Below are 72,089 nucleotides of genomic sequence, written 5' to 3' on the forward strand. Positions count from 1 at the left end.
TGACCTCATCATCAATACCCAGAGTCTGGTTGACAGCCTCAATGAGACTGTCCACCGTCTCCCGGCACCCTGGGGTGTCCAGGTCCAGATTCTTCCACATCCTCTACTGAGCTCTGCTCGCTCCCTGAAAGGGGTGACGGCGAGCGTGATGCCACACTCGCAGATGCTGAAGCACCGGAGGGGCCTGGCGACACAGTATGGGTTCTCTTCCTATGTGCCTGCCTAGAGAGAGTGCGGCCCCTGCAAGCCGGCGGCTCATGTGAGGAGGCAGCACCCTCCCAACCAGGCGAGCCGTCATCTCTACCCCTATCCGGGGCCTGAAAGGTCTCAATTGCCTTTGTTAATGATACCATAGACCGAGAGAGGGATACCGCCCACTCTGGGGGTTCCGGACCCCTGGGCTCTGCTGCGAGGGAGGGCTCGTTCGGTGTCACAGGTTTCACATAATTTACTGGTCTGCGCTCGTGGGAATCTAACCCCACAGGAAACGCATGCGGCATAGAAGGATGTGTGCGCTTTACCTTTTCCAGACATACTGCTGGAATAGGCCAGAAAAATAAATAAATAGATTCTCATATATATATATATATATATATATATATATGAGAATCTATTTATTTTTCTTTTTTTTTTATATTCTTTTTTTTTTCTTTTTTTTTTTTAAGGAGGGCGAATGCGGAGGAGAGGGGAGCCCTATATGCCCTAGCGTGGCCTGCAGGCCGGGGTCACACTTACCCCTCTGTAAGTCCTTTCCCGGCTCCTGCCGTGGGAGGCCCCTCCAGCTGCGTTGGTGGCGGTCTCCGGGGACTGCCGCGCTTTGTGCGGTAAGCTGCGCTTCCTGCGGCCTACCCCGGACTGCCATCGGGGACTCCATTTTATCCGGCGCCCGCCCTACCAGAAGGGGGGCGGCGCCGGAAGTGACGCCGACGAACGCCGCGCTGAGGGCGGGACTTCCAACCGCGGACCAGGCAGGAGCCGCGGCCTAACTTACGATACCCCCCGCCCCGGATCCTGTAACGCCGATACCGGGGACGGGGGGCGCCGAAGCGACGCCGCCTAAGACGCAGCCGGAGCGCTGCCGCCCACTTCCGCCCGCGGCATAGGCCGAAGCCGCGGGCTAAATTAATGGCGCTACCCACCTGGGGTCCAAACGCCGGGCCCCAGCGACGTCCTCTCCTCCACCTCCTGTGCAGCCACTGCCCGCTCTGCCCCAGGTATTGGGGGGGGGGGGGTTGGCCTGACTCTGCGCCCAGGGCCCTCCGCACCTGCTAGTCTCCTTCTTGGACGGTGCAGGCACCCTAACTCCGTCTGCCCTGTAGGGGCGAGGAGAGGGACCGTCCGCCGCAGTGCAGCACCGCCGTCAAGCGTTGGTGGAGCAGTGGGGGCGCACAGACTAGTCTTGTGCCCGTGTGCAAGCCCATGGTTTCGATACCTAGGGGTGGACAGGGCTAAGTCTGGCATAGTGTCCCACGTCGCGGGAGAGGAGGCGTGGAGGGACTCTCGCACGTAGTCGCTCGTTGCTGGTTTAGGGAAATCGGATCCTTTCTATAGGATGTGTTGCCCCTTCTCGTCTTCAAAAAATAACAAACACGAAAAATAGATGTCTGGGGAAAAGTCCCAGAGGTCTCCCTCTGTGCGGGAAAGGATACGCGGAGCGATGCTCAACGCGTGCTCGCCCGTTGATGGTTTGGGGAGATCAGACCCTTTCTATAGGATCCGTCGCCCCTATCTCCTCTTCATAGTGAGAACCGAAAAAGAAACCTAGTCTGGAGAAACCAGACTGCGTGTGCCTCCAAAGACACTAAGCAAAAAACTGGTTTCCGTCCGCTATAGGGGCGAGGGTGTATGCGGTGGAGGAGGAGCTAACTTGTTTTTTGTATGCCTAGTGTCAGCCTCCAGACGGCAGTAGCACACACCCACAGTCTCTGTGTCCCCCAATGAGACAAAGGAGAAAACTGGATATGTGAACGACGCCTTACAGTACAATGAAATGACACCAGACTGTTAGGCGTATGTAGAGCTTACCTCTTACGTTTCTTGGCCTCCTCATTCCCGTCATCCCTCTTTCTCTTTCCATGACTTTTGTGGTTTCCTAAAATATATACCAAAACTGATTATTATTCTCACTAACATACCAGACACACATCATCAGAGGAGCAGTCTCCACCTCTCACCATGGAAGAACAATCTATTACACACCATATGGACAAAACTATTGGGATACATACACATTAATCCCAGAGGAGCTTTTAAGGCTAATTTCACATTAGCGTTTTTTTTTTGTACAGCGCATCGCACGCAATAAAAACGCATGCAAAACCGCATCATGCGTTTTTGCATGTGTTTGAATTTTTCTGCGCATTCGTTTCCTAGGGGTTAAAGCCAGTGTCTACATTTTTTATGCCAAAAACGCATGCGCATGAAAAGGCAGACGAACGCATGTCCATAGACTGTAATGCGTTATTTTGTCGCATTCCGTGCGCAAGCAAGCGCATACGTTTTTTTACGCCTTTCGGCGGACCCAAAAATGCAACAGGTTGCGTCTGGCACTCCTAGGCGCACACCTTGAAAAAGCGCAAGAAAACGCAAGACCATGCGCACGCCATGTTAACATAGGTACGCATGACGCATGCACGCGCACGATGCGCTGTGCAAAAAAACGCTAATGTGAAACCAGTCTAAGACATCCTTCTTTAAATCCAGGATCATTAACCCTTTCGTCCCAGAGCCTGTTTTCGCCTTCATGACCAGGCCAGATTTTACAATTCTAACCACTGTCACTTTATGTGGCTATAGCTCTGGAACGTTTCAATGTATTGCAGCGATTCGGAGACTGTATTTCGTAATACATTGTACTTCACGATAGTGGTAAAACTTGCTCGATATAACTTTATATTAATAAATATAGCGTTTATTTCTAAAAAAAAAAAAAAAAAAGAAAAAAAAAAAAATAATATCTAAAACTTGGCGAAACTTTTGAAAATTTCACAATTTTCAAACTTTTAATCTTTATACCAGAGTTATGTCACACAAACTAGCTTATAAATAACATTTTCCACATGCCAAAATTTGCTGTGCAATTTTTCCAAAGTACGCAGGTACCCTAGATTTGTTGAAAAACGACTGCTTGGGCGCATGGTAGGGCTGGAAATGGAATGAGCGCTATTTTGGCTGGTATAGGTTGCGGATACCACGTCACATTTGAGCCACTGACATGTCATAACAGCAGAAACCCCCACAGGTGATCCTATTTTGTAAACTTGTCCTCTCAAGGAATTCATCTAGGGGAGCAGTGAGTATTTTTAACCCTCAGCCGGTTCACAAACTTGTATAAAATGGAGATGACTACATAAAATATTACTATTTTTTCCACTAAAATGTTGCTTTGACACCAAGTTTGCAATTTTCACAAGGGGTAATAGGAGAAAACAAACAGTACAATTTGTTATGCGATTTCTCCTGAGTATATCAATACCCCCTAAGTGATCGAAAACTACTTTTGACGCACAGTGCAAAGCTCAAAAGGGAAGGAACGCCATAATACAGTGCAGATTTTGCTGCACCGGTTTGTGGGGGCCATGTCACATTCGCAGAGACCCTGGGGTGCCACAACGATAGAAACTCCTGTAATTGACCCGGTTTTACAAACTACACCTCTCAATGAATTCATCTAGGGGTGCAGTGACCATATTAACACCACAGGAGGGGGGTCACAGAATTTTATAGTATTGGGGAGTGAAGAAAAAATAATTATTTTTTTACCAGCAAAAAAAAAAAATGTTTTAGCCCCAGAGTTTGCATTTTCACACTGGGAAATGGGTAATAAAAGGTCTGTCAAAATGTGTCACAATTTCTGCTGAACGTGGCAATGCACCATAAATGGCTGTACAGAACTGTTTAGCCACACAGCGAGACTTGGGAGGGACAGAACACTATTTGACTCTTGGAGAACAAATTATTATAGAATAGTTTCCGGACTCCATACACAGAGACCCTAAATGCCACAAAAGCAGAATTCTCCCTCAACTGAACTCATTTTGGAAATTACACAACTTTCGGATTTTATCTACAGGTGTAGTGACGATTTTGACTCCATAAGTGTTTTCCAGAAACAAGCAGCAGTGGATGTTGCTGAGTGAAAATTGCAAACTGCCATTATAGTGACCAGTACGTTGTAGTGCTCAGCCAATGCTTCTGGAGACATAAATTAGGCGGGCTCTCACTGGTACAGAAATGCCAAACATGTGGATGTTAACTGGATTAAGCACACCTGGGGCTCAGAATAGAGGGAGGCAATTGGATTTGGGAGCACAGAATTTGCTGAATTTCTTCTACGGTGTTGAGGAGCCTTTGTGCTATCAGTAACGTGGAAGCCAGCCCTATATTTCCGTTAACAGATGACACACCTGAGCGGAGACTTACTTTTTTTGTGGATTGAGTTGAAGTTTTCATTGGGAACATTTTACATAATGTTTGGGATCACATTTATCTGGCGCTCTACGCTGAGCATTTACTTTGGCGTTTCCATCTAAATCTCAGAGTGACCCAATGCCCCATGAGATCCATTCAGTATAATGAGAAGAGTTACTCTAGACTCCGACTGGCCTCTATTCAGAAGTGTCCTTTTCAGAGGTGCACAAAATTGACACTTCTATGTATGACTAAAAAGATGAACACCGCCGGGTCCCAGGTCAGACGCCATCCACAGTGCCTCCGCTTCATTATAAGGAATCTTCCACTGTGGATTCCATCTGAATCACATATTTCAGAAAGTTACACTGTAACCCCGGTGGAAGGGCTCAGCACAGAGCATAGGATAAATGGTAGCCGATCCATGTGATGGCTTGTTTTTTGCGTAATGAATTGACATTTTTATTCGTACCATTTTCGGGCACAGGACATTTTTTAATCACTTTCTATTCCAATTTTTGGAAGGCTGAATGAACAAACACCATGAATTCAGAAATTGTTTTTTTGGGTTACTTTTTAGTGCCATTCAGCTTGAGGTAAAATTGATAAGAAAGCTTTATTCTTCAGATCAGTATGATTACAGCGATACCCAATTTATATTTTAAGTTTTGCCACTTTTTCGTAATTAAAACTTTTTTAACCCCTTACCTACAATTGACGTAATATTCCGTCCACGTGGTGAGCGCCGCTGATCGCGGCCGAGTGTCAGCTAATTATCATAGCTGACACCCGGCACAATGTGTCAGGGGCGGTCACGGACTGCCCCCGACACGTTAACCCCTTGCACACCGCGATCAAACGCGATCGCGGTGTACCGGGGGTTAAAGGGAAGCATCGGCAGGGAGGGGGCTCCCTCCGTGCTTCCCTGAGCCCCCCACGGCAGCGCAATGTGCAGCGCTGCTGCGGGGGGCTCTTTCCCTACAGGCCCCCGGATCCAAGATGGCGACGGGGGCCTTCGGGGGCCTGCAGGAAGCTGGCTTCCTCAGTGCCTGCAAAGCGCAGGCATGAGGAAGTCTGCAGTAGTGCCTGTGACAGATTGCTGATCTGTCACAGTGATCTGTGATGTGTCAGATCAGCGATCTGTCACAGGACAGTGATGTCCCACCTGGGACAAGGTAATAAAGTAAAAAAAAAAAAAAAAGTGTTAAAAATAATTTTAAAAAAAAAAATCGCTAAATAAATTAGTAAAAAAAAAAAAATATATATATTCCCCAATAAATCCATTTTTTTCAAAATAAAAAAAAAACAAAAACAATAAAAGTACACATATTTGGTATCGCCGCGTCCGTAATAACCTGCCCTATAAAACTGTCCCATTAGTTAACCCCTTTAGCGAACCCCTTAAAAAATAAAAATAAAAAACGAAGCAAAAAATAATGATTTATTATCATACCACCGAACAAAAAGTGCAATAACGCGCGATCAAAAAGACGCATATAAATATCCATGGTACCGCTGAAAACGTCATCTTGTCCCGCAAAAAACGAGCCGCCATATAGCATCATCCGCAAAAAAATAAAAAAGTTATAGCTCGCAGAATAAAGCGATACAAAAATAATTATTTTTTATATAAAATAGTTTTCATTGCAAAAAACCGACAAAACATAAAAAAACGACCTAAATGAGGTATTGCTGTAACCGTACTGACCTGAAGAATAAAAACGCGTTATCAATTTTACCGCACGCGGAACGGTGTAAACGCACCCCCCAAAAGAAATTCATGAAACGCTGGTTTTTGTTCATTCTGCGTCCCAAAAATCGGAATAAAAAGCGATCAAAAAATGTCACGTGCCCGAAAATGGTACCAATAAAAACGTCAACTCGTCCCGCAAAAAATAAGACCTCACATGACTCGGTGGGTCAAAATACGGAAAAATTATAGCTCACAATATGTGGTGATGCAAAAACTATTTTTACAATAAAAAGCGTCTTTTAGCGTGCGACAGCCGCCAAACATAAAAACCGCCATAAATCGTAAATCAAACCCCCCGTTATCACCCCCTTAGTTAGGGAAAAATAATAAAACTAAAAGAAAATGTATTTATTTCCATTTTCCCGCTAGGGTTAGGGTTAGGGTAGGGCTAGGGTTAGGGCTAGGGTTAGGGCTAGGGTTAGGGCTAGGGCTCAGATTAGGGTTAGGGGTGTGTTGAGGTTAGGGTTGGAGTTATAATTGGGGGTTTCCACTGTTTGGGCACATCAGGTGCTCTCCAAAGGCAACATGGCGTCTGATCTCAATTCCAGCCAATTCTGCGTTGAAAAAGTCAAATGGTGCTCCTTCCCTTCCAAGCTCTGCCATGTGCCCAAACAGTGTTTTACCCCCACATGTAGGGTATCAGCCTACTCAGGACAAATTACAAAACAACTTTTGGGGTCCAATTTCTCCTGTTACCCTTAGGAAAATAAAAAATTGGGGGCAAAAATATAATTTTGCGGAAAAAAATGTTTTTTTTATTTTCACGCCCAGGCGTTATAAACTTCTGTGAAGCACTTGGGGGTTCAAAGTGCTCTCCACACATCTAGATAAGCTCCGTGGGGGGTCTAGTTTCCAAAATGGGGTCACTTGTGGGGAGTTTCAATAGTTTAGGTACATCAGGGGCTCTCCAAACGCACATGACACCCGCATACCAATCCATCAAAGTCTGCATTCCAAAACGTCACTACTTCCCTTCCGAGCCCCAACGTGTGCCCATACAGTAGTTTTCTCCCACATATGAGGTATCAGCGTACTCAGGACAAATTGGACAACAACTTTTGGGGTCCAATTTCTCCTGTTACCCTTGGGAAAATAAAAAAATGGGGACTAAAAGATGATGTTTGTTGAAAAAATACGATATTTTTATTTTCACGCCCGGTCGTTATAAACTTCTGTGAATCACTGGGGGGTTCAAAGTGCTCACCACACATCTAGATAAGTTCATTAGGGGGTCTAGTTTCCAAAATGGGGTCACTTGTGGGGGGTTTCCACTGTTTAGGGACATCAGGGGCTCTCCAAACGCACATGACACCCGCAGACCAATCCATCAAAGTCTGCATTCCAAAACGTCACTACTTCCCTTCCGAGCCCCGACGTGTGCCCATACAGTAGTTTTCTCCCACATATGAGGTATCAGCGTACTCAGGACAAATTGGACAACAACTTTTGGGGTCCAATTTCTCCTGTTACCCTTGGGAAAATAAAAAAATGGGGACTAAAAGATCATGTTGTGGAAAAAATAAGATTTTTTTATTTTCTCGCCCGGACGTTATAAACTTCAGTGAAGCACTGGGGGGTTCAAAGTGCTCACCACACATCTAGATAAGTTCCTTGGGGGGTCTAGTTTCCAAAATGGTGTCATTTGTGGGGGGTTTCTACTGTTTTGGTACATCAGGGGCTTTCGTAACGCGACATGGTGTCCGATCTCAATTCCAGCCAAAAACGTCAAATGGCGCTGCTTCCCTTCCGAGCTCTGCCATGCGCCCAAATAGTGGTTTACACCCACATGTGGGGTATCAGCGTACTCAGGATAAATTGCACAATATCTTTTAGGGTCCTGTTACTTTTGGAAAAATAAGAATTGAGGGTGAAAAGATCATTTTTGTGGAAAAAATATGATTTTTTAATTGTACTGCTGTACGTTATAAACTTCTGTGAAGCCCTTGTGGGTTCAAAGTTCTCACCACACATCTAGATAAGTTCCTTGGGGGGTCTAGTTTCCAAAATGGGGTCACTTGGGGGGTTTCCACTGTTTAGGTACATCAGGGGCTCTCCAAACGCGACATGGCGTCCGATCTGAATTCCAGCCAATTTTGCATTGAAAAAGTCAAACGGCGCTCCTTCCCTACTGAGGTCTGCCATGCGCCGAAACAGTGGTTCCCCCCCACATATCAGGTATCAGCGTACTCAGGACAAATTGCACAATAACTTTTGCAGTCCAATTTCTCCTGTTACCCTTGGTAAAATAAAGAAAATTGAACCTGAAGTATTTTTTTTGTGAAAAAAAGTTAAATGTTCATTTTTTTTTTAATATTCAAAAAATTCCTGTGACGCACCTAAAGGGTTAATAAACTTCTTGAATGTGGTTTTAAGCACCTTAAGGGGTGCAGTTTTTAGAATGGTGTCACTTTTGGGTATTTTCTATCATATAGACCCCTCAAAGTGGCTTCAAATGTGAAGTGGTCCCTAAAAATAAAATGGTGTTGCAAAAATGAGAAATCGCTGGTCAATTTTTAACCCTTATAACTTCCTATGGAAAAAAAATTTTGGTTCCAAAATTGTGCTAATGTAAAGTAAACATGTGGGAAATGTTATGTATTAAGTTTTTTGTGTGCCGTATCGCTGTGATTTAAGGGAATAAAAATTCAAAGTTGGAAAATTGCGAAATTTTCAAAATTTTCGCCAAATTTCCGTTTTTTTTCACAAATAAACGCAAGTTATTTGAATGCAATTTTACCACTAACATGAAGTACAATATGTCACGAGAAAACAATGTCAGAATCACCGGGATCCATGAAAGCGTTCCAGAGTTATGACCTCATAAAGCTACAGTGGTCAGAATTGTAAAAATTGGCCCGGGAGTTAACGTGCAAACCACCCTTGGTAGTGAAGGGGTTAAAGAAAAAAATGTTTTGCTTCGCTTTATTCTTTTTCCACTGTTAGATCTGTATGGTGGCTTGATTTTTGAAGGACAAGATTACGTTTTCATCGCTACTATTTTTATTTCGATTTGACTTTTTGATTGCGTTTTATTGCACTGTTTGTTTGGCGATATGATGAAAAGGCAAAGGTTTTTGCTCCGTTTATTTTTACGGTGTGCACTGAAAAGTAGATTACTAGCATGACAGTTTTATAGGTCGGGTCATTCGGACTCGATACCAAATATGTGTATTTTTTTTACATAAACATACGTATTTATTGGTTTATAATTTTTCTTCCTTTTTTTAATTTATTTTGGTACACAAATTTGTTATCCCCGCATCCTGAACGTCCCTAACTATAAAACTGTCCCACTAGTTAACCCTTCAGTTAACACCGTAAAAAAAGAACAAAAAATAGAAAACCAGGCAAAAAAAACTATGCTTTATCATCATACCACTGAACAAAAAGTACAATAAAATGAGATCAAACAGGAAGAAATATAAATAAAAATGGTCCCGCAAAAAACAAGCTGCCTACAAAGATCCGTCAGTGGAAAGATTAAAAAGTTACAGCTCTGGGGGCGTAGCCTGGGCAGCCGCAGGGACAGACGGGAGTCGTTTGATCCCCCCCCCCCCCCCCCTCCGAAGCAACAAAAAAAAAAAACCGTAATCCCCCTGAAACAACTTCCCCCTGGAGCACTAAGGGAGGCAGAACGCAGTGGACCTGCCAGGGTCATGGAGCTCCGAAGGGAGCGAGACCGCAGACGTTATGAACGGACGCCTGGGGAGTACCGGATCCGTTCCAGGCCCCGCGATAACAGAGACGTACATACTCGGCACCCACCAAATCCTGCTGGGGCCCTGGCCCTGTTTCTGTGATCGTCGCGCCCGACCTGGTCGAGATAGATAGATAAACAGATAAGATAGACATATCTATAGATACATCTATCCATCTATCTATAGAAAGATAATACCAAGCCTGATGTTTAGTAATAACCATAAAATGGTACATAAAGAGTTAATTAAGGACATAAACACAAAATCTGCGCAACATTTTTAAAAAAAAAAAAAAAAATTTGAAAAAAAAAAGGTGTGGGCTCCCACGCAATTTTCTGCACCAGAGAGGGAAAGCCAGCGACTGGGGGCCGATGTTTATAGCCTGGGAAGCGGGTAATACCCATGGGTCTTCCCAGTCTATTAATATCAGTCCGCAGCTGTATATTTAGCCTTTACTGGCTATTAAAATAGGGGGATTCCCCCCCCCCCCCCGAAGAAAAATGACGAGGGGGTCCCACTATAAATAGCCAGAAAAGCTATGTAGAGAGTTGCGGTCTGATATTCATAGCCTAGGAAGGGGCCATGGATATTAGCCCGCATGCCTGGCTACAAACACCAGCTCTCAGTCATCTCAGAAATGGCACATCTCTAAGATGCTCCAATTCCGGCAATTTGCCTCTCAATCCTAATGCATTGTAGCGGTGGCATATGGGGCAATCAGTGGTTGATGTCACCTTTGTATTGTAAGGTTAGTAATGGAGAGGCGTCAATAAGACACCGATCCATTACTAATCCTATAGTTGTTATACGATAAATAAACACACAGCCAGAATAAAGTATTTTAATGAAATAAAACACAACAGTTTTCCATCTCTATTTTATGCCTAATTTCTGCGATGCCTCAGATCTCCTGTAAAAAAAAAAATAATAAAGTGTGATGGTCAACATGTGACTGGACACATCGCCTCCAGCAGGGCGAATTTCTCTGACACACGTGACCCTGGATACACCGCCTCCAGTAGGGCGAATTTAAATAATATAACATGCAGCCGGATACACCGCCTCCAGGGAGGCGAATTTCAGTATTACACGTGTATCTGGATACAACGCCTCCAGCAGGGCGAATTTAAGTAATATAGGTAAACACCAGGGAACCGATACAATGGAGGTGCCTGCGATAGGCAACGGGGACATGGAGACCTCCTGCACTCCCCTGAGTCAGTGTCTCTACCCTCCTGACAGTCCCTATACAGGTTCCGCACATGGCGCCGAGCAGGATACCTAAAAACCCTAGCTCGCCCTGCACCTAGCCCTTTCTAGTGAAATGGACGGTGCAGAAACTAATCCCACCACTGCACTGAAACACACATAAGGGAAGTCACAAACAGGGAAAACACCACTTAGTTTTGCTCTGTTGCTATTGCTCCGAACAACAGAGTACGACACCAAAGTTCAGCTTCACCCCTGAGCTCGACACCTGAATTCAGCTTCCACCTGAAGCTATAACATCAGAGCTCCCCTGAGCTGCCAGGAACTCCTCTCTGTAGTTCTTTCCTCCACCAGACTTGGTTGGAAATGAGCAATATCACCAACCGTGAGTGAGACCAGCTGACTCTCTTTTATAGGTCAGCCAGAGCATCACACCTGCTAGTGATTTCCGTGTAATAACGCTATTCACCACCGGGGGTGAACTAGAACAAAAAATACCACTGTGTAATGACCCTAATGGCCACCGGGGGCAAAACTAACTTTAAGCAACCAGCTTAATGGAAAAGAAAGGTTACATATGCTTTTATCTGTCACAATCCAGCATAGATTGTGACAAAGTCAACCGGATAGTCCCTGTTCCGACGTAATCCATGTAATAACAAGTGTCCCAGGACGATCTCCCCTATAGGGCTGTCACATCAGTAGATGTGATTGCTTTATAGGGCCTGCAGTGACACACTGACAGGAGACAATGGCTCCTGTAGTGTTATCACTGAGGGGTCACTGACGGCAATGCCGTATGAGAATTTTCGCAGTCAGCGGGGCCACAAGTGACAGGATACCTACCTCACTGCATCATCGGAGGCCCCTGGAGAGCGGTCACATCTCCTGATTTGACAGTTCTCCAAGGGAGATTGTCGTGGGACACTCGTTATTATATGGATTACGTCGGAACAGGGAGTATACAGTTGACTTTTTTTTTTTTTTTTTTTTTTTTACAGATTAGCAAGGGCTTCATGGATTAGCAGTATGGTGAGCAAGTACGTATTTTGTTTTTTTTTACTATTCAACACAGTAGCTGCATGGTGAGACTACTACTGTCCCATCATCGGCTACTGATGTCACTGTAGCAGGCATAGCCAGATGGGACTAGTAGTCCCATTGGATGATGCCTGCCTACACACAGACCCACACACACACACAGACCACCACCGCACACAGTCTCCGAACACACACTTCCCTCCTCCCTATCTGCAGCGTTTCTTGCACGCACATCCGCAGATCTTTTTTAAACCTGCGGTTTTGCTGCGAATTTGAATTACTCAATGCAAGGCAATGGGTGCAGAAACGCTGCAGATCCGCAAAAAGAATGGACATGCTGTGGAAAAAAAAACGCTGCAAATCCACGCGTATTTTTCCGCAGCATGTGCACAACATACTTTAAATTCCCATAGACTATCATTGGCTGTGCAATACTCTATGGATTTGATGCAATTCTGCGCATCCAAAAACGCTGCAGATCCGCATCTAAATCTGCAACGTGTGCGCACAGCCTAAAAGTCTATGTTTTAACCCTAAGACCAGTACAATAGTGACACCTACTGGTCATTCTATAAAAGAGTTGCATATCTAAACAATCACACAATGGGTCAACTTGCAAGATACCAGCACGAGTCTCGCACCTCAATACCTGGCATTGCCAATGGCACTCGGGACTTGAGTGTGCAACTGCACGTAATTCTATGTAGTCCTGTCTTGCTATGTGTGGCTCCCCCGTCCTGTCTTGCTATGTGTAGCTCCATCTTTTGTATGCATGGCTCACCCCCCCGCATGGCTCACAACTTCCCTGCATGGCTCAAAACCCCCCTGCACGGCTCACAAACCCCCCTGCGCAGCTCACAACCCCCCTGCATGGCTCACACCTCCATCCTACTCACCCTCATTGCGCGTCCCTGCATCTGTCCCAGCGCCGGCAGCTTCTTTCTTGTGTTTAGCGTTCATGTGGTACCGCTCATTAAGGTAATGAATATGCGCTCCACGCCAATGGGAGTGGAGATGCGTACATATTCAATACTTTAATGAGCAGTACCATGTGACCGCTGAACACAGGAAGAAGCTGCCTCGCCGGGACAAGAGATGCAGGGAGGACGTGCAGAGACCGCGACAGGAGGGGGTATGATTTGACAGCCACTGGCTCCTGCCGCTTTTCCACCCCCTCCCCCGTTAGCTTTATGGGACAATGACTTGTGTATAAGCCGAGGGGGGCGTTTTCAGCACACAAAAAAATGTGCTGAAAATCTCGGCTTATAAACGAGCATATACAGGAAATACTTACGATTAGCAATGTACTATCCTTTTTTTTTTTTATTCGCAATGTCTTTTTCCTCATGTTCAGGCATTGCAGGACCTTAGGGATCCATGGGTAATACCACTAGCAACTAAGTTATTACCTCACAAAATGAGGTGTCAGACTTGAAAAATGGGGCTGTCAGGAAGGTTAATACTGATTACCACAAGACAGGGTTAAGAAACATGGAATGGTAATGTGCAGTACATACCAACGGGTGGCTGCGTAGAATCCTCCCGCTCAGAATTCCCTCCTGTATAGTAATTAAAGGAAATTGATCAGTCCGGATGATAAAATCATGTATGTAACAAGTAGGAGTGCGATACATTTAGGTATGTATACATTTTTTTTTTAGTGCTAAGCATAAAGTGACTACAACCCCTTCAAAAAGTGGGATTTTAAATGATACCTCACTAAAAACAAGATCAGTATCCAAAATGCTGACAAGACAGAGTTTTAAAGAACGTTATTTCACCCATAGAATGAAAGTAAGGTTAATATTTAAGCTTCCATTACAAAATTTTCAGTTTTACCTAAATTAGTTGATGCAAAAATGAATGCACCCCACAACAAAAGTACTACATCTAACATTTTGTATCACCTCTATGAAAGTGCTTCACAGAAGTTTATAACGCAGAGCCGTGAAAGTAAAAAATAATTTTTTTTTCCCCAAAAAAAATGATTTTTAGCCAGCAATTTTTTTTCCACAAGGGTAGCAGGATAAATTGGACCCCAAAAGTTGTTGTCCACTTTGTCCTGAGTACGCTGGTACCACATATGTGGGTGGGGACCACTGTTTGGGTACACGTCGGGGCACGGAAGGGAGGTAGTGACATTATGAAATGCTGACTTTGATGGAATGGTCTGCGGGCATCATGTTACATTTGCAGAACCCCTGATGTAACTAAACTGTGGAACCCCCCACACAAGTGACCCCATTTTGGAAACTAGACCCCCCCCCCCCCCCCAAGGAACTTATCTAGATGTGTGGTGAGGACTTGAACCCCCAAGTGCTTCACAGTTTATAACGCAAAGCTGTGAAAATGAAAAATAATTTTTTTTCCTCAAAAAATGATTTTTTTTTTAGCACACATTTTTATTTTCACAAGGGTAGCAGGAGAAATTGGAACCCAAAAGTTGTTGTCTAGTTTGTCCTGAGTACGCTGGTACCCCATATATGGGGGGGAGAACCATTGTTTGGGCACTTGTAAGGGCTCGGAATGGAAGTAGTGACGTTTTGAAATGCAGACTTTGATGGAATGGTCTGCGGTCGTCGCTACATTTGCAGAGCCCATGATGTGCCTAAACAATAGAAACCCCCCACAAGTGACCCCATTTTGGAAACTAGACCCCCCAAGGAACTTATCTAGATGTCTGGTGAGCACTTTGAACCCCCAAGTGCTTCACAGAAGTTTATAACGCAGAGACGTGAAAATAAAATGTTTTTTTCCACAAAAATAATATTTTAGCCCCCAATTTTTTATTTTCCCAAGGGTAACAGGAGAAATTAGACCCCCAAAGTTGTTGTGCAATTCTTCCTGAGTAGGCTGATACCCCATATGTTGGGGTAAACCACTGTTTGGGCACACGTCGGGGCTTGGAAGGGAGGGAGCACCGTTTGACTTTTTGAATGCAAAATTGGCTGGAATCAATGGTTGCACCATGTCGCTTTTGGTGACCCCCTGATGTGCCTAAACAGTGGAAACCCCTCAATTCTAACGCCAACCCTAAACCCAACACACCCCTAACCACAGCCCCAACCCCAACACATCCCTAACCCTAAATCCCAAACCTAACCATAACCCTAACCCCAACACACCCCTAACCCTAATCCCAACCCTAACCACAAGCCTGACCCTAATCCCAACCCTAATTCTAACCCTAAACCTAATTCCAACCCTAACCCCAATTCCAGCCCTAAGGCTGTGTGCACACACTGCGGATTAGGTGCGGATTCATCTGCGCGGATTTTGTAAAATCCGCAGGTGAAACCACAGGTCAAAATACCTGCGGTTTGCCCTGCGGTTTTTCATCTCCTCTATGGAGGAGATGGTAAACCGCAGCAGAATCCGCAGAAAGAATTGACATGTTAATTCTTTCTGCGGATTGAAAACCGCAGATAATCCGAGCGGAAAATTCCGCACCGTCTACATTGCGGTTTTTGACTCCCATAGGGAATCATGGTACTGTACAACGCAGCAAAACCTGCTGCGGATCCGCAGCGGCCGGAACCGCAGCAAAATCCGCAGCGTGTGCAAACACCCTAACCCTATTTCCAACCCTAATGGAAGTTTATCACAGTGATCAAAATAAATAAATGGAATCTGCAGCCGGCGGGCGCACTGCGCATGCGCCCGCCATTTTCCAATATGGCGACGCCCATGGTCCGGGACCGTGGGACACTGGGAGCCATAGCGGCACTCGGTAAGTATCGGGGGGTGGGAGGGCAGATGATGACAGCGGCGGCACATCGCCGCTGTCATTCAGTGGCGGGGGGCAGATCGCCCCTGTTAACCGGTGGGGGGGGGGGTCGGATCGGTGTCACCAGCCATGTCCAATGCTACTGCAGCATTGGACATGGCCGGATTGTAATATTTCATCAATTTTCATTGATGAAATATTACTATCGCTCTGATTGGCTGTTAAAAGTGAAACAGCCAATTAGAGCTATCGTAGCCATATGGGGGGGGAAGCCACGCACGTGGTGAAGTACAAAGCCCCCTGTATCTGCGGGTCGGGTGACCTTTCAGTGACCTAGGTCACCCGACCCGCAGGGGGCTTTAAAGTCATGACGACACATAGGCATCACTGGTCATAATGGCACCGGTGGTCGTGAAGGGACTAAGTCAGAACTGCTGCTCCCAGAAATCTAAGTGATACATGGTGGGATTCAGCTTCTCTTTGCCAACATTACATTGCTCTCAGATGAGTATTAAAACCTGCTTACAGATTCCCCTAAAGATTTTATTGACGGTGTCAAACCATTATTTATATGTACCTTTTATAAACCTACAGTATAAAAATATTTGGAACAAAGAAAATATAAAGTCACATGTTTAATCATACCTTCTGAGCATTCAAAAGCCTGTAGTACCCTGTAGATTAAAAAAAAAAAAATTACATGCATGTAAAAAATATTAATCTAATATATAAAGCTCAAAGTGTGTATGTATGTGTGTATGTCCGGGATAGGCATCCGCACCGTCGCAGCTACAGCCACAAAATTTGGCAGTCGCACGTCTGGACCCCGAGAGTGTCCTAAGCTATGTTGTGAGGCGAAATTTTAACCCCGCGCGTTCCAATTCACCAAACAATTTTGCCCCTATCTACATACTGGGGGAAGAAGTGTGTACGTGTCAAGCCCCGCCCCTCATTGTGATGTCATAATGCCCCTATTTGCATACTGGGGAAGCAGTGTGTGCGTATCAAGCCCTGCCCCTCATTATGATGTCACAATGGCTGCCATGGCGACGCTGATGTCATCATAGGTTGCAAGCCCTGCCGCCGCTCATTATGATGTCATAATGGTTGACTATGGGATGGAGGATGTGTGATGGGTATATGGGCACCGGACTATGGGATGGAGGATATGTATGATGGGTATATGGGCACGAGAATATGGGATGGAGGATGTGTGATGGGTATATGGGCACTTGACTATGGGATGGAGGATATGTTTGACGGGTATATTGGCACGGGACTATGGGATGGCGGATATGTATATGGGCACGGGAATATGGGATGGAGGATGTGTGATGGGTATATGGGCACTGGACTATGGGATGGAGGATATGTATGACGGGTATATGGGCACAGGACTATGAGATGGCGGATATGTATGATGGGTATATGGGCACGGGACTATGGGATGAAGGATGTGTGATGGGTATATGGGCACTCGACTAAGGGATGGCGAATATGTATGATGGGTATATGGGCATGGGACGGAGAATATGTATGATGGGTATATGGGCATGGGACTATGGGATGGAGGATGTGTGATGGGTATATGGGCACTCGACTATGGGATGGAGGATATGTATGATGGGTATATGGGCATGGGACTATGAGATGAAGGATGTATGATGGGTATATGGACACTCGACTATGGGATGGAAGATATGCATGACGGGTATATGGGCAGGCGGATATGTATGATGGGTATATGGGCACGGGACTATGGGATGGAGGATATGTATGATGGGTATATGGGCACAGGCCTATGGGATCGTGGATATGTATGACGGGTATATGGGCACGGGACTATGGGATGGAGGATGTGTGATGGGTATATGGGCACTCGACTATGGGATGGAGGATATGTATGATGGGTATATGGGCATGGGACTATGAGATGAAGGATGTATGATGGGTATATGGGCATGGGACTATGGGATGGAGGATATGTATGATGGGTATATGGGCACGAGCCTATGGGATCGTGGATATGTATGATGGGTATATAGGCACGGGACTATGGGATGGAGGATATGTATGATGGGTATATGGGCATGGGACGGAGGATATGTATGATGGGTATATGGGCACGGGACTATGGGGTGGACGATAATTATAATTTGCTATAACTAACCACAGTTAGTTACTATGCCCGGGCAGCGCCGGGCTCTTCAGCTAGTTACAATATAAAAATTAACAAACAAAACTGTTATTTTGTAGAGTAAAAGACTAGTACTGAAAATTACATTCAAGGGAAACCGTCAAGTGAAGAAAATGCAATTAACCTGCAGATATGGACATAATCTGCATGTTAATAGTGTTCTGAACCTGTCCGGCGCTTAGAACCCCATTACCAGGAGAAAATGAAACGTATTCCTCCCGGTAGCAATTGGATTTCACTCACCGCTCTAACTAATAAAGATTTCCTCCCAGCAGAGGGGGTCTAAATGTCAGCGACAGGCAGGTTCAGAACACATGGAAATTTTACCTCTAGAACTTTAGGTTTATGAGAAAAGAGAACAGCCCCTTGCTAATGGGTTCCAAGGAAGAGAAAAAGTAACAGCATCAAAGGGGTTCCCTATAAAGGGATGTTCATGAAACAGTTCCAAGAAAACATTTGAACATAAGTGTTCACGCAATAATTTTCCTTTTTATTGGAATGTGCTCATTGTAGATTCAGACTTAAGGCAGCAAAACCACGAAGGAACACAAACTAGGAGTAAAGAGACACAACTTAAACCAGGATGTGTGCTAAACCTTTAGGCTATGTGCACACGCTGCGGATTGGTCTGAGGATTCTTATCTGCGGAACCGCAGGTAAAATGACCTGTGGTTTTACCTGTGGATTGGCCTGCGGTTTGCCACCTGGACAATGGAATAGGTGGCAAACCAGGGCTGTGGAGTCGGTAAGCCACAGTTGCGACTCCGACTCCTGGATTTTATCAGGCTCCGACTCCGGCTCCGGCTCCGACTCCTTCATAAATGGCCAATTCATAACAACAAATTTACTGTTGTAAAATATTAAACATCGTGCTTATTCAGTTTCTCACCATCATATAAGTAATCAGACCACTTAGAGCAAAAACTACATTTATTAGAATACAATTAGAATATAGCAAATAACTTTTATAAACTTTTCTAAACTGTAAGTAAATATGCAATAAACACTTTTATGCAGTTAATAAGAAGAAATCTATAAATTTGTCCTCAGAAAAAGTATTGCCTCTGTCAGATCCTCCTTCATGGATGCCCTCAAATCTGATCTAATTATTTTGAGAGCAGAGAACAACCTCTCTACACTAACTTGTGTTGGTGGCAAAGCAGTAACCACTCGGGCAACATCTCTGACAATGTCAGGATACAGAGGAATCGCTTGTTGCACTGTTATTTTTGATGAACGGTCAAATTTCTCAATTTCTTTTAGTGCACATGAAAAATTCTGCTGAAATGTACTGGCTGTGTTCCTTGATGGGGATGACTCTTCTTCTATGCGGGAACGCTTTGCACGGTCCTTGTGATCCAAATATTTTTCGAAATTAAATTCTTCATCAGTTGATGATGAGGGTGAAGATGTGGCAGGACGACCAAATTCTTCTTGTTCCTCCTGACTGTTCTGCAACCCTTTCATCCTTACTGCTATTTCAAACAGAGCTTCTTTTCCTTTACTTAGCTATTGATCATCTAGAAGAATCCGATGCATTGGGTCTACATAAACAGCTGCCAAAAGAATGTTATTTTGTAATAGTAGCTCCTCTCTCCGTTTCATTGATGTAGCAATGCCACTTGCAATTAACCCTCCTCTTTGGGACAGGCGAAACATCAGGTTCTTCCACTCCTTTAAGAAAATACCTGGAGTTAAGTCCTCTGCTTGTAATTTTTTAGTCACTGTAAATGGGTGCTCTAGCAATTTTTCCAGCTCAGTCACCTGATTCCACTGACTTTCATTTAGCGTCAGTTGAGGGTTAGCCATGTCTACAAGAAAGATTAAACCAAAAAACCAATCCACATAGTCAGGTGGAAAAGCCTCTAGACCAATACATTAAACCAAAAAAGAACAAACGAAAGGGAAATATCTAGAAGATAATGATGATATTATTTAAACCCAATATAGTTGAAGCTACACCACACTCCTAACAGAGAAAAGAAAAAGAGGGGCGCCTCCTGAACTCCATAAAGCGGCAGCACTGCAGCTATAGCAGCTGGCATAACAGCTGAAATTGCAAGAGTGTGATGGAGGGTCAATTAGTAATAGACCAACTGTGTCCGATAAGTTTGAAAGTAAACTGGATACAGGTCAAGTATAAGCGCAGAATAGCAGCAAAGTCTCTAGAGTTCGTTACCTTCGGACATGTTGCAGTGCAGTCACGGAACAGGAGACAGGAGGGGACCCTCTTTTTCTTTTCTCTGTTAGGAGTGTGGTGTATTTATAATCCACATGCATGCAACGGACACTATATAAACCTTACATCTTACTTACCTTGTTATTTTCTGTAATGGTTGCTGCTGTAAAGTTATGCTTTTCACTCCACACCCTCCTTCCCTTTCCCTTATTCCCTGCCTATTTGTGTGTGCATACCCATGATTTAACTTTTTGTCACTTTTTCATGATTAATAAATTTTTGCTTGATCTCTAGATATTTTGTGAGCCTCTATTTTTATTTAGGGTTTTCCGCTACATGATTAATATTCTGAGTATTTCAACATACACTAATGTGTAGCTTCAACTATATTGGGTTTAAATAATATCATCATTATCTTCTAGATATTTCCCTTTCGTTTGTTCTTTTTTGGTTTAATGTCTACAAGAAAGGTTTTCAGTTCAACCAAGCGCTGAATCATTAAGTAAGTACTGCCCCATCGTGTGGCTTGATCAATAATTGCCCCTTTTCCAGCACGTCTCTTCAAAATTGAGTCAACTTTAGGGGTTCTGGCAACAGTAGCCAATTTTCTCACCTTGCCAATCAGTGTAGCAGCATGTCCTTCTTGCAGACTGTCTCTTATAGCCAGCTGTAGCGTATGCACAACACAACGCATGTGATGAATGAAAGAACATATTGACACAGTTTCAACAAGATCATCTAAACTATCATGTTGCTGTTCATCTGAAGCAACTTCAGTTTGCTCCTCAGTTACAATACTGTGTTCCTCTATTTCAAACATTTCTGTGTCTGTTGACCCAGAATGTTCTTCTAGCTGCTGGTCACCATCATTACTCATTCATTAGCTTAATAGTACTTATCATATTTGATGCATTGTCAGTTACGACAGAAAGAACTTGACCTTTTTTAAGTTCATAGTCTGGCAGAACCTTTTCCACCAAGACCTGGAGAAACTCACTGGTGTGATGAGCTTTGGTGTCTTTTACTGCCAATGTCTTGGTAACTATTTCATTTTTGTCACAAACAAATCGGACATTGATGGCAAAATAGTTCACTCTGTGACGTGTGCAGGCATCCATTTTAAGAAACAGAAAGCGTCCCTTGAGAGTTTTTTTAAGTTCTTCCTTTTGTTTAAAAGCTTCTTCGATTACTAATTTTCTAATACTCTCTCTCCAGAGAAACACCAAGCTTGCGGGCCATTTCCCCATTCAGACACATAAAAGCTGGTCGTGAAAATAATGAAATAGGCACACTATCCTTTACAACAAGCTCTATGATCTGTTTTTTAAATGTATCTACTGTCATTGTCACAGTAACTTTGTCACTGACAAAACATCTTGCAACTGATGGCTTCAAAGTTCTCTGCTCCTTTGTTTGGCTGGAAGAGCTGGGCACTGGTTCATTGGTTTGGATGCAGTCTTTCTCATCCACTGCTTTCAGTACTTCTGGATGAAAGCGCTGTAAATGTCTCCTTACATTAGAAGCTCTGGTAGGAGCATTTTTATCTTTGCCTGAATATGCACTCATCTTGGCTTCACAGCATTTGTTTTCGTCTGGATCATTTGTCATACACTGACAGACAATGTTTTCTATCTTGAGTGATGGTGAAATGTTCAAATACAGCTGATTTAATGTGATGCTTCTTTGACATTCTCAGGTTTTTAATTCTGCATTCACAATCCAAATGACAATGGTTTTTCCTAAAAACAATTGTACAAAATTATTGCCAGGTCGTACAACTGATATAGTGGTCAATAATACTGTTATTATTCCTCATGTACTCACAGTTAACTGATGCAAAGTTTGTTGAAAGGATAATACTTCTTACAGTCTTCCTCTTCTGAGTAGCAGGCAGCTGTGAGATGCTTGGAAGACGCACACCTAGTATGATCTAGTCTAGAGGAGGAGCTTTACTACTAAGAATTTGCAACACATTTTCACTTTCAGTTTCATACATTGTAAGTAGGGGGGTTGGGGCAGCATGAGGTTAACCAAGTATAAGATTAGATAAGGGCAGTGGAGAACAGTGACACACAAGAAGTAAGAAATGTCTCTATCTCCAGCAGAACTGCTTATCACTGTTGTTCATAGTTTGATAGAACATATATATTTGAGTAACATTTATAAAATTCACATGAAAGTTCAATTATGAAATATTAATACATTTTTTTTAAAGCTGGAGTCGGAACATTTCTACCGACTCAGACTCCGACTCCAACCAAAACTAACTCCGACTCCACGACTCCGACTCCACAGCCCTGTGGCAAACCGCAGCAGAATCCGCAGAAACAATTGACATGTCATTTCTTTCTGCGGATTCAAAACCGCAGCTTTTCCGCAGTTAGAAATCCGCAGCATGTGCACAGCAGAATGTAAATCCCATAGGATAACATGCTACTGTACACGGTCTGCAGAACTGCTGCAGTTCTGCTGCGGCCAAAACCGCAGCAAAAACCACAGCGTGTGCACATAGCCTTACACATCCAAGCCATTGTCTCAAGCAGCTTCTAAATCAAAATGGCAGCGGGGGTAGATGACGCTTACTTAGACAATGCAGCCCTTCATAAGCCAGGAGCACATAGTTTGCTTTATTTCACAAGTGCTTTTTTACATTTTGTTTCAATAAGTGTCCCTTTGTGGATTTAGTGCCTAAAGTTTAAATCTACAATGTGTAATTTCCAATAAAAACAAGGAAAACCATTGCATAAAAAGAATTCTTCAAACTTTAGATTGGTACTGAACTTAACCCCCATATAGGTATGTCATACGTCGTGTTTCTCCCTTTGATGCGGGTTCTGGGCATCTTTTCAGGCATATTGACAGCTGATCTGATCAGCTTTTATGTGCTCTTCACAGCCGAGAGCGGAAACACGATCCACCTGCGGCTGTTAACATATTAAATACTGCTGTCAATCTCTGACAGCAGTATTTAATGTGCTCATGCTGAAAGTGCGTCACTAGCTCCAACCATTGGCACCCCTGTCACATGATCGTGGGACGCTGATGGGCTGGCATGACAACCCAGGGTCTGCTGGAGAACCCTGCGGTTGTCATTGCCGATCTGCTATGTGCACCGCACAGTGTCCGGCGTTCATAGCAGATGAGCATTTCTGCTACATGTGGCACAAGCGATGAAAAGAAAAAAAAAAAAAAAAGTTCAACTAATCCCCTCTTTTGCCCCATTCAAAATAAAGAAAAAATACAGATATTTTGTATCTCCAGAATCAAAAACACTTAATCTATCAAAGCAACAGTGTGACATCTGTATGACATGCGATTTTAACATGGGCTTTAACATACAGCAGTTCTTTCTATGTAAAATGTCGTGTTAAAATCACATAGTAAACCACAACTGGAAACATCATTTTAATACCAAATAATCTTCAAAACACACATATATAAATATAGATAGCTAGATATACAATACATAGATAGATAGATAGATAGTGTAGGGATTCGCTCTGGTAGGCAATAGCTGGGCAGCAGTAGAATCATAGAATCATAGAATCGTAGAGTTGGAAGGGACCTCCTGGGCCATCTGGTCCAACCCCCTGCTCAAAGCAGGATTCGCTAAATCATCCCAGTCAGATGTCTGTCCAGCCTCTGTTTGAAGACTTCCATTGAAGGAGAACTCACCACTTCTCGTGGCAGCCTGTTCCACTCATTGATCACTCTAACTGTCAAAAAGTTTTTTCTAATATCTAATCTGTGTCTCTTCCCATTCAGTTTCATCCCATTGCTTCTAGTCTTTCCTTGTGCAAATGAGAATAAAGTTGATCCTTCTACAATGTGACAGCCCTTTAGATATTTGTAGACAGCTATTAAGTCTCCTCTCAGTCTTCTCTTTTGCAAACTAAACATTCCCAAATCCTGCAACCTTTCCTCATAAGACAGGGTTTGCAGACCGGTCACCATTCTGGTCGCTCTTTTCTGAACTTGCTCCAGTTTGTTGATGTCTTTTTTAAAATGTGGTGCCCAAAACTGGACACAATATTCCAGATGAGGTCTGACCAAAGAGGAGTAGAGGGAAATAATGACTTCACGTGATCTAGACTGTATGCTTCTGTTAATACATCCTAGAATTGCATTTGCCTTTTTTGCTGCTGCATCACACTGTTGACTCATATTCAGTCTGTGATCTATTAGTATACCCAAGTCTTTTTCACATGTGCTGTCACTTAGCCCTATTCCTCCCATTCTATATATGCTTTTTTCATTTTTATTGCCCAGATGTAGTACTTTGCATTTCTCCCTGTTAAAAACCATTCTGTTAGTTGCTGCCCACTTCTCCAGTTTATTTAAATCTTTTTGAATCCTCTCTCTCTCTTCTCTAGTATTAGCTATCCCTCCTAGCTTTGTGTCATCAGCAAATTTAATCAGTTTACCCTCAATTCCTTCATCTAAATCGTTGATAAAGATGTTGAACAATACAGGGCCCAGGACAGAGCCCTGTGGTACCCCACTTGAGACATTCTTCCAACTGGATGTACAGCCATTTACGACCACTCTTTGGGTCCGATCACTAAGCCAGTTATGAATCCACCTAACAGTTGCCTTGTCCATTCCATTAGTCATTTTTTCAATAAGGATTGTATGAGAGACTTTGTCAAATGCTTTGCTGAAGTCAAGATATACTATATCTACAGCATTTCCTTGATCCACCCAATCAGTGATACCGTCATAGAAGGAAATTAAGTTAGTCTGACATGACTTATTAGTTACAAACCCATGCTGACTCTGTTTAATCACTTCATTCTTATCCAGGTATTGACATACATGTTGTTTAATAATTTGTTCAAAGATCTTTCCTGGTATAGAAGTCAGACTCACCGGCCTATAGTTGCCTGGGTCCACCTTCTTCCCCTTTTTGAAGATAGGAACAACATTTGCTCTTCTCCAGTCTTCTGGCACTTCTCCTGTTCTCCAAGAATTTTCAAAGATTATGGAGAGGGGTTCAAAAATTTCTTCTGCTATCTCCTTCAGTACTCTGGGGTGTAATTCATCTGGACCTGGAGACTTGAATTCATTTAGGTTAGCTAAGTGTTTCCTCACTATCTTTCTGTTTATAGATATCCTGGATTCTTCTATTCCCTTAATAGGACAGTGAATAACAGTTGATGTTGCATTTCCTTTCTGAGAGAAAACAGATGCAAAATAGGAATTTAAAAGTTCAGCCTTCTCAACATCCTGTCTTACCATTTCATCATTTTCATCCTGTAAAAATCCTATAGCATCTTTGACTTTTCTTTTACTTTTGACACATCAAAACGAGGCAACACACAGGCATAAAGTCCAATTTCAGTGGTTTTAATGTCACGCCGTAACCAGCAGCTTAACAAAACATAAGGAAAATCAAACACATACTCCAGCTTGGAGAACCACTGGTCCCAGACTCACCCCTTGCACGGGACGGGCATAACTAAGCGGCTGCCAGGTCCTGCGGCATCCGCCAGGTGCCATTCCCGGGGTTCTTCCGAGTCTTGCTGCGATAGTCCTGCAGCACGGGAATCCTATATACAAGTTTCAGGCTGAGTCCACACAAGCTCCTGTAGCTTCCAGAAACACACTCTCCCTGTGGCAATTTCCAACCTCCATTACATAGGACCTAACCCCTCCCACCAGTGAGGTAGACACCACATGAGCTGATCACGTGACCTTGACATCATCGCAGGTCCGTCTTTAGGGAAAAACCCGGCCAAACATTAATCTGCTAGGAGAAACAAATCTTCCATCCAGTAAAACACCCTTTACTGTACCACAATAGATAGATGTAAAAAGCCGGCAAATGATGTGCCGCGTACAGTATAGAATAGGTTAGAATAGAATAAATAGGATACCGTATTTTTCGCTTTATAAGACGCTCCGGATTATAAGACGCACCCCAAATTTTGAGGAGAAAAATAGGGAAAAAAACTTTTTTTTAATAAAATGGTAGAAACCCAAGAAATGTTCCTGGGAGGGAACGGGTATGATGACCCCTGTCTGGAGAAGAGAATCAATAGCTTTGACGAAGCCAGGAATCTGAGATATGACCCTTGGAGGACAGGACATGAAAAAACATCTGCGTGGGAGAGAAGAAAATGCTATCCTGTAAACTGTGGTGACAACCTCCCTGACCCGGATGTCAACTATGGAGAGCCATGCGTCCCAGAAGAGAAGACGACCACTGACCTGAGAGATTTCCCAGGTGGGGTAACCCGTCATATCAAGGAGAATCTATTGGATCGGGCAACAGAGGATCTGGCAGAGCACGGCTTTAGAGCGCCATGCCGGGGTTGGTTTAAAGAACGGCTTCCTGGATTCTCGCCGGGCAGGAGACTGTTATCGCTGAGAAGGGATCCTGGAGGATGAGCATTCACAAAAGGGACAAAAGAGAAGAGAATATTTCCTTGTAAACGGACGCTTTGGTTCCTCTTAAACCCAGTAGCATATAAGAGAAGCTGATTCAGCTTAGACCCAAAAAGATGTGAGCCCTGAAAGGGGGATTGCTAAGGGACTTTTTGGATATAGGATGCACAATCCAGGCTTTGAGATAGAGAACCCCTCATATGGCTACAATATTACTGGCAATTCGAGCAGAATAGCTGGTGGCATCAAGGGACGCCGCAAGCAAGTATTTAACTGCATGAGCTATCTGATCTGCAAGGTCACCAAGCTCTTCAGATGAGGCTGTTGAAAAAATGACCTGCTGAAGATGCTTTGCCCAGGCAGAAACCGACTTGACTACCCAGGTGGAAGTAAAGGCTGGACAGAGAGGAACACGAGCAGCCTCAAAGACAGACTTGGCCAGGAATTTAATCTGTCTGTCACCGGAGTCCTTGACGGAAGAACCGTCTGGGAGAGATAGGACCGTCCTAATGGACAGACGAGAGGCTGGAGGGTCCACGGCTGGGATTCTGCCCATTTGCTGAGGAACTCGGGGCTGAAGGGATAAAGAATAGTTTACCGCCTTCTGTCTGGGAAAGTCTTTTCTGGGTGCTCCCACTGTTTGACAAAGATTGCCTCAAACTCCTTGTGATTGGCAAAGACCATAGTAAAAGGAGAGGGGGGGCGGTAAGATTTTTTAAATGTTCAGTTGTCTGGAGGTGGGCTCTTCTCGTTCTTAATATTGAGGTACTGATTTGTCGGCCAATGTTAAGACTTCCTGGAGTTTAGAAGATTGGCTCGTGTCAAGGTCAGAATCAGACTGGGAATCAAGATCAGACCCAGGCGGCCCCCTCCGGGAAGTAGGAGTGGGAAACACAGGGCTGCAGTCCGTGCAGAATGCCTAGGCCTGACTTGTGGGCCACATCTTCATGTATAGGGCACAGGTGCACTGGATAGTGGAGTGGAAGGGACGGTACATATGTAGGACCAGAGCCTCCCTGGAGATGAGAAGGGATGCTGAGGAGGGCTACGCCTAGATGGAGGAAAAACAAGATCCTGTACCGAGTCTTACCCGTTCCTGGTGGAGCAGATCATTGCAGCAATAGTAGCAGCATCGTGTAGGTACCAGAAAGAGAGCAACCTCAGTGATGTGAAGGAAGGGGCAGTATGACCCGACCCAACGGGTTGTAAGTCAGAAGTCGGCACAACTCACAAACAACGGGGTTGAAAAGGAGATAGGAAGGCCCTACCCATAGGGAATGAGGAATGGTCACCACCTGAGCTCAAACCTGAGCCTGTCCCTGCACTCCCCTAACGCCCTATGCAGGTCCTTCTCCCTGCCACTGTCTCGAACCTAGTCCTTAGTAGTCACCTATTACTGCCCTGGTTAGTGCACTGGCTGGCAAGGTGAACTAGCCTCACCTCTGCAGATAATACACAGAGGAGAAAGTGACAATCATCAAAGAGACAAGTTGAAAAAACACCATACTTAGCCTTGTAACACTGTTACCAAGCTCCACTCCGCAGGTGACACTGAAGCCGGACTCCAAACTCCCCGCAGCGTAGGATAAGACACCTAGACCGCTAGCAGCTGATACACGCAGACACCAGAGAGCTCCTCATACTTCGGCTGGTCTCCAGAGAAACTCTATCACAAACAGTCAGCTGATGCATCAAGTGACCTTTTAAAGGATGATGGGAGTGGTCACCACTCACATCAACTGACCCAGCAGCACTGCAATAACACCAGATTGCCAACGGGGAAAAACTGACATTAACACCTGATGGTCTAAAAGGAAAAAGTGGAACCAGAACTGCCACAAATCCAAAATTGTATTATGACAGGCGGACATAAGCAGGGAGCGCTGAGGAACTGAGGAAAAAGAAAGTGCTCTTATGGGAGGAAAAAATGCACGAAGGAAACCTCTCACGCTGAATGGATGGTGCTCACAAAGGGGACGGTAACCAAACACGGCCTGAAATGAGAGCAGTGCTCCCATAGGCTGGAACAGGCACGCAAGACAAAGAACACTTTTAACAGGTGCACATTGGGGGTGTTCCCGAATCTAGCCTGATAAGGAAGTGGAAGTCGAAGAAAAAGACCGAGCAAGCCCTCAATTCTAACAGTCTATTCAGTAGGACTATCAGCTGTGTATCCACCAGACTTCTGCACAACACAACTGATGGTCCCAACCCCATTTATAAGGCAAGAAATCCCACCTATTAAACCTGACAGGGCACACATGTGAAGTGAAAACCATTTCCGGTGACTACCTCTTGAAGCTCAGAGTATGCGAAGAGTGTGCAAAGCAGTAATCAAAGCAAAAGGTGGCTACTTTGAAGAACCTAGAATATAAGACATATTTTCAGTTGTTTCACACTTTTTTGCTAATTATATAATTCCACATGTATTAATTCATAGCTTTGATGCCTGCAAAAACCTTGCATGGAACAAACTATAAATCAAAAAAGGACAAGACCAGGCAAAAAATGGTTGCACACCAAAATAATTAATATTAGTAGAAAAATCACAATGTGTTTATTGGGAAGACAAGACACACAATTGTATTAAAAGCATTTATAAAGAAGACAAATGCAATATCAAAATGCCACATCCCTAGACCCAAATATCACATGTGACCATGACTGGTGCAATATTCTCCATATGAAAGTACAACACCAATATATAAACAATGCTTGAGGTAAAGCCTACTCATAAAAAAGATATGTAGTCATGATATAATTGACGACTTGATAGAACCGCATACATGCTGAAGCCTCCAAAAAATGGTAATATGAGGGAAATAAACCCAAAATGATGAAAGCAAAAAGCAAGCTGAATGACAGAAATCAATGGTCCATTCTCACTGCAAGTGCAAGATGATGAAGGTGCCCTCAGCGTGGGCATCACCCAAAAGGAGTAAGAAAATAATGACCAATCATGAACCTGATAATTCTCAGAGCAGCTAAGATTTCAAAAAAGAGCCAAAACGGGCTAAGGTTACATGGAGGACGGGAAACAGGGGTGTGGGCAAGACCCCACGTGTATCATTGCCTATAGGAGCTTTGTCAGGGGAAGTGCGTCTGCATTCCCCACATACACATGTTATATACGATCTAATTATTACCTCAAATAGTCCCTAGTGTGTGAAGTATGCCCCTTTTTTCCGGAGAGGGATCCTCTCCCCCAGACGCCAGCATCCATGCTGCGCCATCGTGAGATCAACGTCGAGACCACATAAGACGCGCATGCGCTGTACTACAGACCACCAGAATGACCGCTTTCTAAGATAGCCTAAAATGATCTGACACCCCTGCTCCCCCTCAGACCCCCTGGCTATATGACTCGCATATAAGCCGAGAGGGGGACTTTCAGCACCCAAAAATGGGCTGAAGATCTCGGCTTATATGCGAGTATATACGGTACGCCTTTTTTCAGCCAAAAACTGTTTCGCTTATTTATTAACTTATTAGCAAGAAAAAGCCAACTGAAGGCAAACGAGTGACCACCAACAGAATGACCACTTTCTAAGTTAGCCTAAAAAGAAAAGTCTCACACAAGGGTTCAAACACACGAATGTCTATACGGCTGTTGCTACATGGTGACATGTTTCCTGCAAATTGCCTGAGAATTGCTGTTGATCAACACATCATACTGTAGCACCAAGTTTATTCAGGAATGCGTGTCTGGGGAAACATCTCTGGACAGTGCTGTCGCACAACATATTTAGAGCTTGCAACGAATTCATTTTTACTAGAAGTGTATCTGAACACCTCCAGTGTTATGGGCACTCAAAGTGCTGAAAAGACTATCTGTTAACAGATGACACGACCGATGACCATACATTATGATCCGTGTTCCACTGACTATTATCATGCTAAAAATCGGATTGCAGTAAAAAAGACAATTTAGGACATTCCCGTCCACATTTAAATTAACTAATTTTGCATTGAATGATTTAATTTCCATTTTATCTAAAAACGGATCGAAAATTGGAAATAAAAACTGGATATGTGAACGACGCCTTACAGTACAATGAAATGACACCAGACTGTTAGGCGTATGTAGAGCTTACCTCTTACGTTTCTTGGCCTCCTCATTCCCGTCATCCCTCTTTCTCTTTCCATGACTTTTGTGGTTTCCTAAAATATATACCAAAACTGATTATTATTCTCACTAACATACCAGACACACATCATCAGAGGAGCAGTCTCCACCTCTCACCATGGAAGAACAATCTATTACACACCATATGGACAAAACTATTGGGATACATACACATTAATCCCAGAGGAGCTTTTAAGGCTAATTTCACATTAGCGGTTTTTTTTGTACAGCGCATCACATGCAATAAAAACGCATGCAAAACCGCATCATGCATTTTTGCATGCGTTTGCATTTTTATGCGAATTCGTTTCCTAGGGGTTAAAGCCAGTGTCTACATTTTTTATGCCAAAAACGCATGCGCATGAAAACGCAGACGAACGCATGTCCATAGACTGTAATGCGTTATTTTGTCGCATTCCGTGCGCAAGCATGCGCATACATTTTTTTTACCCCTTTTGGCGGACCCAAAAATGCAACAGGTTGCGTCCGGCACTCCTAGGCGCACACCTTGAAAAAGCGCAAGAAAACGCAAGACCATGCGCATGCCATGCTAACATAGGTACGCATGACGCATGCACGCGCACGATGCGCTGTGCAAAAAAACGCTAATGTGAAACCAGCCTAAGACATCCTCCTTTAAATCCAGGATCATTAACCCTTTCGTCCCAGAGCCTGTTTTCGCCTTCATGACCAGGCCAGATTTTACAATTCTAACCACTGTCACTTTATGTGGCTATAGCTCTGGAACGTTTCAATGTATCGCAGCGATTCGGAGACTGTATTTCGTAATACATTGTACTTCACGATAGTGGTAAAACTTGCTCGATATAACTTTATATTAATAAATATGTTTATTTCTAAAAAAAAAAAAAATATCTAAAACTTGGCGAAACTTTTGAAAATTTCACAATTTTCAAACTTTTAATCTTTATACCAGAGTTATGTCACACAAACTAGCTTATAAATAACATTTTCCACATGCCAAAATTTGCCGTGCAATTTTTCCAAAGTACGCAGGTACCCTAGATTTGTTGAAAAACGACTGCTTGGGCGCATGGTAGGGCTGGAAATGGAATGAGCGCTATTTTGGCTGGTATAGGTTGCGGATACCACGTCACATTTAAGCCACTGACATGTCATAACAGCAGAAACCCCCACAGGTGATCCTATTTTGTAAACTTGTCCTCTCAAGGAATTCATCTAGGGGAGCAGTGAGTATTTTTAACCCTCAGCCGGTTCACAAACTTGTATAAAATGGAGATGACTACATAAAATATTACTATTTTTTCCACTAAAATGTTGCTTTGACACCAAGTTTGCAGTTTTCACAAGGGGTAATAGGAGAAAACAAATAGTACAATTTGTTATGCGATTTCTCCTGAGTATATCAATAACCCCTAAGTGATCGAAAACTACTTTTGATGCACAGTGCAAAGCTCAAAAGGGAAGGAACGCCATAATACAGTGCAGATTTTGCTGCACCGGTTTGTGGGGGCCATGTCACATTCGCAGAGACCCTGGGGTGCCAGAACAATTTAACCACAAAAAAAATTGTTTCAGCCCGAGTTTGCATTTTCACACTGGGAAATGGGTAAAAATTCTGCCAAAATGTGTCACACAATTTCTGCTGAACGTGGCAATATCCCATAAGTGGCTATACAGAACTGTTTATACACACAGCAAGACTTGGGAGGGACAGAACACTATTTGACTCTTGGAGAACAAATTATTATAGAATAGTTTCCGGACTCTACAGTATATACAGAGACCCTAAATGCCACAAGAGCAGAATTCCCCCTCAAGTGACCCGATTTTGGAAAATACACCCCTTTCGGATTTTATCTACAGGTGTAGTGACGATTTTGACTCCATAAGTGTTTTCCAGAAACAAGCAGCAATGGATGTTGCTGAGTGACAATTGCAAACTGGCATTATAGTGACCAGTATATTGTAGAGCCCAGCCCACGCTTCTGGAGACATGCACTCGTAAATTAGGTGAGCTCTCATTGGTGCAGAAATGCCAAACATGTGGAAACTAAATGTGGATTAAGCACACTGGGGCTCAGAATAAAGGGAGGCATTTGGATTTGGGAGCGCAGAATTTGCTGAATTTCTTCTAGGGTGGTGAGGAGCCGTAGCACTTTTCCCGAGCCATTTTGCTACCAGTAACGTAGAAGCCCCCTATATTTCCGTTAACAGATGACACACCTGAGCGGGGACTTACTTTTTTTGTGGATTGAGTTGAAGCTTTCATTGGGAACATCTTACATAAGGTTCTGATCACATTTATCCGGCGCTCTACGCTCAGCATTTACGGTACTTTGGGGTTTCCATCTAAATCTCAGAGAGGCCCAATTCCCCATGGAATCCATTCACTATACTGAGGCAGCAGAGTTACTCTAGACTCCGTCTGGCCTCTGTTCAGAGTTGCACAAAATTGACACTTATGTACGACTAAAAAGATGGACACCGCCGGATCACAGATCAGACGCCATCTACAGTGCCTCCGTCTTCTTCATTATAAGGAATCTTCCACTGTGGATTCCATCAGAATCACGTATTTCAGAAACTTACACAGTAACCCCGGTGTAAGGGCTCAGCACAGAGCATAGGATAAATGGGAGCCGAGCCATGTGATGGCTTGTTTTTTGCGTGACGAATTGACGTTTTTATTCGCACCATTTTCGGGCACAGGACATTTTTTATTCACTTTCTATTCCGATTTCTGGGAGGCAGAACAATGACTAGCAATTCAGCAATTGTTTTTTGGGTTATTTTTTTAGTGCCATTCAGCTTGTGGTAAAATTGATAAGAAAGATTTATTCTTCGGGACAGTACGATTACAGCGATACCCAATTTATATAGTTATTTTGTTTTGCACTTTTTCGCAACTAAAACGTTATTATAGAAAAAAAAATGTTTTTGCATTGCTTTATTCTGACAACTTTTTCATTTTTCCACTGTTAGAGCTGTATGGTGACTTGGTTTTTGCAGGACAAGATTATGTTTTCATCGCTACTATTTTTATTTCGATTTGACTTTTTGATTGCGTTTTATTGTACTATTTGTTTGGCGATATGATAAAAAGGCAAAAGGTTTTTGCTCCGTTTTTTTTTTTACGGTGTGCACTGAAAAGTAGATAACTAGCATGACAGTTTTACAGGTGGGGTCATTCGGACTCGATGACACCAAATATGTGTACTTTTTTTTTCTTTTACATTAACATACATATTTATTGTTTTCAAAATTTTTTCCTTTTTTTAAATTTATTTTGATACACATACCGTATATTCTCACGTATAACCGGAGATTTTCAGCCCATTTTTGGGGGCTGAAAGTCCCCCACTCTCGGCTTATACGCGAGTCATATACCGGGGTCAGTGGGGGGAGGGGAAGCAGGGGTGTCAGGTCATACTTACCACCCCCCTGGCGTGGTCTCTGCAGCCACCCGCTTCTCCCAGGTCTCAGGGTCCTTCCTGCAGCGGTCACGTGGTACCGCTCATTAAATTCATGAATATGCGCATATTTATGACTTTAATGACCGGTACCACGTGACCGCTGCAGGAAGGAGCCTGAGACCAGGAGAAGGGGCTGCACAGAGACCACGCCAGGAGGGGGTAAGTGTATGCTATATTTACCGTTCCCCGGCCCATCGCTGCGCGCTGCTCTACTGTCTTCCGTCCTCTGTCTGTGATGTTCAAACAGAGGGCAGAGTGCAGACACAGGGGCGCGCCGCGATGGACGGAGGATCGGTAAGTATCGCTAGTGCCGGGGTCCTGAGCCAGCGACGGAAAGTATTTTTTTTTTCTATTTGCGGTGGCAGCAGCATATGGGGGGGGGGGATTTATGGAGCCCCTTATGGTGGCCTTATTGCGTCCAGATTAGGCACCCTCCAGATACTGCTGGGGCCCTGGCCCTGTATCCGTGACCGACACGGTGGACCAGGTCAAGATAGATAATAGATAGATATGAGATAGATAAATAGATAAAGAGAGATAAATAATAGAAAGATAGATCTATAGATAGATGGATAATCTATAGACATACAGTATGGATAGATATATCTATCTATAGATAGATAATACCAAGCCTGATGTTTAGTAATAACCATAATAAAATGGTACATAAAGAGTTAAAGACAAACACACAAAATCTGCGCAATATCTGTTTAATTTAAAAAAAAAAAAAAGAAAATGGTGTGGGCTCCCATGCAATTTTCTGCGCCAGAGAGGGAAAGCTAGCGACTGGGGGTCGAACTTTATAGCCTGGGAAGTGGGTAATACCCATGGATCTTCCCAGTCTATTAATATCAGCCTGTAGCTGTATATTTAGACTTTACTGGCTATTAAAATAGGGGGATCCCCTCAAAAAAAATAAAGTGGAGTCCACCTATAATTAATAGCCAGATAGGCTATGCAGACAACGATGGGCTGATATTCATAGCCTTGGGAGTGGCCATGGATATTAGCCTCCACGCCAAGCTACAAACACCAGCTCTCAGCTGCCCCAGAAATGGCGTATCTCCAAGATGCTCCAATTCTGGAACTCTATTCCCACTGCCCTGTAGTGGTGGCATATGGGGCAATAAGAGGTTGATGTCACCTTTGTATTGTAAGGTGACATCAGCCCGGTTAGTAATGGAGAGGCGCCAATAAGACACCATTACTAATCCTGTAATTGTTATATGGGAAATAAACACACAGCCAGAATAAAGTATTTCAATTAAATAAAACAAGAGAAAGGAAAAGCAATATATCTAAATATGGGAACTCCGCATTATATAGAAAAAGTAACAATTTTTATTAATGAATACCAGCACATACATGAAACAACACAAAAAAAACCATGATACATTTCCATATATACTTGTTGCTGTGTGGGGTTTTTTTGATGTGGGAGAGTCATTACATCATTATTCCATGACTTGCTTGTCTGCACTTTGCACTTTTTTAATTCTTTTTAAAAAAAATTTTGTGTTGTTTCATGTATGTTTTTATATATATTGTGGAGTTCCCATATTTAGATATATTGCTTTTCCTTTCTCTTGTTTTATTTCATTGAAATACTTTCTCTTGTCTACTGTTTTTGAATATATCTTTGGTGAACCCCTTATCGATTCTTAATAGTTCAGTGGTGCCCTCCGTCTAACAATCTCTCACAATGAAATAAAACAAAACAGTTTTCCATCTTTTATTTTTGCCTAATTCCTGCGACGTAATCCATGTAATAATGAGTGTCCCATGACGATCTCCCCTAAAGAGCTGTCACATCAGGAGATGTGACCGCTCTATAGGGCCTCCAGTGACTCAGTGACAGGAGACAATGGCTCCTGTAGTGTTATCACTGAAGGGTCACAGGAGTTGATCCTCTCACTTGACGGCAATATTGCATGAGAATTTTCTAATACAGCGGGGCCGCAAATGACAGGATTAACTCCTGTGACCTGACGGCGGAGTGATACAGTGCAGAAGGATACCTTCCTCATGGTATCACCGGAGGCCACTGGAGAGCGGTCGTGGGACACTCGTTATTATATGGATTACGTCGGAACAGGGAGTATACGGTTGACTTTTGACTTTTTTTTTTTTTTTTACAGAGGATCAAGGGCTTCATGGATTAGCAGTATGGTATGTAGCCAGATGATGAGTCTACTACTGCCCTATTATCGGCTACTGATGTCACTGTAGCAGGCATAGCCGGATGGGACTAGTAGTCCCATTGGACGATGCCTGCCTACACACAGACCCACACACACACACACAGCCGCGCACACTCCGGCCGACCCCCGCAGACACACGTACACACACATAGATACAAACAGACCACCGCACACAGACATGCACAGTCTCCGAACACACACTTCCCTCCTTCCTATCTGCAGCGTTTCTTGCACTCACATCCGCAGTACATCTGCAGATCTGATTTAAACCTGCGGTTTTGCTGCAAATTTCACTTACTCAATGCAAGTCAACGGGTGCAAAAAGAATTGAAATGTTGTGGGGAAAAAAAACGCTGCAAATCCGAGCGTATTTTTCCGCAGCATGTGCACAACAAACCTTAAATTCCCATAGACTACGATTGGCTGTGCACTACACTGTGGATTTGATACATTTCTGCGCATCCAAAACGCTACAGATCTGCATCTAAATCCGCAACGTGTGCGCACAGCCTAAAAGTCCATGTTTTAACCCTCAGACCAGTAGAAGGGTGACAACTAATGGTCATTCTATAAAAGAGTTGCATATCTAAACACAATGGAAAATTAATTGTATGCTATTATGTTCAAGTGGTGATCTTTGCACTTCACACTATCAGGAGCTCCATTATTGATAAAATAAATAAAGAGTGTGGAAAACAAAGACCACAGCTGAGGAACAAACGCATAAAGCTCATGGAGATCTAGACAAATACCTAAAAAAGGCATCTGACACCACACAACCCCCTCTTAAAAAATCTTCTAAGAGACCTGCCACCCCAGATAATATGGAGACGGCTCGGACTCTGCACCGATTTACATAGCATTCCTGAAAAACTAATGGCCCAGAATATGAAACCCTCTTAGAAGAACTGACCGGCCTTTGAACAGATTTACAATTGGGTCAGAGAGTAGAGGTTTTGGAATCTACCAACATGGAAACAGTCGATGCGATAACTTGCCTCCGAGATCAAGCCCTCCAGCAACAACAACTAAATATGGAACTCTTGGCGGCGGAACACCAAGGAAACCGAAGCCGGAGGAAAAACATCCGATTGAGAGGCATACCTGACTCTTTTGCACGTGAAACTCTTGTAAAGGTTTCTAATGAAATTTTCACTAACTTTCTTGGCCAAGTCTGCCTATGGAAGGCAGCAAAACATTAGTTTGCCTATTGGCGTGCTGCCTTACATTACAGTCTGCCTATGGGGGCTGCACTATATTACAGTCTGCCTATGGGGGGTTGCCTTATATTACAGTCTGCCTATGGGGTTCTGCCTTACATTACAGTCTTGTTATGGGCGGTGCTGCCTTACATTACAGTCTGCCTATAGGGGCTGCTGCCTTACATTACAGTCTGTCTATGGGGGCTGCACTATATTACAGTCTGCCTATGGGGGGCTGCCTTACATTACAGTTTGCCTATGGGGGGTGTTGCCTTACATTACAGTCTGCCTATGTCAAGTGCTGCCTTACATTACAGTCTGCCTATGGGGGCTGCACTATATTACAGTCTGCCTATGGGGGGCTGCCTTACATTACAGTCTGCCTATGGGGGGCTGCCTTACATTACAGTCTGCCTATGGGGGCTGCACTATATTACAGTCTGCCTATGGGGGGTGCTGCCTTACATTAGTTTGCCTATGGGGGCTGCACTATATTACAGTCTGCCTATGGGGAGTGCTGCCTTACATTACAGTCTGCCTATTGGCGTGCTGCCTAACATTACAGTCTGCCTTTGGCGTGCTGCCTTACATTACAGTCTGCCTATGAGGGCTGCACTATATTACAGTCTGCCTATGGGGGGTTGCCCTATATTACAGTCTGCCTATGGGGTGCTGCCTTACATTACAGTCTGCCTATGAGGGCTGCACTATATTACAGTCTGCCTATGGGGGCTTGCCTTATATTACAATCTGCCTATGGGGGGTGCTGCCTTACATTACAGTCTGCCTATAGGGGGCTGCTGCCTTACATTACAGTCTGTCTATGGGGGGTTGCCTTATATTACAGTCTGCCTATGGGGAGGTGCCTTACATTACAGTTTGCCTATGGGGGGTGCTGCCTTACATTAGTCTGCCTATGGGGGCTGCACTATATTACAATCTGCCTATGGCGTGCTGCCTTACATTACAGTCTGCCTATGGGGAGTGCTGCCTTACAGTACAGTCTGCCTATGGGGATGTAGCCTTACATTACAGCATGTCTATGGGGAGGTGCCTTACATTACAGTTTGCCTATGGAGGGGCTGCCTTACATTACAGTCTACCTATGGGGGGTGCTGCCTTACATTACAGTCTACCTATGGGGGGTGCTGCCTTACATTACAGTCTGCCTATGGGGAGTGCTGCTTTACATTACAGTCTGCCTATGAGGGCTGCACTATATAACAGTCTGCCTATGGGGGCTGCTGCCTTACATTACATTCTGTCTATGGGGGGTTGCCTTATACTACAGTCTGCCTACGGGGAGGTGCCTTACATTACAGTCTGCCTATGGAGGGGCTGCCTTACATTACAGTCTGCTTACGGGGGGGTGCTGCTTTACATTAGTCTGCCTATGGGGGCTGCACTATATTACAGTCTGCCTATGGGGGGTTGCCTTATATTACAGTCTGCCTATGGGGTTCTGCCTTACATTACAGTCTTGTTATGGGGGGTGCTGCCTTACATTACAGTCTGCCTATAGGGGGCTGCTGCCTTACATTACAGTCTGTCTATGGGGGCTGCACTATATTACAGTCTGCCTATGGGGGGCTGCCTTACATTACAGTTTGCCTATGGGGGGTGTTGCCTTACATTACAGTCTGCCTATGTCAAGTGCTGCCTTACATTACAGTCTGCCTATGGGGGCTGCACTATATTACAGTCTGCCTATGGGGGGCTGCCTTACATTACAGTCTGCCTATGGGGGGCTGCCTTACATTACAGTCTGCCTATGGGGGCTGCACTATATTACAGTCTGCCTATGGGGGGTGCTGCCTTACATTAGTTTGCCTATGGGGGCTGCACTATATTACAGTCTGCCTATGGGGAGTGCTGCCTTACATTACAGTCTGCCTATTGGCGTGCTGCCTAACATTACAGTCTGCCTTTGGCGTGCTGCCTTACATTACAGTCTGCCTATGAGGGCTGCACTATATTACAGTCTGCCTATGGGGGGTTGCCCTATATTACAGTCTGCCTATGGGGTGCTGCCTTACATTACAGTCTGCCTATGAGGGCTGCACTATATTACAGTCTGCCTATGGGGGCTTGCCTTATATTACAATCTGCCTATGGGGGGTGCTGCCTTACATTACAGTCTGCCTATAGGGGGCTGCTGCCTTACATTACAGTCTGTCTATGGGGGGTTGCCTTATATTACAGTCTGCCTATGGGGAGGTGCCTTACATTACAGTTTGCCTATGGGGGGTGCTGCCTTACATTAGTCTGCCTATGGGGGCTGCACTATATTACAATCTGCCTATGGCGTGCTGCCTTACATTACAGTCTGTCTATGGGGAGTGCTGCCTTACATTACAGTCTGCCTATGGGGATGTAGCCTTACATTACAGCATGTCTATGGGGAGGTGCCTTACATTACAGTTTGCCTATGGAGGGGCTGCCTTACATTACAGTCTACCTATGGGGGGTGCTGCCTTACATTAGTCTGCCTATGGGTGCTGCACTATATTACAGTCTGCCTTACATTACAGTCTGCCTATTGGCGTGCTGCCTTACATTACAGTCTGCCTATGGGGGGCTGCCTTACATTACAGTCTGCCTATGGGGGGGCTGCCTTACATTACAGTCTGCCTATGGGGGCTGCACTATATTACAGTCTGCCTATGGGGGGGTGCTGCCTTACATTAGTCTGCCTATGGGGGCTGCACTATATTACAATCTGCCTATGCTGCCTATGGGGGTGCTGCCTTACATTACAGTCTGCCTATTGGCGTGCTGCCTTACATTACAGTCTGCCTATGGGGGCTGCACTATATTACAGTCTGCCTATGGGGGGTGCTGCCTTACATTACAGTCTGTCTATGGGGAGGTGCCTTACATTACAGTTTGCCTATGGAGGGGATGCCTTACATTACAGTCTGCCTATGGGGGGGTGCTGCTTTACATTAGTCTGCCTATGGGTGCTGAACTATATTACAATCTGCCTATTGGCGTGCTGCCTTACATTACAGTCTGCCTATTGGCGTGCTGCCTTACATTACAGTCTGCCTATGGGGGCTGCACTATATTACAGTCTGCCTATGGGGGTTGCCTTATATTACAGTCTGCCTATGGGGTGCTGCCTTACATTACAGTCTGCCTATGAGGGCTGCACTATATTACAGTCTGCCTATGGGGGGTTGCCTTATATTACAATCTGCCTATGGGGGGGTGCTGCCTTACATTAGTCTGCCTATGGGGGCTGCACTATATTACAATCTGCCTATGCTGCCTATGGGGGTGCTGCCTTACATTACAGTCTGCCTATTGGCGTGCTGCCTTACATTACAGTCTGCCTATGGGGGCTGCACTATATTACAGTCTGCCTATGGGGGGTGCTGCCTTACATTACAGTCTGCCTATGGGGATGTAGCCTTACATTACAGTCTGTCTATGGGGAGGTGCCTTACATTACAGTTTGCCTATGGAGGGGATGCCTTACATTACAGTTTGCCTATGGGGGGTGCTGCCTTACATTACAGTCTGCCTATGGGGATGTAGCCTTACATTACAGTCTGTCTATGGGGAGGTGCCTTACATTACAGTCTGCCTATGGGGGGCTGCCTTACATTACAGTCTGCCTATGGGGGGCTGCCTTACATTACAGTCTGCCTATGGGGGGGCTGCACTATATTACAGTATGCCTATGGGGGGTTGCCTTATATTACAGTCTGCCTATGGGGTGCTGCCTTACATTACAGTCTGCCTATGGGGGGTGCTGCCTTACATTAGTCTGCCTATGGGGGCTGCACTATATTGCAATCTGCCTATGGGGGTCCTGCCTTACATTACAGTCTGCCTATTGGCGTGCTGCCTTACATTACAGTTTGCCTATGGGGGGGTGCTGCCTTACATTAGTCTGCCTATGGGGGCTGCACTATATTACAATCTGCCTATGAGGGGCTGCCTTACATTACAGTCTGCCTATGGGGAGTGCTGCCTAACATTACAGTCTGCTTATGAGGGCTGCGCTATATTACAGTCTGCCTATGGGGGGTTGCCTTATATTACAGTCTGCCTATGGGGTGCTGCCTTACATTACAGTCTTGCTATGGGGGGTGCTGCCTTACATTAAAGTCTGCCTATAGGGGGCTGCTGCCTTATATTACAGTCTGCCTATGGAGGGGCTGCCTTACATTACAGTCTGCCTATGGGGGGTTGCCTTATATTACAGTCTGCCTATGGGGTTCTGCCTTACATTACAGTCTTGTTATGGGGGGTGCTGCCTTACATTACAGTCTGCCTATGGGGGGTGCTGCCTTACATTAGTCTGCCTATGGGAGGTGCTTCCTTACATTACAGTCTGCCCATGGGGGGTTGTGTCATGATTTGTAGTTTTGCCCTGTCCTGTATTTTGTATAATATGTCATTTAACTTTTCTCTGGTTGTATTTGCTGTAAATTAACCATGTCTCCTTCCCCCAATACTTTGCAATGTCTTGTGATGTACCTGGACCATAATCTAATTTAGGCTTGTGTCAACAGCTAGTGGAACTATGGCTATTGTTGGATATTATTGGATAGTATTGGATATTTGATATTGTTTGCTCCCTGCCTTAATAAATCTCGTTGGATCGTCCCTCGGCCTGTTGTCCCTTCTTGCTCTGTCGTATACCCCGTCACAGGTTGCCTTATATTACAGTCTGCCTATGGGGGGTGCTGCCTTACATTAGTCTGCCTATGGGGGGCTGCCTTACATTACAGTCTGTCTATAGGGGTTCTACCTTACATTACAGTCTGCCTATGGAGGGGCTGCCTTACATTACAGTCTTGCTATGGGGGGGTGCTGCCTTACATTACAGTCTGCCTATGGGGGGGTGCTGCCTTATATTACAGTCTGCCTATGGGGGGTGCTGCCTTATATTACAGTCTGCCTATGGGAGGTGCTTCCTTACATTACAGTCTGCCCATGGGGGGTTGCCTTAGTCTGTGTAAGGTGGGGTGCTGCCTTACATTAGTCTGCCTATGGGGGCTGCCTTACAGTCTGCCTATGGGGGTGCTGCCTTACATTACAGTCTGCCTATGGAGGGGCTGCCTTACATTACAGTCTTGCTATGGGGGTGCAGCCTTACATTACAGTCTGCCTATGGGGACTGCACTATATTACAGTGTGCCTATGGGGGGCTGCCTTACATTACAGTCTGCTTATGGGGGGCTGCATTATACTATACAAGTCTGCTTATGGGGGACTGCATAATTCTGTAGAGTCTGCTTATGGGTGGGCTGCATTATATGAGGACAATCTGCTGTACTATACTATATGGAGGCAATCTAGGGGGCCATCATACAGTGTGGAGATTACAGAGAGGGGGCCATCATAGAGTATTGTAGCCAGTTTGGGGGATACTGAGGGGTCAGTATACAGTGAGGGGGCATTATACTGTGTATAAGAGAGTATCATTGTGTATATGGGAGCTGTTCAGGGGGAGACTCGGGACATTATTAAATGTAAAGTGGACACTTATTGTTATAGGGGAACTCAGGTTACTGTGACTGTCACAGGGGCACACAGGGCATTATTACATTCTAGGGGACAAAATGTGGGCACTGTTTTCTAAGGCACTTGCACCCGGCATTACTATATTCTAGAGCAGTGGTTCTCAACCTTTCTAATGCCGTGACCCCGCAATACAGTTCCTCATGTTGCGGTGACCCAAAACCAAAAAATAATTTTGGTGGCTATTTTATAACTGTCATTTTGCTACAGTTATTATTCGGAATGTAAATACCTGATATGCATTATGTATTCTCATTGGTACAAATCAAACATAATTTAAACATAGTGATTAATCATAAAAACAATGTTTAACCCCTTAGCGACCACCGATACGCCTTTTAACGGCGGTATTTAACTGTACTAAAACCACAGCGCCGCTAATTCACGGCGCTGTGGAGAAAGTGAATAGCGCCCTCCAGTGTCGGATTTTCTCCGGGGTCTCGGCTGCCGATGGTAGCAGAGACCCCAGAGAACATGAATCGGTCGGTTTTTACCGACCCCGCTTTTGCGATCGCCGTTATTAACCCTATAACGGCGACCGCAAAAGAAAAAGCCGCAATTGTGCATTAAATTTCTCTTTCCTCTGATGTGATCGCACATCAGAGGAGAGAGAACTAGGGTCCCCGATCCCCCCCGGTACCTCTCCGTGGTCCAGGGTCCCCTCCCGGTGGTCCCGCGTCCCGCCGGCATCCTCCGGTGGGAGCAGCCATCTTGGATCCGGAGAAAATGGCGGGCGCATGCGCAGTGCGCCCGCCGGGAATCTGCAGGCTCCGGCTGGCAGATTCCATTCATTCATTTGATCACGATGATAAACTATCATCGTGATCAAAATAAACAAAATAGTACATAATCCCCCCGTTTATCACCCCCTTAGCTTGGCCAACATAACGAAATAAAGAAAATATTTTTTTTTCAGTTTTCCATTAGGGTTAGGGTTGGGCTAGGGTTGGGGTTGGACTAGGGTTAGGGCTAGGGCTTGGGTTAGAATTAGGGTTAGGGCGAACTAGGATTAGGGTTAGAATTAGGATTAGGGAATAGGGTTGGGATTAGGGTTAGGGTTGGGATTAGGGTTAGGGGTGTGTTGGGGTTAGGGTTGGAGCAAGAATTGAGGGGTTTCCACTATTTACCAACTTTAGGGGTCTAAAAAATCACTTTTGTGGAAATAAAAAAGACTTTATTTTCACGGCTCTGCGTTTATATACTTCTGTGAAGCGCTTGGGGGTTCAAAGTGCTCACCACACATCTAGATAAGTTCCTTAGGGAGTCTAATTTCCAAAATGGGGTCACTTACGGGGGGTTTCCACTGTTTAGGCCCATCAGGGGCTCTGTAAACGCATCATGACGCCCGCAGACCATTCCATCAAAGTCTGCATTCCAAAATGGCACTCCTTCCCTTCCGAGCTCTACCATGAGCCAAAACAGTGGTTCCCCCCCACATATGGGGTATCGGCGTACTCAGGACAAATCGCACAACAACTCTAGGGGTATGATTTCTCCTGTTACCCTTGTAAAAATAAAAATTTGGGGGCGAAAAGATCATTTTTGTGAAAAAAAAAATGGATTTTTTATTTTCACGGCTCTACGTTATAAACTTCTGTGAAGCACTTGAAGGCTCAAAGTGCTCACCACACATCTAGATAAGTTCCTTAATGCGTCTAGTTTCCAAAATGGGGTCACTTGTTGGAGGTTTCCACTGTTTAGGCACATTAAGGGCTCTCCGAAGGCAACATGGCATCCGATCTCAATTCCAGCCAATTCTGCGTTGAAAAAGTCAAACAGCGCTCCATCCCGAGTGCTATAAAAGTGGTTTACCCCCACATATGGGGTATCGACGTATTCAGGAGAAATTGTACAACAAATTTTGTGTTTGATTTTCTCTTTTAACACTTGTGAAAATAAAAGAAATTGGTTCTGAAGTAAATTTTTTGCATAAAAAAGTTAAATGTTAATTTTTTCCTTCCACATTGCTTTAGCTCCTGTGAAGCACTTAAAGGGTTAATAAACTTCTTGAATGTGATTTTGAGCACCTTGAGGGGTCTAGTTTTTAGAATGGTGCCACTTTTGGGTATTTTCTGTCATGTACACCCCTCAAAATGACTTTAAATATGATGTGGTCCCTAAAAAAAATGGTTTTGTAAATTTTGTTGTAAAAATGAGAAATCGCTGGTCAACAAAAAAAAATTTTGCTTCCAAAATTGTGGTGATGTAAAGTAGACATGTGGGAAATATTATTTATTAAGAAATTTGTGTGACACATCTCTCTGATTTAAGGGCATAAAAATTTAAAGTTTTAAAATTGCTAAATTTTCGCCATATTTCCATTTTTTTCATAAATAAACACAAGACTTATCGAAGAAATTTTACCACTAACATGCAGTACAATATGTCACGAAAAAACAATCTCAGAATCAGCGGGATCCATTAAAGCGTTCCAGAGCTATAACCTCATAAAAGGACAGTGGTCAGAATTGGCCTGGTCATTAAGCTGCAAACTGGCTCTGTCGCTAAGGGGTTAATTATATGTTAAGAAATATTTATTACTAAGTTCCAATAAATAACATTTCACCAAGGCATAGCATGGGTTTAAATATAACAGTAATATAACAGTAAACAGTGCAATATTTTGCTACAGTATGCTGCCAAATTCAGTGAGATAGTTGTGGTTGCTTCTTACTTACCAATTCAGAAATTCTTGGGGCAGTCTTTGCAAGGGCACAGCAAAGATCACTTTCTGCAACAAGTCTACTTCGGTATTTAGACTTGATTACCAGCAAGCTGGAAAACTGTTTCGCAAAGATATGTTGTTGGAAAAGGAAGAAGGCGGCGCAGCACAGTCTCAGCCAGAATAGGATATAACTGTAAACACTTAATCCAGAATTTTGTCAGTGGCATCGTAGAGAAATCTGTTCTCGCTGCATCATTGTTAATTAGGTCAATGAACTCTTCCTGCGCTGTCTCCGGAACATCTTCAACTTTCACGGTGAATGGACTTCTGGCAAGTGCAAATGGGCAGTCAGGTAGGAAAGTATGATGAAATTTCGTCTGCAAGCATGTGCAAATGTTCTTTTACAGAAGTGATCATCATAATTTTTTTTGTCTGGCTCAATGTCATGTTCCTCAAAGAAGGCAGATAATGTAGGAAACATGTACATTTTGTTTTTATCCAATTAATTTTCCAAAGCTGAAGTTTCATTTGGAATGATCTAATTTTTTCGGACAAATCGAGTCACGTTGCATTTGGTCCTTGCAGTGATAAATTTAAGTCATTCAAGATGACAAAGATGTCCACCAAGTAAGCTATTTTCTGCAACTCAGTTTTATCGCTAAAAAGTGCTTCGAATTGCGGTCTTGCTTTCTGATTAAAAAATGTTTTCAATTCATCACGAAGCTCAAAGACACGTTTTAAAACTTTTTCTCTTGACAACCATCTGACTTCAGTGTGAAATAACAGAGCTGTCAGGAACACCGCACTGCACTCGTTCACTGAGCCAGTGCGCATGTCCTGAGTACCAAAACAGTGCTCAAAGATACCTGTGGAGCAGGGCAGCAGCGATGACGATGCATGCTCCAGGACCTGAAGCACGTGACTGCTGGGGGCGTGGCCTAAGCTCCACAGAGCTAGGAGCTGCAGGGAAACTCCTAGAAAGGTAACTACAGGACAATGTTACCAAGGGGCATAGACAGACAGAAACAAGATCAAGCCGGGTCAAAGCACGAGATAGCAGGACAGTACCAAAGGGTTAGACAGAGCGAATAGTCAGGACGTAGCCATAGATCAGAAATGCAGAACGGGCAATGGACGGTACAATAGGGACAAACTGCAATGGAGTAACAATAGCCAAGCCAGGAGGTCAGAAACGGAGAAGACAATAGTACCATAACGAGAGACGGAGTACAGAGTGAGGGAACAGACCGGGTCATACACGGGAATTAAACAAGCAATGCAGAATACACGCACACCAGGGGGGGTCGGTCAGACACACAGCCAGAATAACAGTATAGCTGACAGAGAATGCTAGTCTGGAGTGAGTATAAATACCCCTCCCAGATCCAAAGAGAGGCCGGCAAAACTTAACCCTGTGGGAACAGGACATTAACCATGTCCTAACAATGACAAGAGCATTGTTTGGCGCATCTAGCTCGTTGCATAGTTGCCAAAACAGCCGACTGTTTAAGGTGTTCAACTTAACAAAATTGACACGTTATGACGTTTTCGTTACTTCTTGTAAATCTTGCGGCCGTGTCTTAGTCGCTAATATTTGGCGATGTATCATACATTGTGTTGCGATTGCTTTTGGCGATTCATTTTGTACCAAACGTTGAAATCCTGAGCGACATCCTAGCATAGCAGGAGCACCATCTGTGCAAATACCGTAAACCTTTTCCCAGGAGATGTTATGCGCTTTTAGAAAAGAACCAACTGCGTCAAAAACATCATGTGCAGTTGTTGTTTCAAGCGGTTTGCAAAAAAGAAACTCATCTTTAAAGCCGCCATCATTAATATACCTCGCGTAAACCAATAACTGTGCACAGTTTGCCACGTCTGTAGATTCATCAAGCTGGATACTGAATATTGGTAGTGGTGCAGATTTAATTTCCTGGATCACCTGATCAAGAATATCGGCAGACAAGTCCTCTATTCTTCTGCGGACAGTGTCGTTAGATAAGGAAATTGCATTCAATTTCTGAACATATTCACTTCCAATTATCACTCGAACTATGTCTTTTGCAGCTGGAAACAGTAAATCCTCAGCAATGGTGTGAGGTTTCATAGCTCTGGCAATTCCGAGTGCCACCAAATATGACGCTTCAACAGCTGCTGCATTGTGTTTGTGGTACTGGCCACCAGTGTCAAATCTAGATTTCTTGAGTCCATCAGCTTTGCATCTAAAATAGTGGATATCCTTGCCAGCACAGCTTGGATGCTTGCTATCAAAATGGCGTTTTAGTTGGATCGGCTTCATAGATTCAGCTGAGAGAACTTCACAACAAATAACACATTGTGGTTTCTCAATTCCTGCTGTAATTATTAAGGTAAAACCATACTGCAAGAAATCCTCATTGAATTTTCTTTTCCTAATATTCTTGTCTACACGATCCATTGTCGTGAGACAAGCCGACCAGACCAGCAGGCTGTCTCGCAGGCTCTCTTGGCTCTCTGCCTCTTGCCTCTCCGCCTCCTAGGCTTCTGTCCTCCGGCGCTTGCTACGTCCGCCCACTGATGACGTCAGCAAGCGCCGGACACACGTAATGCGCTGCTATGGACTGTGGAGCGTTCCCCCCGCCCCTTAGGCCCCAGATGGATGATGCAGTCATGTCTGCGCATGTGCGCAGGCATTCAGTTTGGAACGCACATCCATAACGGTGTGCGTTCTAGCTGAATAACGCTGCTGCAGACGGTAGCACGACTTCTCAGCGGCTAAATCTATCGGAAATATGTATTTTCCGATGGCTTTAGGCGACCCCTGTGTTTTGGTCGTTCAACCCCCACCGGGGTCGCGACCAACAGGTTGAGAACCGCTGTTCTAGAGGGTTGCTTTAGAATTTGAAGGGCACACAGTATCACACAGTAGGTGCAGTAATAGGGACACATAGGGCAGCAACGGCTCAGCATTGGGGTATCAGCAGGATGAGGGGTTTGTGCCATTGGGGATAGATGGTGATGGGGCTGGAATATGAGAAGTGAAACGTGTCTTTCTTGCAATCTCTGCAGCTGAGTCCTGGCTGGAGAAGTTGTCATTGTCGATCTGGGCCAGATGGAAAAGACGTGAAAAGTGAACGATTCTACTATCAGAAAGATTGTCAGCGGAAAGTCACCATCTACAGTGCCTTGCGAAAGTATTCGGCCCCCTGGAACTTTTCAACCTTTTCCCACATATCATGCTTTAAACATAAAGAAACCAAATGTACATTTTTGGTGAAGAATCAACAACAAGTGGGACACAATTGTGAAGTTGAACGAAATTTATTTGTTATTTTAAATTTTTGTGGAAATTAAAAAACTAAAAAGTGGGGCGTGCAATATTATTCGCCCTCTTTACTTTCAGTGCAGCAAATTCACTCCAGAAGTTCATTGTGGATCTCTGAATGATCCAATGTTGTCCTAAATGGTAAATATATTCCACCTGTGTGTAATCAAGTCTCCATATATAAATGCACCTGCTCTGTGATAGTCTCAGGGGTCTGTATGATGCACAGAGAGAATCATAGAATCGTAGAGTTGGAAGGGACCTCCTGGGCCATCTGGTCCAACCCCCTGCTCAAAGCAGGATTCGCTAAATCATCCCAGTCAGATGTCTGTCCAGCCTCTGTTTGAAGACATCCATTGAAGGAGAACTCACCACTTCTCGTGGCAGCTTGTTCCACTCATTGATCACTCTAACTGTCAAAAAGTTTTTTCTAATATCTAATCTGTGTCTCCTCCCATTCAGTTTCATCCCATTGCTTCTAGTCTTTCCTTGTGCAAATGAGAATAAAGTTGATCCTTCTACAATGTGACAGCCCTTTAGATATTTGTAGACAGCTATTAAGTCTGCATCATGAAGACCAAGGAACACAACAGGCAGGTCCGTGATACCGTTGTGGAGAAGTTTAAAGCTATGTGCCCACATAAGCGTTTTTTAAGCGTTTTTCCCATGCAAAAACGCTTTAAAAACGCATACATTAAGCATCCCATTCTTATAATGCATTCTGCAATTTTTGTGCACGACGCATTTTTTTCTGCATAAAAAAACACAACCCAGTAAAAAATGTCACATGTTCATTGATTTTGCGGTAAAAACCGCATTTCCTACTATATTCTATGAAACTGGGAATGCTCTGGAAAAAACGCATAAAAATAGCGCAAAAAAATGCATTTTTCCTGGGAAGGAGTCCGGTTTTTAGTCAGGAATTTTCTGCATACGTGGATACATAGCCTAAAGCCGGATTTGGATACAAAATGATTTTCAAAACTTAAACATCCCAAGGAGCACTGTGCAAGCGATCATATTGACATGGAAGGAGTATCAGTCCACTGTAAATCTACCAAGACCTTGCTGTCCCTCTAAACTTTCATCTCAAACAAGGAGAAGGCTGATCAGAGATGCAGTCAAGAGGCCCATGATCACTCTGGATGAACTGCAGAGATCTACAGCTGAGGTGGGAAAGTCTGTCCATAGGACAACAATCAGTCGTACACTGCACAAATCTGGCCTTTATGGAAGAGTGTTAAGAAAGCCATTTCTCAAAGATATCCATAAAAAGTGTTGTTTAAAGTTTACAACAAGCCACCTGGGAGACACACCAAACATGTGGAAGAAGGTGCTCTGGTCAGATGAAACCAAAATCAAACTTTTTGGCAACAATGCCAAATGATATGTTTGGCGTAACGGCAACACAGCTCATCACCCTGAACACACCATCCCCACTGTCAAACATGGGGATGGCAGCATCATGGTTTGGGGCTGCTTTTCTTCAGCAAGGACAGGGAAGATGGTTAAAATTGATGGGAAGATTGATGGAGCCAAATACAGGACCATTCTTGTTGAAGTCTGCAAAAGACCTGAAACTGGGATGGAGATTTGTCTTCCAACAAGACAATGATTCCAAACATAAAGCAAAATCTACAATGGAATGGTTCACAAATAAACGTATCCAGGTGTTAGAATGTCCAAGTCACAGTCCAGACCTGAATCCAATCGAGAATCTGTGGAAAGAGCTGAAAACTGCTGTTCACAAACGATCTCCATTAAACCTCACTGAGCTCGAAATGTTTGCCAAGGAAGAATGGGCAAGAATTTCAGTCTCTCGATGTACAAAACGGATAGAGACATACCCCAAGCGACTTGCAGCTGTAATCGCAGCAAAAGGTGGTGCAACAAAGTATTACATTAACCCCTTCCTGACATCAGACGTACTATCCCGTCCATGGGACCCGGGCCCCTATGCCCATGGATGGGATAGCACGTCTACCGCGATCAGCGGCGCCCACGTGGTGAGCGCCGCTGATCGCGGCCGGGTGTCAGCTGATTATCACAGCTGACACCCGGCACTATGTGTCAGGGGCGGTCACGGACCGCCCCGACACGTTAACCCCTTGCACACCGCGATCAAACATGATCGCGGTGTACCGGGTGTTAAAGGGAAGCATCGGCAGGGAGGGGGCTCCCTCCGTGCTTCCCTGTTCCCCCCACAGCAGCGCAATGTGCAGCGCTGCTGCGGGGGTCTCTTTCCCTACAGGCCCCCGAATCCAAGATGGCGACGGGGGCCTTCGGGGGCCTGTAGGGAGCTGACTTCCTCAGTGCCTGTCACAGTGATCTGTGATGTGACAGATCAGCGATCTGTCACAGGACAGTGATGTCCCACCTGGGACTATGTAATAAAGTTAAAAAAAAAAAAAAGTGTTAACATTTTTTTAAAAAATCGCCAAATAAATTAGAAAAAAAAAATATTCCCCAATAAATCCATTTTTTTTAAATTAAAAAAAAAAACAATAAAAGTACACATATTAGGTATCGCCGCGTCCGTAACGACCTGCCCTATAAAACTATCCCATTAGTTAACCCCTTTAGCGAACCCCTTAAAAAATAATAATAAAAAACGAAGCAAAAAATAATGATTTATTATCATACCGCCAAACAAAAAGTGAAATAACGCGCGATCAAAAAGACGCATATAAATAGCCATGGTACCGCTGAAAACGTCATCTTGTCCCGCAAAAAACGAGCCGCCATACAGCATCGTCAGCGAAAAAATAAAAAAGTTATAGCTTGCAGAATAAAACGATACAAAAATAATTATTTTTTATATAAAATAGTTTTCATTGCATAAAACCGAAGAGAGAAATACAGCACCTAGTGGAATATAGATCCACAATTTCACAAATACAAAATGGCAAATCAGCAAAGAAAAAATATATAAAACATAACTTTTAATGTTATATAAAAGCTACCAAACGATAAAGTGCGATTAAAAAACACTGAATCAGTTGCCACAGACTATACAGTGTGGTGTCTGTTAATATTTCCACACCAGATCACCCAAAGTACATACGTGTGGCTAATTCCATGTCCAAAAGTGAAAAGACCTGGACAGACTGAAAAAACTAGATAACAGACAATGTGAATAACAACCACAGTCTTATCATGAATGGTTACTTAACCAGAGGCGTATATAACCCCTATCATATTTAGCTTAAACAGAAAAATAACCCATTCATGTCTAGAGAGGAGACATCAAAAACCAAACCAGTAGTCCATAGATATACTTAATAAAGGAAGGATCTCACCCATATGTCTGGAAGATGCCGATAATCAGATAGTCAGGAAACAGGGAATAACCCTAATCAAACCCTGTAGGGGCTAATAAACCTGACACCCATGACTCCCGCCCTAACACCATTGTCACCTAGGAGGGAGCCTGGTTACTATGTGTTACGTCCAGTACTTGCATTTAGATCCCCTGAAGAGTCAGTAAATGATGAAACGGGTAGGGATGCATAGGGACATTGCAGGGCTATTTTTGTGAGGGTCAGATGTGGACTGCCCTTGTTAGGGCGGGAGTCATGGGTGTCAGGTTTATTAGCCCCTACAGGGTTTGATTAGGGTTATTCCCTGTTTCCTGACTATCTGATTATCGGCATCTTCCAGACATATGGGTGAGATCCTTCCTTTATTAAGTATATCTATGGACTACTGGTTTGGTTTTTGATGTCTCCTCTCTAGACATGAATGGGTTATTTTTCTGTTTAAGCTAAATATGATAGGGGTTATATACGCCTCTGGTTAAGTAACCATTCATGATAAGACTGTGGTTGTTATTCACATTGTCTGTTACCTAGTTTTTTCAGTCTGTCCAGGTCTTTTCACTTTTGGACATGGAATTAGCCACATGTATATACTTTGGGTGATCTGGTGTGGAAATATTAACAGACACCACACTGTATAGTCTGTGGCAACTGATTCAGTGTTTTTTTAATCGCACTTTATCGTTTGGTAGCTTTTATATAACATTAGAAGTTATGTTTTATATATTTTTTCTTTGCTGATTTGCCATTGCATAAAACCGACAAAACATAAAAAAAACTACCTAAATGAGGTATCGCTGTAACCGTACTGACCCGAAAAATAAAACCGCTTTATCAATTTTACCGCGCGCGGAACGGTGTAATCGCACACCCCCCAAAAGAAATTCATGAAACGCTGGTTTTTGTTCATTCTGAGTACCAAAAATTGGAATAAAAAGCGATCAAAAAACGTCACGTGCCCGAAAATGGTACCAATAAAAACGTCAACTCGCTCCGCAAAAAATAAGACCTCACATGACTCGGTGGGTCAAAATACGGAAAAATTATAGCTCTCAATATGTGGTGATGCAAAAACTATTTTTACAATAAAAAGCGTCTTTTAGGGTGTGACAGCTGCCAAACATAAAAACCCGCCATAAATAGTAAATCAAACCCCCCGTTAGTTAGGGAAAAATAATAAAATTAAAAGAAAATGTATTTATTTCCATTTTCCCATTACGGTTAGGGCTAGGGTTAGGGCCAGGGTTAGGGTTAGGGCTAGGGTTAGGGCTGAGATTAGAGTTAGGGGTGTGTTGGCGTTAGAATTGGGGGTTTCCACTGTTTGGGCACATCAGGTGCTCTCCAAATGCAACATGGCGTCTGATCTCAATTCCAGCCAATTCTGAGTTGAAAAAGTCAAATGGTGCTCCTTCCCTTCCAAGCTCTGCCATGCGCCCAAACAGTGTTTTACCCCCACATGTAGGGTATCAGCATACACAGGACAAATTGCAAAACAACTTTTGGGGTCCAATTTCTCCTGTTACCCTAAGGAAAATAAAAAATTGGGGGCAAAATATCATTTTTGTGGAAAAAAAAATATTTTTTTTATTTTCATGCCCGGGCGTTATAAACTTCTGTGAAGCACTTGGGGGTTCCAAGTGCTCACCACACATCTAGATAAGTTCCGTGGGGGGTCTAGTGTCCAAAATGGGGTCACTTGTGGGGAGTTTCAATAGTTTACGTAGATCAGGGGCTCTCCAAACGCACATGACACCCGCAGACCATTCCATCAAAGTCTGCATTCCAAAACGTCACTACTTCCCTTTCGAGCCCCGGCATGTGCCCATACAGTAGTTTTCTCCCACAAATGGGGTGTCAGCGTACTCAGGACAAATTGGACAACAACTTTTGCGGTCCAATTTCTCCTGTTACCCTTGGGAAAATAAAAAAATAGGGGACTAATTGATCATGTTTGTGGAAAAAATACGATTTTTTTATTTTCATGCCCGGGCATTATAAACTTCTGTGAAGCCCTTGGGGGATCAAAGTGCTAACCACACATCTAGATAAGTTCCTTAGGGGGTCTAGTTTCCAAAATGGGGTCATTTGTGGGGGGTTTCCACTGTTTAGGTACATTAGGGGCTCTCCAAAGTCAACATGACACCCGCAGACCATTCCATCAAAGTCTGCATTCCAAAACGTCACTACTTCCCTTCCGAACCCCGACGTGTGCCCATACAGTAGTTTTCTCCCACAAATGGGGTGTCAGCGTACTGACGACAAATTGGACAACAACTTTTGGGGTTCAATTTCTCCTGTTACCCTTGGGAAAATAAAAAAATTGGGGACTAATTGATCATGTTTGTGGAAAAAATATGATTTTTTTATTTTCATGCCCGGGCATTATAAACTTCTGTGAAGCACTTGGGGGTTCAAAGTGCTCACCACACATCTAGATAAGTTCAGTGGGAGGGTCTAGTGTCCAAAATGGGGTCACTTGTGGGGAGTTTCAATAGTTTAGGTAGATCAGGGGCTCTCAAAACGCACATGACACCCGCAGACCATTCCATCAAAGTCTGTATTCCAAAACGTCACTACTTCCCTTCCGAGCCCCGACATGTGCCCATACAGTAGTTTTCTCCCACATATGGGGTATCAGCGTACTCAGGACAAATTGGACAACAACTTTTGGGGTCCAATTTCTCCTGGTACCCTTGGGAAAATTAAAAAATTGGTGACTAAAAGATCATGTTTGTTGAAAAAATACGAATTTTTTATTTTCACGCCCGGGCGTTATAAACTTCTATGAAGCCCTTGGGGGTTCAAAGTTCTCACCACACATCTAGATAAGTTCCTTGGGGGGTCTAGTTTCCAAAATGGTGTCATTTGTGGGGGGTTTCCACTGTTTTGGCACATCAGGGGTTTTCCAATCGCGACATGGTGTCCGATCTCAATTCCAGCCAAAAACGTCAAATGGCGCTGCTTCCCTTCCGAGCTCTGCCATGTGCCCAAATAGTGGTCTATCCCCACATGTGGGGTATCAGCGTACTCAGGACAAATGGCACAATAACTTTTAGGGTCCTGTTACCCTTGGGAAAAATAAAAATTGGGGGTGAAAAGATCATTTTTGTGGAAAAAATATGATTTTTTAATTGTACCGCTGTACGTTATAAACTTCTGTGAAGCCCTTGTGGGTTCCAAGTTCTCACCACATATCTAGATAAGTTCCTTGGGGGGGTCTAGTTTCCAAAATGGGGTCACTTGTGGGGGGTTTCCACTGTTTAGGTACATCAGGGGCTCTCCAAACGTGACATGGCGTCCGATCGGAATTCCAGCCAATTTTGCATTGAAAAAGTCAAACGGCGCTCCTTCCCTTCTGAGCTCTGCCATGCGCCGAAACAGTGGTTCCCCCCAACATATCAGGTGTCAGCGTACTCAGGACAAATTGCACAATAACTTTTGCAGTCCAATTTGTCCTGTTACCCTTGGTAAAATAAAAAAAATTGAACCTGAAGTATTTTTTTGTGAAAAGAAGTTAGATATTCATTTTTTTTTTTTTTTTTTTTTTAAATATTCAAAAAATTCCTGTGACGCACCTAAAGGGTTAATAAACTTCTTGAATGTGGTTTTGAGCACCTTAAGGGGTGCAGTTTTTAGAATGGTGTCACTTTTGGGTATTTTCTATCATATAGACCCCTCAAAGTGGCTTCAAATGTGATGTGGTCCGTAAAAATAAAATGGTGTTGCAAAAATGAGAAATCGCTGGTCAAATTTTAACCCTTATAACTTCCTAACAAAAAAAGTTTTGGTTCCAAAATTGTGCTGATGTAAAGTAAACATGTGGGAACTGTTACTTATCAAGTTTTTTGTGTGCCGTATCTCTGTGATTTAAGGGCATAAAAATTCAAAGTTGGAAAATTGCGAAATTTTCAAAATTTTCGCCAAATTTCCATTTTTTTCACAAATAAACGCAAGTTATTTGAATGAAATTTTACCACTATCATGAAGTACAATATGTCACGAGAAAACAACGTCAGAATCACCGGGATCCTTAGAAGCGTTCCAGAGTTATGACCTCATAAAGGGACAGTGGTCAGAATTGTAAAAATTGGCCCGGTCATGAACGTGCAAACCACCCTTGGGGGTGAAGGGGTTAAAGGGGCCGAATAATATTGCACAACTCACTTTTCAGTTTTTGAATTTCCACAAAAATTTTAAAATAACCAATAAATTTCGTTCAACTTCACAATCAACTTGTTGATTCTTCACCAAAAATTTACATTTGGTATCTTTATGTTTGAAGCATGATATGTGGGAAAAGGTTGAAACGTTCCAGGGGGCCGAATACTTTCACAAGGCACTGTATAACTGTGCAGTAATCACTTATATGTTTTGTATGACTGGTATTTACCACTGACCATATGGCGGTAATATCCATGTTGGTCTTTATATAGAGATTATTTTCAGTAACAGCGCAGTTATCTCCTACATCCGCTATTAGGCTGGAGTCACACTGCCGTATTTCTCCTGCGATAATCGCATCGCACTGCATGTACTGGCCGGCACCTCTCCTGACCTGAGCATGACAGCGTGATGGATTACTATGCAGCTGTCAAGGTCAGGTCAGGAGAGCCGACAGCCAATGTGAGTTTTACGATGCGATTCTCACACGAGAAATACGGCAGTGTGACTCCAGCCTTAGGGCCCCGTCACACATAGCGACTAACCAGCGATCCCGACAACGATATGGACGTGTCAGGATCGCTGGTATGTCGCTACATGATCGCTGGAGAGCTGTCAGACAGCTTTAGAGTGCATCAATGAGTTGTAATCAAGGTTACCTGGTTACCCACTGAGAAGTTTCGCCTCCGCCTGAACCAAAACCCTAGCTACACCTCTGCTCCCTATAGACAGTATGAACCTGCACATAGCTCCCTACATACAGTATGAACCCACATAAAGCCTCCTATATACCATGAGTCCAAACGTAGCCTCCTATACATAGTATAAGCCCACACATACCCTATTATATACAGTATGAGCCCGCACATGGCCTCCTATATACAGTATGAGCACCACATAGCCTCCTATATACAACATGATCCCACCCATAGCCTCTGTGAGGCAGTGATGCTTTTTACAGCTAGGGGGCGCTGTATGTTCTCTTCAGGATATGCACAGAGGCGTATTGAGGCCATAGGAGTGCATTGTAGTCGCAGGCGTAAACTGTGATGGTGAGAGTGACCGGCGTCATTGTGAATGGACGGTATATGTTGCAGAGACAGATGTCCTCCGCACTGTAATGTTGCTGTTCTGGGACTTGTTCTACAAGTGTTTGTTTAGTTTATAAGGGGGGCTTACAGGGTTAGCAGGAGAGCTTGGTGGTACTGGCTAACCACAAACACCTGCCACCTACAGGGGTCGTTACAGTCACATAATGTGTCTGTGGCTTGGTCACATGGTATTTTAAGGTCCTGGAAGAGGACAGGTCTCTGTGTGTTGGAAGGTCCTGTGAGTGGACTGGATTCCTGAAGAGCACATGGTAAGGCTGTGTACCTGAACAGTCTTTGTTTTGGAAGGTCGTGCGAGTGGACCGGATTCCTGAAGAGCACAGGGTGAGTGAGACCACGTACTGGCAGAGTCTGTGACGGCATTGTGGTGGGGAAGCTACCATCTTTCTGAGGGTCTGGAATTGTCGGGGCCTGTTGAGAAAGGCATTGTCCGTGACAGTGATCCCAGATAGGAAGCATCCCTGAAGGTCAAGACTGACAAGAGGTCAGTGTATGGAGCGGAGCTTGAAAGTGGAGCTGTCCCAGTTGAGAGTAGCCAAGGTGACAGGCGGCGCTGCGTCCAAGCTGTCCAAGAGTCCTGACCGTGATCAATCAGACATAAAAAGAAAACTTGAGGAAGTTCTACAAAGGCAAGAAGAACAAGCCTTTGGATCTGAGGCCAAAGAAGACCAGGGCCCTGAGGCGCACACTGAACAAGCATGAAGAGTCTCTGAGGACCAAGAAACGGCAAAGGAAAGACCTTCTGTATGCTGTGAGCAAGTTTGCTGTTAAGGCATAAGTCTCATGTACTGAATAAACTCTTTTGGGTAAATTATCTGGTGTATTTCATTGACATACTATATAAAGGGGCAGGGAACGCGACAGCTGATGCATGCCGCTCTATACACGCATGTGTGGGGACACCTGTCACTCCAGGTCAGCGGGTGGGGAGAAGCTGCTTGTTATCCGCCTGTCCGACTAGTCTGTACGGGCAGCACGGTGGCTCAGTGGTTAGCATTGCAGCGCTGGAGTCCTGGGTTCGAATCCCACCAAGGACAACATCTGCAAGAAGTTTGTATGTTCTCCCCGTGTTTGCGTGGGTTTCCTCCGGTTTCCTCCCACGTTCCAAAGACATACTGATAGGGAATTTAGATTGGGAGCCCCATCGGGGACAGTGATGTGTGCAAACTGTAAAGCGCTGCGGAATATGTTAGCGCTATATAAAGATTATTATATACAACATGCACCCCACATAATCCCCTATATAGTGTGAGCCCCCACAGATACCTATATACAGTATGAACCCTCACATAGCATATTATATACTGCATGAGCCCTTACATAGGCTACTATATGCAATACAAGCACTCAAATAGCCCACTCTATACAGTAAAAGCCCCCACATAACTCTATATACACAGTATCAACCCCCCACACACAGCAAACTATATACATTACAAGCCCTCACATAGGCACACATCTCATGCACATGGTAATAAAAAAAACACCACATACTCACCTAGCAATGGCTACCCTGGCGCTCTGCTACAGTCCCAGATGTGCCACATGTACACGCTGGTGCTGGCCGATTATGTCATCACACTGACAAGTCACAGCAGACGCAAAGGGAGCTCACGTGAAGCGGTGCAGCTATTCTGTATTGTTGGCAAAGAAGCGCCAGGAAAGCTTGCTGCCGGGATATGTGCACCAATGGCAGCGTATAAAATATTACTGCAAGGGCGTCTCTGGCCATGTGCCCCCTAGAGCCCAGATTGCCCTCTTTTCTGCCTATGAAACCTGTACATATTTAGTCCTGCTCTCTGCTAAAAAGTGGATACAATTGAAGCAGCTTTGGACAAGTACTTGTGGTACATTAGCAGCAGCTGCACACATTTCTCCACATTTACAAGCACTTTACCAAGGCTGCATACAATTGTATGCATAATAACAAGAATAACAAAGTACCATTCATCAGCACTGGCTGATTGGTAAAAGGAGTCCTGATCCTATGTAGTCCAGCTATAAGGAAACACAAAACGTGGGATTACAGGCATGGTTTTCCCCTTTCAAAGAAGAAATGTAATGCTCAAAAGTAGAATGCAATCTAATGTTTGAATCTATAACAAAACCTAAGAATACATACAGAAAAATACACGTATAAACATGTACAAAAAACACATTGACATAAACCTTACCATTTTTCTCATATGTGAAACGATGGTGGTTAGGTCGGGCCCTCTCCAGATCTGTTGGACTGAGCACAGAAACATCACTTAAAGAAGCGCTATCATGCAAAATTGGGAAATTGAGACTAATACACAATTACTGGTAACGTCAGTGTACAGCAAGCGACATTCCAAATAAATCTTAATCACAAGGCACCATGAAAATGCTCTGCAATCTATGAGCAGGATACGCTGAACAGCTTAACCCCTTCCTGACATGAGACGTACTATCCCGTCCACGGTACCCGGGCCCGTATGACCGGGGACGGGATAGTACGTCTACCGTGGTGAGCGCCGCTGATCGCGGCCGGGTGTCAGCTGATTATCACAGCTGACACCCGGCACAATGTGTCAGGGGCGGTCACGGACCGCCCCCGACACGTTAACCCCTTGCACACCGCAATCAAACGCGATCGCGGTGTACCGGGAGTTAAAGGGAAGCATCGGCAGGGAGGGGGCTCCCTCCGTGCTTCCCTGAGCCCCCCACGGCAGCGCAATGTGCAGCGCTGCTGCGGGGGGGCTCCTTTCCTCCAGGCCCCCGAATCCAAGATGGCGACGGGGGCCTTCGGGGGCCTGGGGAAGCTGGCTTCCTCAGTGCCTGCAAAGCGCAGGCATGAGGAAGCCTTGTGCACTGCCTGTGACAGATTGCTGATCTGTCACAGTGATCTGTGATGTGACAGATCAGCGATCTGTCACAGGACAGTGATGTCCCACCTGGGACTATGTAATAAAGTAAAAAAAAAAATAAAAAAAAGTGTAAAAATAAATTTAAAAAAATCGCCAAATAAATTAGTAAAAAAAAAAAAAAAATATTCCCCAATAAATTCATTTTTTGAAAATAATAAAAAAAAAAAACAATAAAAGTACACATATTAGGTATCGTCGCGTCCGTAACGACCTGCCCTATAAAACTGTCCCATTAGTTAACCCCTTTAGCGAACCCCTTAAAAAATAAAAATAAAAAACGAAGCAAAAAATAATGATTTATTATCATACCGCCAAACAAAAAGTGCAATAACGCGCGATCAAAAAGACGCATATAAATATCCATGGTACCGCTGAAAACGTCATCTTGTCCCGCAAAAAACAAGCCGCCACACAGCATCATCAGCGAAAAAATAAAAAAGTTATAACTCGCAGAATAAAGCGATGCAAAAATAATTATTTTTTATATAAAATAGTTTTCATTGCATAAAACCGACAAAAACATAAAAAAACGACCTAAATGAGGTATCGCTGTAACCGTACTGACCCGAAGAATAAAACCGCTTTATCAATTTTACCGCACGCGGAACGGTGTAAACGCACCCCCCCCCAAAAGAAATTCATGAAACGCTGGTTTTTGTTCATTCTGCGTCCCAAAAATCGGAATAAAAAGCGATCAAAAAATTTCACGTGCCCGAAAATGGTACCAATAAAAACGTCAACTCGTCCCGCAAAAAATAAGACCTCACATGACTCGGTGGGTCAAAATACGGAAAAATTATAGCTCTCAATATGTGGTGATGCAAAAACTATTTTTACAATAAAAAGCGTCTTTTAGCGTCTGACAGCCGCCAAACATAAAAACCGCCATAAATAGTAAATGAAACACCCCGTTATCACCCCCTTAGTTAGGGAAAAATAATAAAATTAAAAAAATGTATTTTTTTCCATTAGGGTTAGGGCTAGGGGTGTGTTGGGGTAGGGTTGGGGTAGGGTTAGGGCTAGGGTTAGGGCTAGGGCTAGGGCTAGGGTTAGGGCTAGGGTTAGGGGCGTGTTGGGGTTCGGGTTGGAGTTAGAATTGGGGGTTTCCACTGTTTGGGCACATCAGGGGCTCTCCAAATGCAACATGGCGTCTGATCTCAATTCCAGCCAATTCTGAGTTGAAAAAGTCAAATGGTACTCCTTCCCTTCCAAGCTCTGCTATGCGCCCAAACAGTGTTTTACCCCAACATGTAGGGTAGCAGCCTACTCAGGACAAATTGCAAAACAATTTTTGGGGTCCAATTTCTCCTGATACCCTTAGGAAAATAAAAAATTGGGGGCAAAAATATCATTTTTGTGGAAAAAAATGATTTTTTTATTTTCACATCCGAGTGTTATAAACTTCTGTGAAGCACTTGGGGGTTCAAAGTGCTCACCACACATCTAGATAAGTTCCGTGGGGGGTCTAGTGTCCAAAATGGGGTCACTTGTGGGGAGTTTCAATAGTTTAGGTACATCAGGGGCTCTCCAAACGCACATGACACCCGCAGACTATTCCATCAAAGTCTGCATTCCAAAACGTCACTGCTTCCCTTCCGAGCCCCGACGTGTGTCCATACAGTAGTTTTCTCCCACATATGGGGTGTCAGCGTACTCAGGACAAATTGGACAACAACTTTTGGGGTCCAATTTCTCCTGGTACCCTTGGGAAAATAAAAAAATGGTGACTAAAAGATCACGTTTGTGGAAAAAATACGAATTTTTTATTTTCACGCCCGGGCGTTGTAAACTTCTGTGAAGCACTGGGGGGGTCAAAGTGCTCACCACACATCTAGATAAGTTCCTTGGGGGGTCTAGTTTACAAAATGGTGTCATTTGTGGGGGGTTTCCACTGTTTAGGTACATTAGGGGCTCTCCAAAGGCAACATGACACCCGCAGACCATTCCATCAAAGTCTGCATTCCAAAACGTCACTACTTCCCTTCCGAGCCCCGACGTGTGCCCATACAGTAGTTTTCTCCCACATATGGGGTAGCAGCGTACTCAGGACAAATTGGACAACAACTTTTGGGGTCCAATTTATCCTGGTACCCTTGGGAAAATAAAAAAATGGTGACTAAAAGATCATGTTTGTGGAAAAAATACGAATTTTTTATTTTCACGCCCGGGCGTTGTAAACTTCTGTGAAGCACTGGGGGGGTCAAAGTGCTCACCACACATCTAGATAAGTTCCTTGGGGGGTCTAGTTTACAAAATGGTGTCATTTGTGGGGGGTTTCCACTGTTTAGGTACATTAGGGGCTCTCCAAAGGCAACATGACACCCGCAGACCATTCCATCAAAGTCTGCATTCCAAAACGTCACTACTTCCCTTCCGAGCCCCGACGTGTGCCCATACAGTAGTCTTCTCCCACATATGGGGTATCAGCATACTCAGGACAAATTGGACAACAACTTTTGGGGTCCAATTTCTCCTGGTACCCTTGGGAAAATAAAAAAATGGTGACTAAAAGATCATGTTTGTGGAAAAAATACGAATTTTTTATTTTCACGCCCGGGCGTTGTAAACTTCTGTGAAGCACTGGGGGGGTCAAAGTGCTCACCACACATCTAGATAAGTTCCTTAGGGGGTCTAGTTTCCAAAATGGTGTCATTTGTGGGGGGGTTCCACTGTTTTGGTACATCAGGAGTTTTCCAAACGCGACATGGTGTCCGATCTCAATTCCAGCCAAAAACGTCAAATGGCGCTGCTTCCCTTCCGAGCCCTGCCATGCGCCCAAATAGTGGTTTACCCCCACATGTGGGGTATCAGCGTACTCAGGACAAATTGCACAATAACTTTTAGGGTCCTGTTACGCTTGGAAAAATAAGAATTGAGGGTGAAAAGATCATTTTTGTTGAAAAAATATGATTTTTTAATTGTATGGCTTTATGTTATAAACTTCTGTGAAGCCCATGGGGGTTCAAAGTTCTCACCACACATCTAGATAAGTTCCTTAGGGGGTCTATTTTCCAAAATGGTGTCATTTGTGGGGGGTTTCCACTGTTTTGGTACATCAGGGGTTTTCCAAACGCGACATGGTGTCCGATCTCAATTCCAGCCAAAAACGTCAAATGGCGCTGCTTCCCTTCCGAGCTCTGCCATGCGCCCAAATAGTGGTTTACCCCCACATGTGGGGTATCAGCGTACTCAGGACAAATTGCACAATAACTTTTAGGGTCCTGCTACCCTTGGGAAAATAAAAATTGGGGTGAAAAGATCATTTTTGTGGAAAAAATATGATTTTTTAATTGTACCGCTGTACGTTATAAACTTCTGTAAAGCCCTTGTGGGTTCAAAGTTCTCACCACATATCTAGATAAGTTCCTTGGGGGGTCTAGTTTCCAAAATGGGGTCACTTGTAGGGGGTTTCCACTGTTTAGGTACATCAGGGACTCTCCAAACGTGACATGGCGTCCAATCTGAATTCCAGCCAATTTTGCATTGAAAAAGTCAAACGGCGCTCCTTCCATTCTGAGCTCTGCCATGCGCCGAAACAGTCGTTCCCCCCACATATCAGGTATCTGCGTACTCAGGACAAATTGCACAATAACTTTTGCAGTTCAATTTCTACTGTTACCCTTGGTAAAATAAAAAAAATTGAACCTGAAGTATTTTTTTTATGAAAAAAAGTTAGATGTTCATTTTTTTTTTTAAATATTCAAAAAAATTCCTGTGACGCACCTAAAGGGTTAATAAACTTCTTGAATGTGGTTTTGAGCACCTTAAGGGGTGCAGTTTTTAGAATGGTGTCACTTTTGGGTATTTTCTATCATATAGACCCCTCAAAGTGGCTTCAAATGTGATGTGGTCCTAAAAATAAAATGGTGTTGTAAAAATGAGAAATCGCTGGTCAACTTTTAACCCTTATAACTTCCTAACAAAAAAAAATTTTGGTTCCAAAATTGTGCGGATGTAAAGTAAACATGTGGGAAATGTTAGTTATCAAGTTTTTTGTGTGCCGTATCTCTGTGATTTAAGGGCATAAAAATTCAAAGTTGGAAAATTGCGAAATTTTCAAAATTTTCGCCAAATTTCCGTTTTTCTCACAAATAAACGCAAGTTATTTGAATGAAATTTTACCACTATCATGAAGTACAATATGTCACGAGAAAACAATGTCAGAATCACCGGGATCCATGGAAGCGTTCGAGAGTTATGACCTCATAAAGGTACAGTGGTCAGAATTGTAAAAATTGGCCCGGTCATGAACGTGCAAACCACCCTTGGGGGTGAAGGGGTTATAGTTTTATGGGACAAGGTTCAGTACACACATAGCAGAAATCCCGCAGATTTTCCATCCAGATATGAATGCAGAAAAATGGTAGCGGAATACAGGTGCAGCAAATGAAATTGGCAAACATCTCCTAATGAAACAAATGTGCAGAATTCTGTGACTGTTATCACACAGAAACAAATACAACCACACTCTGAGCGAGCTAAGGAATAGGTGACTATTGAATATATTCATTCCAAACCAATTCTACACATACTGTACACAAGAAATTATATATCTTTTATTAATGATACTCCTGATGCACATTCTGATGAAGGGGAAACGCACTGAGTTGGCTAATTGTGTTGGTTCATTAACCCCTTACTGCCAGCTGATGGAATAGTTCATCAGCTGGCAGTATCCCCCGCTTTGAGGTGGGCTCCGGCGGTGACATGTCAGCTGCTTTGAACAATAGGTGTGAGGGAATCGTGATCAGCCCGCACCTATTAACTAGTTAAATGCCGCTGTCAAGCGCTGACAGTGGCATTTAACAAGAGCTTCCGGACGGAAATACGCGCATAGCTGACCCCCGTCACGCGATCAGAGGTCAGCGATGCGTTCCCATAAGGGTGTGTGCACACGCTGCGGATTCTGCTGCGGTTCCGCAGCGGTTTTGGCTGCTGCGGGTCCGCAGCAGTTTTTGCTGCGGTGTACAGTACCATTATTCCCTATGGGAATATAAAACCGCAGTGCAGACGGTGCAGATTTTTCCGCGCAGTTTTTCTATGTCAATTCTTTCTGCGGATTCCGCTGCGGTTTGCCATCTCCTCCATTGAGGAGATGAAAAACCGCAGGGCAAAACCGCAGAGCAATCCGCAGGTAAAACCGCAGGTCTTTTGACATGCAGATTTACCTGCGGATTTTACAAAATCCACGCGGCCAAATCCGCACTGCAATCCGCAGCATGTGCACGTACCCTTACAACCTGAGGTCTCTGAGACCTCTATGGCTGTTGATGGCAGATTGCTATGAGCGCCACCCTGTGGATGGCGCTCATAGCAATGCTGTAATTCAGCTACATAGAGGTGATCTGTGCATCACCTCTATGTAGCAGAGGTGGCCGAGTACTAGCAGCTTCTAGCTTCCCATGGAGGCTATTGAAGCCTGCCAAAAGTAAAAAAAAAAATGTGTTTAAAAATATTTTAAATATTAAAAAAACATAAAAGTTCAAATCAACCCCCTACACATATTTGGTATAGCCACGTTCAGAATCACCCGATCAATAAAAAAGGATTAATCTGATCGCTAAACAGCGTAGCAAGAAAAAAAATAAAAACGTGCAAAAATTGCATTTTTTTGGTCATTTCATTACAATGCAATAGGGCAATCAAAAGAACATATCTGCACAAAAGTGGTATTAAAAACGTCAGCTCGGCACGCTAAAAATAAGCCCTCACCTAACCTGAGATCGTGGAAAATGGAAACCCTAAGGGTCTCGGAAAATGGCACAATTAGCAATCTTTTGAATTTTTTTTCACCACTCTTAGATAAAAGAGAACCTATACATGTTTGGTGTCTATGAACTCGTAATGACTTGGGAGAATCACAATGGCAAGTCAGTTTTAACATTTAGTGAACCTAGCAAAAAAGCCAAACAAAAAGTGTGGGATTGCACTTTTTTTTGCAAATTCACCACATTTGGAATTTTTATTCCCGTTTTCGAGTACATGACATGGTAAAATCAATGGTGTCATTCAAAAGTACAACTTGTACCGCAAAAAATAAGACCTCACATGGCCAAAAAGACAGAAAACAAAAAAAAAGTTATGGCTTTGGGAAGAAGGGGAGCAAAAAACGAAAATCTGAAAAAATCTCCAGGGGTTAAGGGGTTAATACTTATGAAGTATTCTATTATTCTGAAGTATTCTATTCTGTATATGGCAATGTTTGTATTGTTTGGTGACAGGACATCTGATGAGCAGTTGCTCTTGAAATTGCTTACTATAAATAAAATGTTAATTTTCAATCCTTTATTGAGATTGCTATGCAGGCAATGACTAAAGTCACCAAACGCTAAGTCTCCTTTGTCAAGCACTGTCAATCCTATCCTGTGGCTGACCAGTTGTTGCTTGTTTGTGGGTCCTTCTTCTGCCTTAAGTTTTGTCTTAAGAATGTGAAGTGCATGCTTGATGGGGTTGAGAACTGGTGACTGACTTGGCCATTGTAGAATTTTCCACTTCTTTGCCTTAAAAACTCATAGGTTACTTTTAAAGTAAGTTTTGGGTTATTGTACATCTGTACTGTGACGCACCTTCTAATCAACCTTGATACATTTATTTAAATCTGGGCAGAAAGTATACCGTCATGGCCAAAAGTTTTGAGAATGACACAAATATTAATTTTTACAAAGTCTACTGATTCATTTTTTCTAAAGGCAATTTGCATATACTCCAGAATGTTATAAAGAGTGATCAGCTTAACAGCAATTACTTGCAAACTCAATATTTGCCTAGAAAATGAACTTTATCCCCCAAAACACATTTCAACATCATTGCAGCCCTGCCTTAAAAGGACCAGCTAACATCGTTTCAGTGATTGCTCAATTAACCCCTTACCTACAATGGACGTAATATTCCGTCCATGTGACCCTGGACCTAATTACCAAGGACGGAATATTACGTCCCAGCGATCAGCGGCGCCCACGTGAGCGCCGCTGATCGCGGCCAGGTGTCAGCTGATTATCACAGCTGACACCCGGCACAATGTGTCACAATGTGACACGTTAATCCCTTGTACACCGCGATCAAATGCGATCGCGGTGTACCGGGGGTTAAAGGGAAGCATCGGCAGGGAGGGGGCTCCCTCCTTGCTTTCCTGAGCCCCCCACAGCAGCGCAATGTGCAGCGCTGCTGCGGGGGTTCTCTTTCCCTACAGGCCCCCGGATCCAAGATGGCGACGGGGGCCTTCGGGGGCCTGTAGGGAGCTGACTTCCAAAGCGCAGGCATGAGGAAGTCTGCAGAACTGCCTGTGACAGATTGCTGATCTGTCACAGTGATCTGTGATGTGACAGATCAGCGATCTGTCACAGGACAGTGATGTCCCACCTGGGACAAGGTAATAAAGTTAAAAAAAAAAAAAAAGTGTTAAAAATAATTTTTAAAAAATCGCTATATAAATTAGTAAAAAAAAAAAATATTCCCCAATAAATCCATTTTTTCAAAATAAAAAAAAACAATAAAAGTACACATATTTGGTATCGCCGCGTCCGTAGCGACCCACCCTATAAAACTGTCCCATTAATTAACCCCTTTAGCAAACCCCTTAAAAAATAAAAATAAAAAACGAAGCAAAAAATAATGATTTATTATCATACCACCGAACAAAAAGTGTAATAATGCGCGATCAAAAAGACGCATATAAATATCCATGGTACCGCTGAAAACGTCATCTTGTCCCACAAAAAACGAGCTGCCATACAGCGTCATCCGCAAAAAAATAAAAAAGTTATAGCTCGCAGAATAAAGCGATACAAAAATAATTATTTTTTATATAAAATTGTTTTCATTGCAAAAAACCGACAAAACATAAAAAAACGACCTAAATGAGGTATTGCTGTAACCGTACTGACCCGAAGAATAAAAACACTATTAATTTTACCGCACGCGGAACGGTGTAAACGCACCCCCCAAAAGAAATTCATCAAACGCTGGTTTTTGTTCATTCTGCGTCCCAAAAATCGGAATAAAAAGCGATCAAAAAATGTCGCGTGCCCGAAAATGGTACCAATGAAAACGTCAACTCGTCCCGCAAAAAATAAGACCTCACATGACTCGGTGGGTCAAAATACGGAAAAATTATAGCAATATGTGATGCAAAAACTATTTTTACAATAAAAAGCGTCTTTTAGCGTCTGACAGCCGCCAAACATAAAAACCGCCATAAATAGTAAATCAAACCCCCCGTTATCACCCCATTAGTTAGGGAAAAATAATAAAACTAAAAGAAAATGTATTTATTTCCATTTTCCCATTAGGGTTTGGGTTAGGGCTAGGGCTAGGGTTAAGGTTAGGGCTAGGGTTGGAGTTATAATTGGGGGGTTTCCACTGTTTGGGCACATCAGGTGCTCTCCAAAGGCAACATGGCGTCTGATCTCAATTCCAGCCAATTCTGCGTTGAAAAAGTCTAATGGTGCGCCTTCCCTTCCAAGCTCTGCCATGCGCCCAAACAGTGTTTTACCCCCACATATGGGGTAACAGCCTACTCAGGACAAATTACAAAACAACTTTTGGGGTCCAATTTCTCCTGTTACCCTTAGGAAAATAAAAAATTGGGGGCAAAAATATCATTTTTGCGGAAAAAAATGATTTTTTTATTTTCACGCCCGGGCGTTATAAACTTCTGTGAAGCACTTGGGGGTTCAAAGTGCTCACCACACATATAGATAAGTTCCGTGGGGGGTCTAGTGTCCAAAATGGGGTCACTTGTGGGGAGTTTCAATAGTTTAGGTAGATCAGGGGCTCTCCAAACGCACATGACACCCGCAGACCATTCCATCAAAGTCTAAATTCCAAAACGTCACTACTTCCCTTCCGAGCCTCGACGTGTCCCCATACAGTAGTTTTCTCCCACATATGGGGTGTCAGCGTACTCAAGACAAATTGGACAACAACTTTTGGGGTCCAATTTCTCCTGTTACCATTGGGAAAATAAAAAAATGGGGACTAAAAGATGATGTTTGTGGAAAAAATACGATTTTTTTATTTTCACGCCTGGGCGTTATAAACTTCTGTGAAGCAATGGGGGTTCAAAGTGCTCACCACACATCTAGATAAGTTCCTTGGGGTGTCTAGTTTCCAAAATGGTGTCATTTGTGGGGGGTTTTTACTGTTTTGGTACATCAGGGGTTTTCCAATCGCGACATGGTGTCCGATCTCAATTCTAGCCAAAAACGTCAAATGGCGCTGCTTCCCTTCCGAGCTCTGCTATGCGCCCAAATAGTCATTTACACCCACAGATGGGGTATCAGCGTACTCAGGACAAATTGCACAATAACTTTTAGGGTCTTGTTACCCTTGGAAAAATAAAAATTGGGGGTGAAAAGATCATTTTTGTGGAAAAAAATATGATTTTTTAATTGTACCGCTGTACGTTATAAACTTCTGTGAAGCCCTTGTGGGTTCAAAGTTCTCACCACGTATCTAGATAAGTTCCTTGGGGGGTCTAGTTTCCAAAATGGGGTCACTTGGGGGGGCTTCCACTGTTTAGGTACATCAGGGGCTCTCCAAACGCGACATGGCGTCCGATCGGAATTCCAGCCAATTTTGCATTGAAAAAGTCAAACGGCGCTCCTTCCCTACTGAGGTCTGCCATGCGCCGAAACAGTGGTTCCCCCCCACATATCTGCTATCAGCGTACTCAGGACAAATTGCACAATAACTTTTGCAGTCCAATTTCTCCTGTTACCCTTGGTAAAATAAAGAAAATTGAACCTGAAGTATTTTTTTTGTGAAAAAAAGTTAAATGCTCATTTTTTTTTTTAAATATTCAAAAAATTCCTGTGACGCACCTAAAGGGTTAATAAACTTCTTGAATGTGGTTTTAAGCACCTTAAGGGGTGCAGTTTTTAGAATGGTGTCACTTTTGGGTATTTTCTATCATATAGACCCCTCAAAGTGGCTTCAAATGTGATGTGGTCCCTAAAAATAAAATGGTGCTGCAAAAATGAGAAATCGCTGGTCAATTTTTAACCCTTATAACTTCCTAACAAAAAAAAATGTTGGTTCCAAAATTGTGCTGATGTAAAGTAAACATGTGGGAAATGTTATTTATTAAGTTTTTTGTGTGCCGTATCGCTGTGATTTAAGGGCATAAAAATTCAAAGTTGGAAAATTGCGAAATTTTCAAAATTTTCGCCAAATTTTTTTTTTCACAAATAAACGCAAGTTATTTGAATGCAATTTTACCACTAACATGAAGTACAATATGTCATGAGAAAACAATGTCAGAATCACCGGGATCCATGGAAGCGTTTCAGAGTTATGACCTCATAAAGGGACAGTGGTCAGAATTGTAAAAATTGGCCCGGGAGTTAACGTGCAAACCACCCTTGGTAGTGAAGGGGTTAACACAGGTGTGGGTGTTGATGAGGACAGGGCTGGAGATCAATCTGTCATGATTAAGTAAGAATGACACCACTGGACACTTTAAAAGGAGGCTGGTGCTTGGCATCATTGTTTCTCTTCTGTTAACCATGGTTATCTCTAAAGAAACAAGTGAAGTCATCATTGCACTGCACAAAAATGGCCTAACAGGGAAGAGTATTGCAGCTAGAAAGATTGCACCTCAGTCAACAATCTATCGCATCATCAAGAACTTCAAGGAGAGAGGTTCCCTTGTTGCCAAAAAGGCTCCAGGGCGCCCAAGAAAGACCAGCAAGCGCCAGGACCGTCTCTTAGAAGTGTTTCAGCTGCGGGATCGGGCTACCAGCAGTGCAGAGCTTGCTCAGGAATGGCAGCAGGAAGGTGTGAGTGCATCTGCACGCTACTGTGAGGCGGAGACTCTTGGAGCAAGGCCTGGTCTCAAGGAGGGCAGCAAAGAAGCCACTTCTCTCCAAGAAAAACATCATGGACAGACTGATATTCTGCAAGAGGTACAGGGAGTGGACTGCTGAGGACTGGGGTAAAGTCATTTTCTCTGATGAATTCCCTTTTCGATTGTTTGGGACATCTGGAAAACGGCTTATTCGGAGAAGACCAGGTGAGCGCTACCACCAGTCTTGTCTCATGCCAACTGTCAAGCATCCTGAAACCATTCATGTGTGGGGTGGCTTCTCAGCCAAGGGAATGGGCTCTCTCTCAGTCTTGCCTAAAAACACAGCCATGAATAAAGAATGGTACCAGAATGTCCTCCAAGAGCAACTTCTCCCAACCGTCCAAGAGCAGTTTGGCGATCAACAATGCCTTTTTCAACATGATGGAGCACCTTGCCATAAAGCAAAGGTGATAACTAAATGGCTCAGTGAACAAAACAGAGATTTGGGGACCATGGCCTGGAAACTCCCCAGATCTTAATCCCATTGAGAACTTGAGGTCAATCATCAAGAGACGGGTGGACAAACAAAAAAACTTCAAATTCAGACAATATAAAAGCATTGATTTTGCAAGAATGGACTGCTATCAGTCAGGATTTGATCCAGAAGTTGATTGAGAGCATGCCAGGGAGAATTTCTGAGGTCCTGAAGAAGAACACTGCAAATATTGACTTG

General features: G+C 43.7%; 1 long non-coding RNA gene and 1 pseudogene across 1 annotated transcript; both read right to left on the bottom strand.

The window, feature by feature from the left end:
• Window positions 1-2,024: 2,024 nt before the first annotated feature.
• On the bottom strand, window positions 2,025-30,763 carry LOC141072582 (uncharacterized). Its single transcript, XR_012226705.1, has 4 exons — window positions 30,696-30,763; window positions 16,484-16,512; window positions 13,629-13,670; window positions 2,025-2,092 (listed from the first exon to the last, which is right to left on the bottom strand). It is a non-coding gene; the product is annotated as an uncharacterized lncRNA (long non-coding RNA).
• A 15,005-nt stretch (window positions 30,764-45,768) lies between these two features.
• On the bottom strand, window positions 45,769-48,225 carry LOC141072583 (zinc finger BED domain-containing protein 5-like; annotated as a pseudogene).
• Between the last annotated feature and the right edge of the window lie 23,864 nt (window positions 48,226-72,089).

Source organism: Dendrobates tinctorius, unplaced genomic scaffold, assembly GCF_039654945.1.
Source record: "Dendrobates tinctorius isolate UK_male_01 unplaced genomic scaffold, ASM3965494v1 ptg000276l, whole genome shotgun sequence".
Taxonomy (NCBI): Eukaryota; Metazoa; Chordata; class Amphibia; order Anura; family Dendrobatidae; genus Dendrobates; species Dendrobates tinctorius.